We start from the raw sequence: 72,089 nt of genomic DNA, 5'->3' as shown, positions 1-72,089 counted from the left end.
CAAAATGCTATTATAAAAACACATCTGGGAACTAGCAGACAACCCTTATAACTAAATACTTCTAGCAGGAGTAGTAATAAAAAATATATAGACAACAACAAAATAGATATGCAAAAACAGTGACTTTTGTTATCATTCTATAGCTTACCGCTTATAAGGTGCTTTACAAATACCCCTGTGTAGTATAGTTAGAAACTAGTTTTAGGCAGGGGATTACTGCAATGGAGCAGGAGATTATTCGGTCAGTCACTGGTTTTACCGGGTCACAACGTCACTATGACTTTAATAGCTCCTATGCAAATTACTTCTCCACCTTCGTTTCTTTTGTATTGCACACCGTTAAAATAATATGCCTTGACTTAACAAATGTCAGTAAGACATGAACTGATGATCTGATGATATATGTAATGAAAACAATTATTTAAATTTGTAATTATTTGACACAATAATTACATGATCCGCTTTGGAGAGGATAATTGTCAATCAAGTGCTGTACAAAACACCTGTCAGAACCTTTAATATTGCGCCGACAGTTACTGACCTTTGACCTCTTGTTTCCCAACAACCTAAGATTATGAATGATATATTTTACGGATTTGTACAAATCTTACGCAATCTAATTTAATCGTCGTGTCAATGCAGGGGAAGCAAAAACTCATTACAAACGTTTATGACCTTTTGGGGGGGCTTAGTGTACGTGTTCGTATACTTTTCCGTGTTAGCAATAAGAATGAAATTACGTAAGCCGTGAGAAGCGGTTGTACATATCGCACACAATCTCAGAAAACCAGCCGAGGTTCAACAAGCCCCATCAAAGATATAATAGTCACCCTAAATTTCAACTCCCTGGGAAGTCATATTCAAATACCCTTACGAAAAATCGGAATATATATATGTAATTTAAATATATTGAACTTGTACTTGTACAGCTATTAAAAAGGTACATAACCAGGTAAACGAAGTCACAATACGTCAATAAGGCTGATGTTATTATAAAAGTTGCTCACCAGGTTTATAACATGTCAATCTCTTAAGCGACCCAACAGAATGTTACGAAATGACATGTTATTTGAAGATCATGTATATACCTAGGTCATGCGGGGCTTTATTTATCTATGTTTGGAGAGAGAGATATACCGGCCTCACAAGAAGATGATTGTTTCCATGATAAAGTTCAAAAATCATAGTAAAACGTCCGCGTAACATATTTTACCGGTATGTATTTTTAAAACCATAGATCTTTGACTATAAACACTACTTAAACTTCAAATAAAATGTCCTTTCTTATCATTCAATGTTTTTATAAAATAGCTACACTTGTTATAAACATTATTGTTCTTTTCAGCTTCAATGTTTATAACATGTCTAGCGCATTCATATAATCACAGAATGCTATCAATTTACACAACATCTAAAGTTCATTTATCGATCAGGGTTACTTAGCTTTTGTTTTCTTATTTATTAATTGCTAAAATGTATTACTAGTGGGTTTTACTATGATTTTAGTGGTATGGCAACATCTATCTTTAATTGAGGCCGGAATTCCTCTCAACAGCTAGTAGAAAAGAACTTTAGCTCCGCATGAACTAGGCCTATAAATAAACTTTAAATTATGGGACATTTCTCAGCACTCAGTTGGATCGCAAAAGAGATTGACGTGTTATAAGTCTAGTGAGCTATTTTTATGAAGAGATAAGACCTAATGCCTTATTTTTGACTACGTTAACCTGGCTATGTATTTTTTGTATAGCCAAAGTACTAGTTCAATGTATACAAATAACATATATAAGTTCCGATTTTTAATTGAGGTTTTTGAACATGACCTATCAGGGGGTTGAACTTTTAGGGGACTACATCATCTTTTAGGGGGCTTGTTGAACCTTAAAGCGAGAAAACCTGTAGTTCCAGCATAGAACCTTTTATTTACATACCTGTTCATCATCTATCTACATGTTAATGAATTGAAGTTAATGCAGCATACCTTTTCATTCAATAAATCCCTACAACCGTGCATGCCAATCCAAACTTCTATGTTAATACACTTTTTGCACTTAATGACCACAAATCATAAAAGGTCAGGCGTTTTGATTTCAAGCTCAACTAATCCTTTACAGCAAGCACTACCGGTCAATGTGTTGTGGTATACTCTGGCCATTGGTCGAACCCAGTCCTTATCAATTCCTCGACACACAGCACTCTATGACCTTCATTGAAACCAATTATACTGGGGATTATTTTGAGGAATTTTATGCTGCATTTTGGAAGTGTGTTGAAAACGGTGATCGAAAACTGTAGTGTAACCTGGGACTAGTTTAGAAAGACAAATTAAGGTACTACATTGTGTGCAATTACACTCCTAGAGGGTAAGAAGTTAATTAATGGTGCTTGTTTGGTAATTGATATCGAGGTTGTCTTTGTCCCTGCTTCATCAATTAATCATAGGTTAAATTGGTACGCATACCTTCTCTGAGCACAGTACAGGATTGTGATATCTTACCTGTGTCCGTTTTTATCTTGTCGTACTGACTTTGATTAGTTCAGAATATGTGTATAAATAATCTTATAATAAAACCAATATTAATGTGATCTACATGAACAAGTAGGACAATTAATTGAAGATTTGCGGAGAAACACTAAAACAGATGTGTACATAATGGCACCATTAACATTTGACGAGTATGTTGAATATAAAGATAATAAACGAGGACCGCTTAAAAAAATCAAATATAATCCAGAGTTTCACATTCCGCCATACTATACGTGCATCTATTCTACCAAATGAAGATATATTGGGATGTACTTTTGTATCTTCTTTCATACCTATAAAATAACGTAACCTAAATAGACACTCGTTTGCCATGTAGTGCTTCGTTTTCGTGTCACCAATAAACCAATGCCACAGTTGATGTCATAATTTCTAGACCTCACTCCAGTTTAACGGTTAACATGATACAGACGCATTAAAATGTACATGCATGCGTGTACCCTCATTTGACACAGCTAATTTGTCCTGGAACAGTTGCAGACAGCTCACGTTTTACATTTACAATGACAGACTGTTGTACTTAATTGTATGTTTGCACGCGCTTTTATGATTGTCCAATAATGCAAAGGTATTGATAAAGTATCCCGTTACATAACCGAAGTGGAAGAATCGGAAGGTATGACATTCATACTTAAAAATGTACACCCCCTCCCGATTCATACTCAATTTAATTACCGTAGCAAGCGCAGTTTTATATACTTTGCGTCTCTCGTGTATACGTGTGTACACACAGTAAATAATTGTGGGATATCACTGAGATTCTTTTGATTGAATTGCACATACACACAGGTAGGTAAAAAGAAGTCATTTATATACTTAATCGCTAATATACACATGTGTCTAGACATGTTCCAGGCCATTTATTTCTAATTTGCTGATATAAGTATCAGATACTATAATATATTTAAGTGACTAATTAAAATACCACTTTCACATTTGAAATAACTATGAAAAGTTATTGTAAACCTAAGTATAAAACGAGGGTATATATGCACAGGAAGTATGTGATAGGCATGGATACACGTGTTTACCTTGAGTGAATTGATGGTGAATGTTTCACACTTCAGAATGAAAAGCTTCTCTGAATTTTGTTTATATTTTCTATGATAATGCTGGTTTGAATATTGTTTTCTTAATGGACGTTTGGAAAGGAACTGGACACTGAAAGAGAGATGGTCATAATATTTGTTGATTTTCTAGTTTTGTCCTTTAGGATTAGCATAGGGTCCCTCAGGTATCTCAGTACATAATGTTCTGAACAGCATCCAAGAAGATAGTGTCACAAGGGCTGTGCTTAGGACGAGGTGTCCTGGTTCTTAGAGTCCCTTTCATTTGGTCCCTTAGAACGCCTTACAGTGACCCTGTAAATAGCGTCAATAGGGATGAGGCACTGTTGGTTCCTTACTGCGTCCAAGAAGATAGGGTCACTATGGCTGAGCTGCCATTTTTCTTCACGACGTTCTTGTGTATACGGTCACTTGGAAAAGGACCCTGATGATACCTGTCAAAATCCAAGTACATTGTGTCACTACGGGGGCCCTTTTGGTTTCTAACAATGTACCTGTATATTTGGTCACCTGGTGGTTCCTAAAAGTGTACCAGCACATTCTGTGCATAGGGTAGGGTCTTTGTGTGTCCCACAGAGTGCCAATACTTGGGCTCATAAGGGTTCTGGGTCTGCTGGTTTTTCATCGTGACCGATGTCATTTTGCAGTTGTTTGCTTCTATGCTTGTGTCATGCAATATACATTGATCTCAAAGTTGAAGCGAAGTCAAAGAAACAATGAATATAGTGCGACTTATCAAGGTGTTCGAATTAAACAGGTTGGTTATGAGAGACTATATCATCCACGTAAACATTCATCAACGGACATTTACTGTATTGTTCGAAATAAGTAGTTCAAATAACTAGTTCATAAATTTTCTACTTTTTGACATTTGTTATTTCCCCGCTCAGTCCCTAGAAACATTAAAACAAAACTTAAAATTTTACGAGCAGATGATACAAATCTTGACCTGGTTATTCTATTTTGGTAATGTAAAGAAATGTATACCTATGATATAAGGTAGGAGCTGCGTTATCTGTCTGGACGGAAATACGACGTAATGGACTAACAGGAAAATACTCTCGAATTTCTTTATGGTTATACAGATAAGCGGCTCGGACTTCAGGTGTTTTTCAAGTGATTCGACACACTCGAGTTCTTCTCAAGTGTGTTAAATCGATGTAATTAAAGTATTTTTTGTTTCTTTTTATGATTTTGGCCTTTTGTGACCCCATGAATTGAATTTTCGAAATGCTATTTCTTTATTTTGAATATTTCCCCGGTACTACTTTGAAAGATATATTTGTGTTTTTAATAATGGTTGTTATGGCAACGAGTTAAAATTTTCATAAATCAGGGGAATTGTAATATTCATAAATATTGTTTTCTCGTGAAAACTATAGAGCACGAGCTTGAACAAACCTACTACCAAAGGAAAAGGTGTAGGCAGTGGTAATGTATCTTTAGCATACACATTAAGAAAGTTTGTTCAAAAGTGTGTTCTTTGGTTGCTAAAAGTCAAAAAGTCAAAAAAGTGAAAAAGTTTATTAAATACTCCAATTTCATTAAGTTATGCAAAGTCTCGATGGTTATCTTGTTACTCATAAATGAAATCATGAATAAATATTTGCATAATAATATATGGGAGAATTCTGATTTGAAAATTCAATTCAAGGTTTTGCAAAATCTAGTCTGAGTTTCACGAAACCACTTGATTTAAGTGTTTCTGTCAGCTGAATCCCACTAGGAAACCCATTGCTAAAGTTAAGGATAAGAGTTAAAGTTAGTAAAATCATAGTTAAAGCTAGTAAAATCATAGTTAAAGTTAGTAAAATCATGGTTTAACATTTTAAAAAGCATTAATGAAAATGGTTGCTGCAGAAAGATTAATGACACAGCAAACCAAAGGTCTGACGGGAAGTTACAAGTTCCATAACCATTGTCTAATTTACACAAATAAATCACTGATTCAAATAAATTCGTTTTGCTTATGTATGCGGTTTGCTGAGGTCTGTATAATAATCAAGTCCGCATATTTGTGAAATGTCAATATTTGCATTTGAATTGGTTTAGAGGCTCGTGTAAAGCTCGGCGTCAGTACACTGATGTGTTTGGCCTGGTCCGTATTGAGTCATCAAGCCATGTGTATATACACTCAAACATCAAAACACATACGCTATAGTGACATATACAATTACATTAACAGGATCATAAACATTATATTCAATCATCAAAACTATGTGGGAAATTTAAACCATTAAAATAAATACTCCATAGTCGGATTTACAATTACATTAAAAAAAATAAAAATATTGTATTGAAGTCGATAAACCTTGATAAGAATATAAAAAATATATTTATCATTTTTTATATATATTCCTTTTGGTGCCTATAGTATACTCATTTTGAGGAGAACACATTATTATCACCATGTACCGCCCAAATTTCAAGATAGGGTTATCCCCATTATAATTTATATCAGCTTTAATCACGGAAAGAAACGACAATCTAGAGATGTTTTTGTGCGATTTCTTCAAAACTTGGTCTCTCTGCCGTCGATTGGTGACGTCGAGAACATTAAAGTGATGCGGAATTTCATTGACCTTTTGGGATCATGCTATCGTTCGTGACGTCATTAACTATCAATTTCATAACATGTCGGAGTCAGTCGGGGTCATTGACGTCATTAACTATGGCCATCTGGTATTCATATGCAAATGAGAATTTTGTGGAAGGTATATCGTCGTTATACCGTCGCAAATTAGTTCGATTGACCAATCAAATGCCGCGTTACATTTCAAATGAATTAGAAAATGGAAAGGATTGTGAAAGTGAGTACCATATGTTTTAATTTTTTAGGTACAACACGTAACAAATATTTTATCAAGTTTTAATATATAATATATTTTGTGATCTTTTAAATATTGCCTTAGAGATGTCTTTCCCCTTTCCGTATCCCATATCTGGTCGATTGGCTATGACCACATCAGTCGATAGTCCAACCTTATATGAACATCAGTTAAATGTATCACGTATACTTTTCATATGTTGTTATATAAGGATCTCCACACCACTGCCAAATACTGGAACTATGAATTGGAAACCTTTTATCATCTTGACAGCATCTTTGATGATTTGATAAAATCAAAAAATAAATTTGCAAAAAGAAAAGAAAAGTTTTTTTTTTAATACAGATGAAAATTGTTCTAATAGGAAAAATGCATCTCGTCGGCCTGACATAGATTTGAAATCAAGACCATTGATCAAACTACGACCGCTCTAAGTAACTGAGTTACCTGATCATAGCTAGTTCGCTGGTACAGATCCACTAGTTATACCATGAACAAAAATTAAGAAGGTGTTACTTTTTGTATGAAACATAGGTAATGTTGAATTATCTTATCTTCTGCCTGCAATTGGACATGGATCCTAAAGTAAGCTACTCGCATTACAAATTCACTTCTGTTACATGCCAAAGGAGTTTTTGAAAAGACGAATTATTTATGACTAATAAAATCCCAACTCCTGCTTGTATGACATACTTAATGTCCTTGGATGAGCATTTCGAGGGTTTTGTGACATTATGCAAGCAATATGACACTCACAAGAGGCAAGATTTTGTCCTTTGTCATTCGTGTGAAACAAGCATCAACATATTAAATAGTAGAAGTTAACATGTCCTCATAACTTTCTTGGTGCTTAGAGGGGACTAAATTTTGTATATGATACTGACGCCTGTTCAAATATCCCGCAGTTCTTTTAACCCTGGTGGAGTTAGGTTTTTATATTAATTTGTTATAACTAAAATCTTCATCCAACATTGAATCATCTCTATAGCCATTTTATTGACATAGAAAATGAGCAGATTAAGAACTTTATTAGGATCTGTATAGTTAATTCTATAAAACTCAAATGTCAGTGTCGGTTGTGGTAATATATTTGAGTTTATATTCTCTGCACGTTCGATACATCTCAATTCCGTTATACGGTTGACTTGGTCTCATTCAATCGGAGACTTCTTCTTTTCGTATTGAATTCTGCTCGGATTGGCATGAGACGTGGCGGTTGGCATGGGCTGCTTAATCATGATCCATCACATTCATTGATCCAGTACATGTTTGAACGTATAGCATTCAAACTATTTAACGAATAAGACCAGTACATAAAGCATTCTGGGTATTGAGAGGAAGAAATATAGGCCTCATCGTTGCAGATTTATCTGCACTTGCAATTCAGGTGAACCTGAGCTAAACTAGAAAGGTCAATTTCACAATAGACCGATACTTGAAGCTGTATTGTAAACGACCTCTTTAACAGCATTGCAAATATTTAAACTTGGTTCTGATCAGGTCCCAGACAACATTTTGTTGTACTTTGGAGAGAAGAACTGGTTTGCTTTTGATCGATGAGAAACTTAACTAGAACCGTAATATGTCTAATCAAACAGGTGTGATCCAAGCCAGTCACCTCCTGCACTTTTACAACCACACTTCGTGATAGAACACTCATGATGACTATTCAACAACTGCGTTTGAATATCCTTTACAAAATCACTTAGGCTGATTTCAATACCAGCAAATTAAACATTCGACGATGGGGATATAATTAAATGATGTCTGTATGATAACAAAACGATGTTAATCAAAGTTATCATTATCACACTGAAACAACGCTGCTCAGAGGTAGAACTCCAGTTCTATCCTGATTGTTATTTTCAACTCCTCATGCTACATTTCAAATTTTACAATATTATAAGCATTTTAGTCATCAAACGTTGTCTTTCCTGCTACAAAATGGAGAAATTGTCACTTCCGTCCATATTTGGTTTTGATTGTGACAATAATATTTACTTTATCATGAAATTAATGCTTCAATGTTTGGCAGCATTTGTTCTTCTTAAAGTAATATAAACATAATCAGTGCTTATTTCATAGTAACAATTATAAAAATGGTTATAATACTTTTGGGGTTACATTTGTATGACGTTAATACATATTTCATATGAAAGTAGTGCTTATTCTGTCACAAAAGTTATGTATTCTATCTTGATACAAATGCTTATTTTACGTTACCGTAACTGTCACTATCATGGCAATGTTTAAACTATGACTATGTATAAAAAATACATTGCTTATTTTGAATAATTTTCTTAATCGTTCTGATATATATATATATATATATTTCTAATTCTTTCCTTACCTAAGTGCAATATTTATTAGTTAGCACCCATACAATTAATGTTTGTTTTTATTAAAATTTAAGAAAATTAATTAACACTTGTTGCAAACTTCAACGACAACGAGAGATAGATCATGTCCTTATGGTCATCAATGATTATACGAGCATTAAGCCTGGCATTGGCCGCGTGTTTCTAAATCTATCGATAGCTTTGTTATATTCGAGTATAACGTAGAGGAAGGTTTCCACTTCGGACATTAATTAATACGGTTTTCATACTGATCGATGGTTGTATCTTTGATGTTCACCCCCTGTCGCTCCATTCTATATTCAGGCCAACCAATTTATACATGAAAACTGCCAGCTTTTCATCAAAACACAAAGTATGGCTGTATGGCGGATGTTGTATGGTAGTTATCTTGATAGAAGGGTATAACCCGTCGCATCGATCTGATGTAGACGATGGTTTATATGTGTAACACATGGATTCAACATAGGAGCTGTGACGAAGGAGTTGCTGGCTCGATTCTTTCTTCAGGTAACAATTGTTTATATGAAACGTTGAAATATGAGATGTATACTAGAAAACATTATTTATAAATAATATTGAGCTATAACTTGATATTATGACTATTTCTTGTTTTATGTGATTTTTTAGTATTATTTTCTCCATATTTTACGTACTCTTTGGTCAAAATTACTTGACATAATTTCAACACGTGAATTATCCTACTTACTTGAGCAATTTATATTTTTGTATTTACTTTACATTTTATTATTATATATTATTTATTTTTATGTTTCGGAAAGATAGATTGAAAATGATAAATCATTATAATGATCATTATCATATATTGTTTAAAGATATACAATTGCCTTTTTACATTGAAATAGCAGTAAATCATGAATACTACTTTATAACATCTCTAAATAAATTTTCAATCTCGTTATTATTTGAAATGAGCAAGTTTTCATCTCAATTTTGAAATTCATAAAATTAACGAGATTTGCGCACCTCCCCTTCTGTTTTAACAGTAGTTTAGACTAATTTGGGGTTCTAAAGGTTTGGCTCCTAGCATCATCGATGAGTCCAAGAAATACGAAACATCTGTATGGTGCAGCGTAGTTGATTTTTGGCAAGATTGTATCTATTACCAAATTTCAAAGATGCAGTCACCTGTGTGTGTCTTAGGGCCATCTTTTAAATAGTGGTCAACAATTAATTAAATAAATTCCATAAATATAACTTAAGGTAACTTATATGAAATATTATAGATATGCAACAAATTTCTGTGGAATTTACGCACAACATATCTTTAACAAAATGTACTGGTTGTTATATTGATATTATAAAATACACTTTGCTTTATCATCAACTATGTGTTCCTTACTACAAATCCATAATGCCGTCAAAATATTTGAATATCATATTGTATGATCATTCCCGATCACGAGTTACTTACATCCATTGCAAATGCAGCTAAATAAGCTTGCATTTATTAATATTGTGTCGACTATGGAAGGAATAGGCCAAAGCGTCAGCACATAATGGCAAACAGTACAATAGCGTCATCACAAAATATACTTAAACGTCAAAATATAATGGCAAATGATACAACTACGTCAATACATAAAGGCAAAGTATAGCATGGTGTTTATATCCCCCCTCCCCATCGAAAAAAATAACCATAGAAAGTAAGAACAAAAATAACTTCTTAAGCAACAAATTAATCGCGTAACTATTAAAAAGAAATTTGTTGAAGGCGAAAGCAACATAAAGTAAACAGTTCACTGCACAATGTGGCAATTTCGACCATTTCAGACTCATCAGTGATTCTCAAGGTTAAAGGAATACAAGGCCGAGTCTAATGTGTTTCGAAACATGGAACAATATAACGTGCGGCTAGAGAGATAATGTTTTCTTCAAAAAGTATTCTAAAATCCGTGCCAGAACATGTTCGGGGTAAATGGTTACGGCAAACCTCGGGGACTGATCATCAAATAATGGCAAAACATATCACAACTACAACACTTACTACTGGCAAAGTATACCACAACAACAAAACATAATGGCAAAAACACCACGGCGTCAATAAATATCATGATAAAATATTACATCGTTTTCAACACATCATGGTCGAATATATACCACAGCAACAAAACATAATGGCAAAAACACCACGGCGTCAATAAATATCATGATAAAAAATTACACCGTTTTCAACACATCATGGTCGAATATATACGACACTGTCGACGCATATTTGCATAAAATATTACAGCGTTAACAATATTTGAAATCTATATCGCAGTGTCAACATATATTTGAAAAAAATACACTTCATTGTCAATGCATGACAACATATATGACATGGTCAACCCATAATAGCGAAATATATCACATTTTCAACATATAAAGGCAAAATCTACCACAGCGTCAACACATAATGGAAAAATAAAAACACATGAAACTATAAGCAATCCCTGGACCACAAACGACACTTGTTAGCATGTTTCATGTAAATTTATGAAATATATGTAGACTTTCAACTGTACAAGACACACTGAATAAGTTTTTAACTTTGACAGTGAACATCTCTATATGGTTGAAACATCCAGTTCCCATAAAACTCGATAAGTTTCCTGTGCGGATATTGAAGCCTGTGTTGTTTGTAGCATGACGACGTTAAGTTCCGAATTTTTCCTTTCGCGTTTATGTTTTTACAGCCTTTAAATGAATTTGTCATGCAAAATGTTTGTCTGTCCGGGGATCCATTGCTAGAATTTTCATTGGAATGCTGTATTATTGTCCTTTTCAGTTATCCACCGTCCACCTTCAACTGTTAAAGGGAAAATCACAAACAAACGGTGTCATAGCTTAAAAGTGACCAAACAAAAAATACTTTACTGCTTGCTTTGGCCCCTTCTAGCAAACGTGCTTTAATAATATCCACATGTTTCTTTATGTATATATCACAAAGGTAAATATATTAATTACGAAATATCAAAGTTGACACCTAAATTGTTTAAAATTTGTACAAAGTATTTATCAAAAAATATATAATATTGTCTCATTTTTCAAAATTTGTTTTCATATTATGAAGTATTCAAATATTTTACTTGGTACGAAGACATTTAAAAGGTAAATAGAAAAATGGAAAAAAGTATTGAGCCTTTATTTGCACTGAACACAGCGAGCAGATTCCAATCAAACCATAGAAATGCGTATGCATCTAATACGTTTGTATATTACATGACATAGAATATACAAGGTTTATTGGGAAAAGACATATCAAAGGAAAGTTCATAATTTGCATCCAATGTTGTATATACAAACAAAATAGATATGGATAAAACGCATGCAGTATTCCAGTTCCTCCGATATAACTCCAGTTATACGTCGGTTTAACGATTCCCCCTCTAGTGTTATGGAGGGTTTTGTATTTGGCAGTCGTCTTTATAACCGACACACTGTATCACTTGGATGTGACAGATGATGGATTATCCCGTCTATGCGATTAGCAATGAGTCATCATTAATTGTTATTTCTATTGGAATTTCGTAACCAATTTATCTGGACTTCAGAACTCATTCAGATACCCACTGTGAAATATGACTCGAACTAGGTTTAATTCTGGGAAGTGTGCCAATATGACGTTTAAACGGCTGCTTAAATGTCCACATAATTAATTTGATAAATACCTCTTAGTTTTTCCTCTTTTTACATGCTTTATGAGTTTGCCTAAATTATCTAGCTTGGAAAAATTAATATTACTAAAAATATATATTATTTTGTACTTGACTTTGTAATTAAGTCAAAATGTGCAGTTTTCCTCTTTTTCCCCCCTTTATATTATTTTTAATTATTTGATTTTCAAAACAAACTATTTTTGAAAATACATGCCAAGGCAACTGCAGAGTCAAGTTATAATCTAGGCTTTATTCACAACATTATCATTTCTTATATTTTTGTGGCTTTCCATGATCTGGATGTTTTTATAAGCTGTTTCTTCGCGATTCCTGATGCGTCATTTAGGGCGATGCAACACTTACAAGTGAGGGGTTATTCTGTTTGATGTTACACTGAACTCTTAGGTATCATTTATAGCTATTTGAAACTGATAACTGAGGGATTTATATAATATCTTGGTTGATGTTCTACTGACCACTTGGCGAAAGTTTAAGACTATTTTAAACTGATAACCGAGGGACAATTCAGGGTGATATATATTATACTGACCACTGATATATAATTTGGGGCAGTTGACGGTGATGTTATACTGATATCTGAAGGAAGATTCCTCTTTGTAACAGTGAATGAAAACATGGATTTGGAACTCTGGAATACTTTTCTTGCATATATACCACACAAAATAGATAACAGCTTAGAAAAAAACATATCCGATAGAATTAAGCTGCACCTGTTCTGTTAAAACAAAATCCAGAAAATTTACATGAATAAGCAATCAAGGGTAACTGATCCAGTGTCATTACTTGTCTTGTATATCACCACATGCCGTTTGTATATGTTAATGAGATATGAAATCAATAACATAGATCAAACTTTTTTAACTTAGAGCTATTTCAATGTACAACATTTCAATGTATTGTTTGTTTTGTTAAGATATATTTATGACTTTTTTGATATTTCATATAAAACACGAAGCACAAATAGGTAAAAATCAATTCAACAAAGTGTTTAAATATTACGCCGACACAATCCAACTATATTTTTAGCGCCGATAAAGTCATGAATATGAAGACGCTTTATTCGGAGATTTAAATGATTTATTGAAGCTAAATAGAATCCGTTATGAAAACGCGCTTTTTCTTATGTTTTGTTGTGTACTGTGGATGCCTTGGTCGATAACATTTTCAATTGCTGAGGGATCAAACATGTAATTTCTAAAATTAGTGTATACGTTGTGAGCGCAGGATATGCATTTTAATGTCATGTTAAGACTATGCCACTCGCAAATAGACCCCATCAGGACACGTTTCTACCTTTTCCATTAGAGTGTATAGTTTACACTATTCAATCGAAACACACCGTTATTAATGGATAAAGCGGGAAAGGTTGTTAGTTTTCTTTTCGGGCGATATTGCAACAGCCGCGGACTGCAAAAGAACGGATTAAGGGCCGATGTATTTACCTTCAAAGGCAGAATCGATCACACCTATTCATATGAAAACTTTCACAGCAGACAGCATACTAGCAACGAATAAATCTCATTATTAAAAATCGCTAAAGCGAACTGCTGCTCTGCAACATGTGGTAGTACCCCGTATAATGTACAGTTGATGAATAATGAAATCCTCGCATATGTATAAGCCTCGTTTTTCAGTCGGGAACTCGGGCTGGGTGAGAGAGGAGCTTGACAAGGCATGCTGGGACTGAGACCGAGCAGTACACGACACCGATGGGACAGGTAAGGGAGGTGAGGTCAGCTATCATTTCCTTAGCATAGACTAACATGATGAAAAAAAATATAGATTTTGTTTAATTTTAACAATCGAATTTGATAGGGCGAAAGCTTTTTTTTTTTTAAATTGTTTGCAAAACAAAAACACGCCTAACTCTGTCAGACAGTTTATCACTTACAAAATCCAAAACATTGTTCCTTCTTGCCGAGAAAAAATTATAACTTGTTTTCTTTCTCATTAATTCGAAAGTTGAACTTTTATATGTAAAGCATTGTATAATTGCAATTTGCAAAGAGGTCACTGAATGTGTAGATGTCGGATGATACAGTATTCACAATAGCTGTATGTTATGTGTACATCTAAACGGCCTGTTTGTAGACAGATCAATTAAACAAAGTGTCAAAACAGATGACCTGTCAAGCTTATAGATTTAAAATATCAATAAATTCTAAGCTTCTCTGTTGTAAAAAAAGTATCGACAATACCATACACAAAGGTGATTAGGCGAGACGGATATTACGTACTAGCACAGCTATACTCGAGTAGGTAAGCATGTATCTATTATTGTGATAAATGAATCTCTATCTAGCATTGTGGCGAATAAATCTGTGAATAGCATTGTGGTAAGTGAAGCCGTCTAGTCTTGTGATAGGAAAATCTGTATCTAATATTGTGGTAAGTGAAATAGTCTAATATTGTGGTAGGAGAATCTGTATATAGCACCGCGGTAAGTGTTGTAGGCGAATCTGTGGTAAGTAATTCGTTTAGTAAATATAGGTCTATTATTGTAGCTGGCAAACCTTTGTTTAGTTCTTTGTAGTTGAATCTGTATCTAGTATTGAGGTAAGCAAATCTATGTTCATGAATGTAAACCTATATCTAGTATTATGTGGATGTGATAGTGGTTATGGTTGGAGTAAGGGTCTAGTTATTGGAGATACACGATGTGTAGATACATGCTGGAGATGTTTTTTCATAAAAATTGTATGCAATTTGCATTTCGTCAACGTGGCGATAGATAAGAATTTGAATTGAAACGTGGCGGGCCATGCTATTCCTGTGTGTAGATCAATGGCAGGGTGCGGGCAGGCCACATTTAGTGGAAATCATGTGTGCGCCAATTTCTGGCTCAAATTGACGGGGGATTATACTTGGAGCGTGAAATTTGCATGGTTGAAATATCAATATTTCTAAAATGATTAAGAGGTGACTCCCTAAGTCGAGAAACACATTTCAGCCCCCATCTGTGCCCAAGCTCCACACCTTGCACGGATTGAGAGGAACGATCCGATATAAATACCCACAGATGTCGGACGTCGAGGCACACATCCCTTTTAGGAGTTGGACAATGGTGATCAGCTGCAACTGTGGCCTCTCCAGAACATATTTAGTATGTGGTGCATGTTTCAATTTAAAGTGATAAGTTATAAATAGAAGGATTTTGAAATAGCATTAAGAATTGAGCAACAGTTATACTTCAAAACGGATGATAGTGACCATGCGTTGAGAGGAATACCTTAGAAGTAAGCTGATCATGGTTAATAATCATTTCATTTAAGTGAATGGATCACCACCACGGCACGGTAAGATTTGAAATTACATTTCTACTTCAATAATTCTGAATATCTTTACTATAGTATGATATGAAGTGAGCTATTTACCTGACATCTTTGGCCCTGACTCACCATGGTCTCGCCAGTGTTCAGAAGTGTTTGCCGCGTCGCTGTTCTGGAATATCCCATTCTGTTTGCCTTTCAGACTAACGAGATACAATCAACAACCCGGTAAGTATCCCGAACCTTACCCGAATGTGTCCATGCATTGCAATGAAGTGTCTGATACTACTTCAAGGAAACCTGTTTGGTATTAATACATATTCACGAATTTCCCCTCTCCCCACTCATAATTTCATTTTACCTTTTATCTGTTGGAGTGACATTTTATGTCTACAATTTCAATGTTTCCCAGTGTATTTTTAATTCAGTTTCAAGAAGTGAGATTAGTTGGATTAACAGTGCCTCAAACCAACCTGCAAACAGAGAGGGCCCAATCTACTTACATACCTGATTTATCGCTTATGAATGTGAATCTCCTCACCTTTTGATTGTTGCTCAGAAAGCCAGTTTATTTGATATGGCTATCGAGCAGCAATCAAAGATTGAAGGAGGTAAGCTTGCTGCAATAGTGTCAAAGATTGAAGAAGGTAAGCTTGCTGCAACAGTATCAAAGATTGAAGGACGTAAGCATGTTGCAATATTAAGCTTGCTGCAATAGTATCAAAGATTGAAGGACGTAAGCTTGCTGCAATAGTATCAAAGATTGAAGGAGGAAAGCTGCTTGCTGCAAAAGTTTCAAAGAATAAAGGACGTAAGCTTGCTGCAATATTAAGCTTGCTGCAATAGTATCAAAGCAGAAAAAAGAGCGGACTAATGACGAATATGGATTTAGCAGGGGATCAAACAAACAAACCATCATGTAGTATATTTAACATTTTATATAATTTCCCCTGGAGCCATTCGCAACACATATCAATTGTTGTTAAAAAGTATCAACTCCAATTAAACATGTACCATAGAGATGAGTGTCGTGACGGAGAATTTTTTTCGTTAAATTGTTTGTCTACTTACCCATTAAGGAAAATTTTAAATCAATATTTTTCTCATTCAAAATAAACGCAGTATATGCTTGTCGCGGAACTCAATTTAACCATTTCAGGTTTTAATAATCAAAACGAATTGTATTTGAAATTTCAACTTTCTGAACCATTCAACAGATGGATCATGGACACAATTTTATCAATGCTTATTAACTGGTAAACATATTAAGCAATAGTTGCATTATCAAACGGAATCAATATATCTAGATATTCAACTAATTTTTTCCTGATAATAATCACTCATGACAAAGATCTTTATACATTTAATACAGAAATTCATCTAAATCTTAAAGATTTATGATATGACTAAATTGAGGTCGTTCTTAGATTATTTTCAAATATTCGACATACTTAAAAAATTGCAGTTAAAACACATAATTTGTGTTGGCATCGGCGTTATGCAAGTTCTACCAAATTATTCCGGCTTATCCATTTCGAGGCCATCTATAAAATGACAGAAGTGTTGGTTTCATTGGAATGCTAAAACTAATCTGTTGATCAAGCCTTTCACAACTTTGGTTAAAATTCTGCACATTCGGACGTGCTGGTTTGAAGTTTGGCGCCATTTGACTGAGAAGCTTTATGAACACTCAACATTTTTTTTTAAAAATAGGCATTACCTGATGTAATTAAGGTATAGAGTAGCAAACAAAAATGTGTGCTTTTGAATTTTATTGTGGTAGAAAGACGTCACAATATGGTTTTCTTCTAAAATTTGGAAAAAAATACTTTGTCGAGTTAGATCAACGTAACAAACGACATTTACTCTTTATTTAGTTTCCATAGGTTTCAAAAATATAAAAACAATTTGATTCTGCCGGAATTAGATAGGTTGATTTCAACAAAGTTGCATTTCATGATAACGTTTATTTAAGTACGATTTATATTTGAAATTACTGAATATAAGCTGTATGTTGGGCCTCTTGCGGTTGGTATAATTCTAATGTCTTTTATCAGCGAAACCATTATACGGATGAGGCAGCTCTCGGAGTACAAATTATGATTGATTAAGATAGAATTTGATCTTTACATCTCGTCAGCGGAGTGTTCATCCCTGACTGATCTTGTCTTGTACTGTATGCTCAGGCCTTACTGATCCATCGCTCGGCCTACTTCAGGGAAACATGCCACATCTTCACGAACAAGTATTGTCATTGCTATCGATTAGGTGACGGGCCCTTTCCTAACAAATTTGCATACGAGGCCATCATGCATAAAGGTCAGATCCTTTTTAACACAAGTAATCATATAACAGGCCTTTTTTCCGGCGGACCCGAATTTTAGAGTTCTTTACCAACTTTACATGAATGGTCACAAAACATTTCACCCTTGTATGAATCTTTTTTCAATTTTATATACACTATTGTCACTGCTATAGGTTACATAGCAATCTGTACACCAACTGTTACCCTAGTACTAGCTACAGCAACATTTTAAAATGATGAACTGTAATTTAAATAAATATCGTAAAAAAACTTATGCACACGTGTTTGATGGTTCACACATTTTGTTTACTTCAGTCGGAGAAAGAAAAATATTATGGAACAAATATTCTGTCATTATAGTGTGGTTTGTTTTACCTCATATATGATCTAGATATATAGGCATTTGCGTCCAGTATTATTATATTAACATCGTTTTTTTTATCTTTAATGTCACACATACAGATGTAACCACTATAAGTTCTAAACATATGTCTACTCCCTTGTTTCACTTAAATTCATACATAGGTATATATATCATCACCTGATTAAACCTGATTATGTCCCTTTATTCATTTTAAATAGGAGGTACCAACCCCTAGTGGTCCTGATTAAGACACATACAACATCCTTTTATTTAAGTTTAATTTAGAGAAAACTTTTGAAAAAAAAAATGTAATAAAATGTAGCAACAACCCCTATGCATTCATTTTTTTTTATTTAGACACAGGTTTCATTCATATATCTAAATAGGACGCAGTTGCTATTCCTTATCAAAGTTTTATTTTAGAAAAAGGTACTATTCCCTGTTTTGTTTAGATTTAGATTCCATCCCAAATTTAGGTATCATCCCAAATGTTTATGTTTATATTGACACAGATACCACCCCTTATTTAGGGTTTTATAGTCATTTAGTTATTCTCATTTGCGATGCTGTGATATTATGCATAATCTAGTTTCTCTTGATAATTTACGGAAGCATTTGTAAACTAGCATGATCTTAACCATCAACAAAACTATCGCTATAAAGATATTGTCTGAACCGTTATCTGAATCATATATATCTTAATTATTAACATAACTATATAGATTATTGATATACCTAGGTATATATATAGATAATATCTTAACAATTGACAACAACTTTTTTTGCGATATTTCCGTAATCATTAACATTATCTTCATTATACAAATAATTATAACACATATTATCGTAACATTTTCATCACTATCTCTATAGAAAATATTATCTTGACCATAACATTGCTATTTGTATACAAATATGACTTCTATTACATATAATTCAAATGCAGTATAACCGTACTAATTACACGGGAAAATAAGCCTTCAAGAAAACCATTTCTTTTGTTAATTGTCAAATTGTCAATATTGCACAGAATGACGATTCTAGGTGTTAAGATTATTTGATGTCTTCATAACGAAGTTCATGAATAAAATAGTGTAATTTTTATACAGAGGGAACCAGCCACAGTTATCAAGTACAATTAATTCAATACCTTTTCTAAACAGGTATGCGCGTTCTCCTGGTGTTACCTTTCCATTTCTGTGGCGCTTAGTTTTCACCTGTGGTGTTCTCACTAGGGGCTCGACCACTCCGAGGGCCGTACATTCTTCCCGAGAACAGTTATGAATATACAAAACCTGTAACACTATTAAAATGTATTAGAAATTCAGAAAAAGGCAACCACTGAAACTATTCTGTAGTATGCATAAATTCACCCGAGCGATGAAAGAATTTGCCGGTTTAAAGCACGCCAATCACGTCCTATTCAAATCCAGTATGATCCACGAGAAATGAACAGTATCGGCGCACTCTCTCACAAACAGTCTCTGGCGATTTACCTTGGTTACGGAACAGACTTTTCCTTGGGTATGTCACGATATTGCCGAAGTAATTAAAATGTGTTTATTACATTAATGGAATGTATATTGGCTAGATGTTTCTGTTCTGTAAAAGTCATCTCCCACAGAATATTCTTACTGAAATAGCAATGAAGTTATGTATGTAATGCTTAAAAAACGGCATGAAAACAAATATCATCAAAAGCACGAACAACCCTAAGCTCTTATCAGTTTAATATAATATCATGTTTCAAATGATGTGAAATTTATTAAAGCATGTGTACCACAACCTATCCACAAATGGGCTTATAAAGTGGAATTTATAAAATCAATTACGATCACGCTTCTGAAGATTTTTGTGTGTCATTACTACAACACATACACTAGATACGTGTAGTTAAAAAGTAAATATTAATAAAACTCAGCGTGGTAATTGTACTAAGATCAACAGTTTACAATATGTCATAACTGTTGTATTGTAACGTGTAAAGGTTTCGTCAGCAGTTTGTGTTGTGAACATTGCAAAAGGTAAAGATTTGTTTATGCATTCCTTCATAACATTTGCAAACGTACTCACAAAACACGCCCAAAGTTACTAAGTACATCAATTGTTTTAAACGAACATCCGATTGTTCTCAAATAGGAACATTTGATCGTATTCACTCAAAACTCATTCGATCATACTCTCATTAAAAAATCGAAATGTTTTTACACAAAAATTCAACTTCTTCAGACAAAATATCTTAACTTAAAAACACAATCAAAAGCACCCGATCGTCCATGATCTTAATAGACATTTTGCATCCACAAAATAAAAAGACACAAAAAAGACACAAAAAAATATGGTCCGTGTAACATGCACTTGGATTGATTTTTGAGAACAATTTCTTACTGTTTATATTGAATATATATCAGGTACTTACAAGATAATCTTTGATACAAAATAATAACGTTGTTTTTAAAAGACAAGTTCTTACAAGTTCAAACCATCATATAATACCTAAATGTATTTAATCATAATTTTTCTGAAATACAAGTGAGTGAGACATTATTCCGGTCAATTTTTACATCACCTAAATGTCTCATTGTAAATGTGATATATCTATATTGAGAAATAACGTTTTGACGTGTTGTTGCCATTAAGTCAATACATAAGGAGATTATACAGAATAAGTTATCTGCGTCGGTTTCCATGGCGATATCGTTGATTCAGTTAATGCCACTTCATCTTTAAAATTTCATCACAGATCAGGAGAAGCAAGAAGGACAGCAATATTAATGCCTATTCGTAGTTTGTCGGAAATCCGCTTCGATTACTACTAATGATAATATATATGATAAAGGTCTACGGGGGCGATAGAGGAGAACGTTTCTTAGGTCTGCTAGGTGGCGACCATTGATTGTACAGGATACCTGGGTATCTAATAACCCACTTCGAATAACTTCACACATGAGCTTATAATTTGGTCCTATAAAATAATGAATTCTATATTGAAATATCCTTTCAGCCATACATCACGCACACGAGTTTGCATTTTAGTCAGGAGCGAATCAATACTTTGGTACTGATTGCAATTCACCTAGGTGAGAAATCCCCTCTGATTATCCACAGTGTGAATTCACCCATTTCTATCGCCTCACAATGGACCCAGAGAGCTTTTAGAAAACTTTCTCCTGAAAGCGATACACATCCGCCGACTTCTTAATTTGTGGCTCAGCATGCCAAGGAAGGCGATTGATAGCAAAAGCAGGCGTTCACTAAAGCATGAAAGGGTGTGAATACCGGCATATATTCCATTGTTTTGATGCAAATGATACATCTTTTCTACATGGAAGTAGAACATAGAAATATACATATGACTATGCAAACAGGAAACTCAAGGAGGAAAATGTTATTTTGACCGGGAAAACACATTATTTGTGAGGGATTGATGGCCGAAAACCAATGGCCTTTGGGGTTCGTGATTAATGAGTCTCTTTAATCAGGATGGTAAACATCTGACTGCCATAGGAAATTATCTCATCTGAGCGATTTCCTTTTAAACATTGACAAGATATATCGCTTATTCAAGGGAATAATCAATTTAATTTGGAACTGAATGTACAGCCCTGATATAATTTTACAATGTGTTTTGTTAGTAAGGTCTGCAATTGAAACCATAAGAATTCTGAATGAAGATGTAACTAAGATTAATATCGTGTTATCCATAAATATAGAAAGTAAAATAGTATTAAATTCGATACTTGTCCAGTCCACCCATATTACTTCCACATGATCATATATAATGTCCATGTTTGTGCTTAATAAATTCCTTGACCTTTTACATCTTCTATGTCCTGCAGGACTTGAAGCTAAACACCACAGACTTGTTTTTATCTCAATATCGTGACATTTACCTTTAGTATATCTTGATTTCCTCTCCTCAGCATTAACATACCGGATTCACTGATTAATCGCCACCACAGACACTGATAAGTATGACGGTTTTCTGGATAGAATCGTCAGGTCGACTGAAAACCCTACATCACTTGGTTTACAATCATTGTATTTCAGTGTTTCCCTGATACAAAAACTGTCATCTGAGGTAGTTGGTGAATATCATCGGAATAATCATGAATTTTTATTTATTGACGCTGTGGTATTTAATTTTTCATAATATTTTTAACAAAACGACCGAGTAGCTGAAATAACATATATTTGAATAATTCCTTATATTACATGTATAAAACAAATGCTAATATAATCACATATCAAGTGTTGAACAAAAAGAATATCTTGGCCGAACTACATTTATAGCTGTATATATCGGTTGATCAATTACTGTCCAAACATGTAACTGGCTGAGCTTTTCAATATTAATTTATATATTGATCATTCACATGCTAACTGTAATTACATCGGTAGTACCAGCAAACATCCGGTGGGTACTTGCTTTTGAAAATAATTATTCACATGCGAAAGCGCGGATGATTATTTCTAATAAATATTGTTAAATATTTTTAATATTGCTTATCCACCTTCCGGTTATCATAATTCTATGAAATGTTATTGCATGGATTCTTTTTTCATTCGAATGAATTCTATGGTAGATTTTGTATTCCCTGCAATGAACTGATACTGAAAGATGCGGTCACTTTTTTGTATTTCTGTTTAAATCAAACATTACCTTACTTGTAGATAAAAACTTCGTACTCATTGCTACTCAAACATTTCTTCACCGTTTTTGCATCCTTATATTGGACACAATTGTTTTGCGTACATAATAAGTTTAAATTTCAACCAATTGTGTACGTCACTTCTACGATTGCAACAATGCTATTCATTGGTTAAAACATCGAGCAAAAACGTATACATGTTGACTGCAACATGGCCACCCATTGGTTAACATCGAGCGAAAGTGAATGTAACATGGCCACCCATTGGTCAAAATTGAGCAAAAGGTGGATACCTGGTGACTCTAACATGACCACCCATTGGTTAAAATCGATCAAAAAACGGTTGGCCTGGTGATGGTTACATGACCACACATTGGTAAAAAATCCATCAAAAGCGGTATACCTTTTGACTAACATGACCACCCATTGGTTAACGTCAAGAAAATGGGGATACCTGGTCTGCATTGATGCTGTTCTTACACGGCGTCAACTACAATCAGATTATACATCCCTTATGTGAATAATGTCTAAATATAAAGTGATTTATAATTGTACTTAGGCGTGAAATAATTCAGGTCTGTAACAACAATAACGTGAATGATTTCTGGTCCCTGGTCAGTTGCCTCCCCGGGGTTCCTCATTCAAAACCAAATATGGTATTAAATAATATGGATGCCACCATGTACTTATGAAGATCTAAAGGGCATGGACACGGACAAAATATATTTTAGTGCCACTAATCGTCACAAATTGTTTAGTGTGCATATTAAAGGGTAATTTTTGCGTTTATGAAAAATGTTCTTTATGAATTAGCAAGTCAATTTAACGTCAAATGGTAAGATGCAATTTTCTGTCATAATCATAGAGTATTATGTTTGTGAATATGCAACTGCATTGAAAATTTATACCGGTCTCAGAATCATTAAATCAAATTACACAAATAATTCATAATTGTGTAATAAGATAATATGTATCTTAGATATCCCACAAAAAGCAAACATGTTATATTTTTTGTTTAACTGAATGTAGGAATTTTAAAGGCAATGAATTATTTAAAGGATTTGGATGATGTCGGTGAAATGTATAGAAATAATACCGACACCAATTAGGTCACGTGATAAACTTTCATATTCACTCCTATAGACAGATGATATGGTATACTTTTCCCGATTAGAACTGTAACATTGCTTCAAGTAATCAAACGTTTATGTTAGAGCATTTTTACATTATTATAGGTATGTCTTTACAAACTTCTTTGTGTTTTGTAAAATCTCATCAAACTTTCTCAACTTCAATTTTTTACGACGATGAAAAGAAGTACTAAGATATTTATAGCTTTTATATAGTAAAACCGTTTAGAATAATATATATATATATATATATTGTATCCAACTTTTCACTTGAAATTATGCCATCATTGATTTTTTACACATGCTGTATACATGTTTCGGTAAATCTGATGCATTGAGGTATCAACGGTAAAGAGACCATGCCATATTTATCACTTGGTATTGTTCTACCACTGATGTCAACCATTCAACGTTTTGTTCCTGTCGTGACGATGGGTGATCTGAACTGGCATATCAGCAAATGGTCTTATTTTTATCTTGAAAGCCATTCTTAATGTTATATATTGATTAACCTACTAGAAGGTATTAGCTAGGTTTTTTTTATTGAATGTCACAGATGTTTTAAATTGTGTTGAATTAAGTCAGACATGGAAATAAATTGGAATTCACTAAATTCGATATTAATGGTAAACAAAGTAACGGTCTAAATAATGGAAATCTCCCACTTTAAGGTCACACTGTTTGGCACGCGGTACATTAATCAGTTCCAGTTTTGTTTTTATCTATTTTGGTGTCTGAAGTTTCCAGCTCGACTGTGGTCTTTTTAGTCGATCGATGATTATTGATTAATGTCAGCATGGTAAATAATTTGTTTACATGTACATAGATTCAAGTGTCACTTTACAATCATACCATGTGCATTTAATATGTCAATTTTTATTCAATGCAAATTTTCATCTAATCATTTCCTATAGATGAAAACGGTATATACGACAAATATTAATGTTCAGCTATGCCAGCGTTTGTAGTTGCTCATTTTAAATAATGTTTGTTATACGATAACTTTATCTTTTAATGTGTCACATGACAAACTGTGACATCATAAAATGAAAAGGAAATGACATCAAAGACTTTCATATCATATTCTGACGTCATAATTTAAATATTAGATAGAGAGTCAATATGGGGACGTATTAACGTCATTTATAACCTAAGAACGCACGATTGGTTGTTCGTAATACTGTCAAACATTTTTAGTTGTGTAATAAAATAAACCTTGTATTTTTTTCAATGTTAAATGATATTTATACAACCCGTCAATTGAAAATGAACATAAAATGCTGTATTAAATGCATATAATCAATGTGTTAGCTTCTAACTAGATTGATTGTATGTGATATCGAAATGAATGAATAGAATGGTGTTTTATACCGCTTTGTATACATCGATTCTGTTTTGAAGGAAATATTTTTTCATCAAACTAACTCCCTGAAACCACACGTGCTTCATCTCGGAATAGTTCCAAGTCAACCCGAGAAGCATCGCGGATACTTTGTCTTTAAAACAAATAACATATTGAAACATTGCATGATTTTAATAGTAAATTGTTAATGATATTTTAAGTCAATACCTGTGGATGAAGATAAAACATTAAATTATATCAATGTTTTTAAATTATATCATGCTTCACGATATAATGGCCCTGTCTGGAAATATAATCATATATGTAATTGTCATTGTAAATCCTAGCACTTTTTTAATAAAAAAAATATGATTAACACATCTAGAATAACCTCTACCACATCATCTTAGAAAAAATAAGAATCACAAAATAGTTCGATTGGTAAGGGATAAGAGTATGACTTATTTAGGTATATCTTCCCTTTTGCTCCCTAAAACGTTCCAGAATCCTTATCAGAAAAGACCGCAGAAAGGAGGTTGACCTTCACGACATCGCACTTGACATACATATTATACTCATGCGTACTTGCTTTGGGGAGAAAATGAGTTATTTTGTCATTCATGCGACTGTGCCTCACATAGTTATCGGAGGTGCCGATTCGAGACCAATATGATGACGTGCCAGATATGTAGGTATTGTTCATCTCAATAAATTTGTCACAGATTTGTCGAATATCTTGGTGAAATTGATTTATTCTATATAATTTGAAATTCCGAAATTCTTTGTATAATATCTTACCATTCCTGCGGTACACTTATATAAAAATTAGTGAAATAAATCAACACAAACCTGAGCAAGTACATATTGTCTGCGTGTTAAATCAAAGAACAGTATTTGTGGTATATATCTTAAACGTAAGTCACGTGCACATGATGCTAACACCGTATCATACATTTCATAAATAGTAAATATATAAAGTATATACACAGCCATGTTTGTCACCAATTTCCCAACACAACAGTGACGTCAACATGCACATATCTGAAGGAGGCCCGAAACATCGATATCCAATCATAATATATGGTATATGCTTAACAAAAATGTTAAAAAAAAAAAAATAACCAGTTTGAAATATGAAAGATTAACTGTTAGATGAACATTTGTTTGTGAGGTCGTAAATATGATGAAAAGGTGATGGAATGTAGACATCAGTAAAATCTGTTGATTTTTTTTAAGAAAGGAAGACAATAGGTCGGTGACTTAACAAAATCATGTCATGCAACAGCATCGCATCATAGTCTAGTATTGCACATTCTTAAGAGTTAATAGATAGCAAAACAACCTGAAGTTATTTGCGTGTATTTCAATTTCAATACACTAAAGCTGATAATGATAGAAAAATAATAACTTATGTCGTAATGCTTAATCATATGTGTCAGTATTAAGATCTATGGACAAACTTTAAACTAAAATTCAATATCGATTCAGAAATCTTCTTAATTTATCAAAGCATATGCCAATCAATTAAGCAAAGATATAGACAATTTAACTTTATTTTAACTGCTGAAAACATTGTTGAAAGACCATTTATACCACACCATATCAATGTAATTTTGAAAAGCAAGAAAGGTTGTGAAGGCATGTATGTTACACTAAATAATAAAAGTAAATGTGCGAATACAGCTGAAATAAAATGGAAATCAAAAGATAGTTTTAGAAACATAGACTGGAAACGATTGTATAGCATTCCTTTTAAAAGTACAACGGATACGACACTACAGTGGTTCCAGTATCGGTTAAAAAATCGCATCCTCCCACTAAATAGTTAATTGAAAACTATTGGTGTTTTGAAAAATAACCTGTGTAATATGTTTAACACAGAAATTGAAACTATAGAAAATATTTTCTAGGAAAGTCCTCATTCTTTCAGACTTTGGCAAGATTTGAAAAACAAAATATACCACAACTTAGATAAATTAATTGATTTTAGATTAGAAACAGTATTATTTGGAGAGACAGAGAATTTTGCCTTACCAATTAACTTTATCATCCTTTAGGCAAAATATTATATATACACTGTATCAAGAAAAGAAAAAAACAAAGACTCAGGCTAATGGTTTGATTGAGTTTCTAGCATTCCGAATTAACATCGAAAAATTTCAGCCTCAACAAATTTACGCAACGAAAAATTTGATCAAATATGGTTTGAATGGAAATATATTTTTTAACAGATTGAGAAACAAGTTTACACAATCCATACATCTTTGTATCTTTGTTTATATATTTGATACTCTTTCTCTTGAAATGAATATTTAAATTTCATTTTGATTTTGTTGCGAAAAACTGTAATCTGATAAAAATAAAACTGCATATACCCGGTATGTTATGGTGAGCGGATGTAAGTGCTGTTTTTTGTTTGTTTTGTTTTATAATTATCTTTTAAGCGGACATAAAAACCAGTATGAAAACCGGTGTTAAAATGCTGTTTGAAAATTGATGTCAGTATATGTCCTTATCAATGTGAATGACCACATGCATGTGTCATAGAAATATTCATACACATATGTATATATAAATATATGTACATCTGACTTGTTTGCACAGTGTATTTATTATTGTTTCTTAACTGCTTAAAATTATGCGTGCATAATGATGCATCTGATTCAATGTATGTAAGTCTGTCTCAATGTATACTTGTATGTATGTACTGTCTGTCTGTGTCTGTCTGTGTCTGTCTGTCTGTCTGTCTGAATGTATACATGTATGTATGTAATGTATGTACTGTATGTCTATCTGCATGTCTGTCTGTGTGTCTGTGTGTCTGTCTGTCTGTCTGTCTGTCTGTCTGTCTGATGTATATATGTATGTGTGTATGAGTATTATGTGGATGTATATGTATGTGTATTATGGTTTTTTTGTGTATACTAGACGTGCTATGTTTATCCGTGTTTGTAATATTATGTTGTATATGGAATGTGTTAGGGTGTGAAAGAAGTATGTTTTGTGTTCTTGTCCTGTACTCTATTTGCAAATATTTTATTTTGCCATTGCCCTTCCTATTTATTAATTTTTTGTTTGACTGATGGATATTTAATGAAAACCCTCCTGCGTGAGGACACCATATTGTTCAGGGGCTGACTTCAGGGCTCCCCAACCCTGGCATCCCCTATCAAAATATGTATATATGTATATATATATCTGCTTGGAAGCAGTAGATGTATATTCATATTTAAGGAAACAAATGTCTGGGGAAATAAAATATTTGAGAGAAAAAAAGAAAAAAAAGATCTATAGACAAGCCCCGGACCAGACCTACCTGGACACACGTAAGTGTGGTCTATATTACCAAAGCATGGAGTACAGCACACAGGCACTGTCCAACTAATACTGAAGGACTTTGTGCTGCTGCACTTAGGATTAACACATTACTGGGAGGAATAAGTCTCTGAAAACAAGCGATTCAATAACAGTAATTTGATGCAATATGAAAAAAATACCACGGAGAAGCTGGCAATTATCAATAAGATTTTATGATTTCGGGGAAAATTTCAGACAGCTTTTCTTTGAAAACTACAAATTGGATTGACTGGAGTAAAACTAGATTCATTGAAGTTCAATATAGCCTGGTTTATTTTAATAGCAAGTAATTATAGCAAGTCCTTCGCAACATTAAAAACACAAAGTTATGATAGTATAGGACGATGTAGCTACTCTATACTGTTTTTTTAATTATAGTTTGTAAGTACGAAATCACTTAAAACATGTAAAAGTATAAATCCGGGATGAGGTGATGATATGATAAAAATCATTTGCCTGAAAATGAATAGCAGAGTCGGTTTTGCAAACAATTTAAGAAAGCATGTGTTGGTGGTCGCAATAGATAACACACTCGCCTTTTACCAAGGCGGCCGGGGTTCGATTCCCCTATCAGACGTGAACAGATATTGAGTCGCCTGCCCGACCAAAGCGTGGGTCTTCTCCGGTTTCCTTCCACATCAAGACCCTCTATGACATTCCATCCGGGTCACCAAGAGTGATTTATATTAGTTAAACAAAAGTTATGTCAATAAATAAATAAATATTATGCAGAGGATAGTGAACAAACATTATGATTATATACAAAAGTGTAGGAGACTTGAGACGTCCTTTCACACATAATGGGAATTTTTGGCACAGTGGCGGTGTGTTAAACCGTCTTTCTATCATTAACTGAGCAAAATAATCCAGTCAATCTTTAAAGAGCACTTTTGATTCAATATTGTAATATTTATTTTTCATGTTGCACCATTTTGATTTCCTACGCCATACTTTGATGTGTAAGGCACTTGTTAACGTTACGAATTTAATAATTTCGTGACCGTCTGCTTTAATTTTGAGAAAATACTTTTCCCTCATAGTTCTTGATAATATTCGAAGTGGATCTGTTATCTGTAATATTTTGATTAAGTCCTTTTTTCAGTTACACACATCACATATATTTTGTTAGATGAACACTTTTCGCAACGTCAAGCCGTCAATGACATGCGCTGCTCCCGTTTGGTTTTTAAGTAATCCAAAGTCTGTGTCATGGTTTCTGTACGGTAAGCTGACCAGTCTACGTTCTGTTGTAGTTTATTCTGCATCTCCTCGTCAGTCGGGAAGGGACATAGCTGTTGAATAGGAAAACAATTCTGGTATTCAATATACCTTAGATATTGAATAAAAATAGGAAAATACCAAATACTGAAATTTCTAGCCTTAACATATTTGATCAAAGGATTAAATTTTTCAATCGATATAAACTCTTTATAAGTAATGTTCTGTATTGATTTTATTATATGCTTATATCGAATTTGATTAACTTTTTATTTTTTATTTATTATTTTTATTATCCATTTTATTTATTTCATTTAATTTTCAAATAACCAATCTTGTCCTTCACAGTAATTTCACATTTTAATAGACATTTTCCTTTGATAGATTATTAGTTATGATCGATGGTCATTCTTAGGTTACATATTCTAATAAAAGGATATGAGCTTCAGTTTATATAACTGAAGTTTACAGCAAAATTGATATACATGTAAGTAATAATTGATCTTCATGCTTTTTTTTCCACTTCAAAAGCACTAAAACCACATACAGACGATGTGATGTCTTGCCACGTACGGTTATTTCGAACTAAAAAATATGAATGATTAAACCCGACAGATATAGGGAGAAAGCGGTTAATTGTCTGATATGAACATTCAGGTATATTGCATTATTATAGAAATACGATGAACATGTCTTACCCATTATCTTCCGTTTTCAAAAAGACATTTAAATGATGAGTAAAACAACAATAAAAGTACCACAGGATACAAGTACAAAATCTAAATTGACATCATCTTGAACCGAAATGACCTCAAATCAAAGCCATAATAAAGAACTGGAACAGAGTTGCACTCACAAACGGAAGACAATACCAGACATTGACGTGATCTCAAAACAGAAGAAAAAAAAGCTATCGAGATGATCATAAAACATAAGAAAAAACCCGACAGGAATCTGAAAAAAAGAAAGATAAAAGAACAATGGGAACTGAGTTGGGAAAAAAAGACAATATCAATAAGTGAGTTGGACACAAAATAACAGAATACAATATAACGAACCGAGGTGACCTCGTAACAAAGATAAGGAATCAACAGGAATCGTTTGTTGGCCTATAAACGAAAGGCCCGTGTATCCTCGTCAAAGTAAAGAGACAAAGCCTGATTATATCGTATGGTATTCGTTTCATGCATAATGTGCAACGTTTTATATTTTATTAATAAATTATGATGTACTTTACCTCCTGTCTCATCTTGTTCTTCAGAGCATCTGAAGCATTATTGACGTAGAACTCTTTGTCAATTAGAATAATATCCGCTCCGTTGCTCACTATACAAAAACTGGGCTGAGGTTCCAATATGAGATCGGCTAAACCCTGAAAAAATTAAAGCTTTGTATTTACATGTATGGTAATGGCTAACCTTCGTATAGGTGAAACCATGAACGTATAATAAGTGCTTATCTCTAACAGTAACCATTCATAAAGTAATTCTAAAAAAAAAAATTACATATAACAATGCTTACTTTTGTAAAAATGAAATAATTTATATCTAATAAAAAAAACTATATATGATTATGACTACCTTTCCTACAAATTAAACCATTAATACCCATAATTATCTCCGTGAAAGGTAAATCGTTCATTTCAATAATGGTTAATCCTTGTAGTATTGAAATCATTTCGTCATTTGGCCAGTATCATCGCTTTATATATGGTTCTAGTCCTATTCGAGTTATCGTTCTTTCAGATTTTTCTTTTTTTATTCACGCTCAAAGGTAAATAACTCTTTTAAATAGTTACGCAGTAGACAATGTGAAAGCACAAACAATTGGAACTGTGTATGAAGAGTGGGAAACATGTCGATAATTATATTTAAAATGTTAATCCTGTATGATGTGTTACAATTTGTTCTACAAAAGGAACATTGATAATTTCTTATTGTATCGTTAAAACAACAACTTATCTTATTATCACAACTACGTTATATTTTGGATATTCTACGGGCCAGGTTTAATAACAAGGACTTACAAATGCATGGCCTTTAGTTAATGTCTGTACTTCAACAAACTCCGGTCTGAGATCGGCTTCTGTAATGTCATCCAGTTCCTGTAACGAAAACATGGCACTACACTACTTTGTAAATAGCTTACTTACTCAATGTGAATATTAACACGTACAGGTCAAAGTATCATCAGTTATTAAATGGTGCTCCATAATTACAGTTAATGACATCATGGCGTCAGTTAACGGTATGTCTAACACACAACAAACACCTACCAATGGGAAGAGTGATAATCGACAGACACATGTTGGGTATGACATACTATGTCACTAATACGTCCGATGCATAACAAGAGAGGTAACAGATGATTATGTTAAATATGGAATAACAAAAAATTCATTCGATTTCAAGGCCTGAAGTTACAATGATATCGTCCATGTAAGTTTACCTTTTTCTTGGCAAGGTCGTCCTGGATCGTTCGTTTGTGTTCTTTGAAACCCATCAACTCCTTCTCCTTTTCAAACACACTTGTTCGTCGCCGTCCTCGACCACCTGTAAGTTGTAGGCAATGCATTCGTTTGTTTTTGGAAGATGGACCCAGCAACTACACTGTAAGCTTAGTCACTGAACGTTTCAACCACCTCATATACATGTATCTTAGTCTTATCTTTCCTTGTTGGTCATGACATTATTTGATAAATATGTAGCAATGTGATGTGTAAGGATGGATGATAATAAAGGTATTTGATTCGCAGTTTTGTGTTTAATAGCGTCATTTGACGTGAATTAACTTAGGTAAAATATTTTCATCAACATCACCCAGTTATTAACATCGTGATTCCAATTCATACATAAATGTTCAACAACAAGTTTCTTAAATACATCCTCTTCAGCGGTCTGCTAGCCTTTTCTGAACAGTTTGTATAATAGATAGGAAGCTCACCAGATTTTTTTATTTGTCTAAGCTGTTCCGAATTGGCATCAGTCGGTAGATCGTCGAACTCATCCTCTCCTTCCTCATCGTCGTCCTCATCTACATCATCCTCTTCGGCTTCTTTCCCCTCGGCCAATCGAGGCAAGATCTGCGACTCTATTTTTGGGAACGAATTTCTCGGTTTGTTTTCCTTATTCTGGGCGTGATGTATATCCGGTAGATTGACGTCATCGTCATTAGCTTGGTTATCACATTTTGAGCCGTCAGGAAGTGGATGTTGAAACGGGCGTGGTTTACCAGGATATTCCTCTACAAAGTCGTCCTCTTCACCAACATTTCTCCGTAGAGGGATTTTTAGCTCTGCAAGAATTCTCCGGTTGACGTTTCGTTTTTCCTGATTATCACGTTTCTCCTTTGTGGAAACAAATGTGACTACCTTAGCTACAAATACAAACAATTCATATGATAAATTTTGTATAACATTCCCTTTGTGCATTCTTACGACATAGCGTCTTCATTAGATGGGAAATGAAAAAAACAAATGATATACTAATATTACTATATCATTTTATTTATTTTTTCTTCTCGTGATATTGCTATATGCATACCTTTCTTCTTCCATTCAAAAGGGACTACTTTCTTCAGCTTTTTTAGGATCCGCACACTTCCCTTCGATAATAAAGATACAAACAACATACACGTTACTATTATAGAAATCAAATATCTATTTTATTCATTATAAGTAAAGATTGTTGAAATGTGTTATAATAAAAAAAAATCTCATTGAAAGAATACATACTTTAGTATAACAAGAAATATATTTAATTCTTCATTCTGAGTGAAAAGTTTCTTAAGGTAAGTAAAACATTATCCACTTGTTTGGGGTTTTTTCAACTGATAAAAAATTGTCCCGAAAGACTAAATATAAAACTGTTTTTCATGTTCAAAGATACTATTTCAGCAGTTTTTAATATCATGACGTACCGATTTGACAACTACGATCCAATCATAGTAGTTTGAATCCTGTGCTAGTATATCGCCTCGTCTATTAAATAAACAAGATTGAATTATTTTAATTTATTAGCATGACATAAATGAAATTAAAACAAATATATACACACGCATCGAAAACAAAACAAGTTTTAACAAAAAACACAATGTTTACAGTTCAGTATAACACAAGTACGGGAATTTGAGCGATCAGCAATTTAAAACTTGCATTCTAATGCATATGACATGAGTTTGTTAAAAGTGATATATCTTAAAATCAAACATTCAAACATGTCTATTTTACTTGTTCAAATCTGTATATATACGTCTGTCTCTGCTAAAATGAATAAAGACTTAAAGATGTTTAGTTCGATTTTATAATACTGCAGTGTGTTATGTACAAATTTCAATTAAAGAATAACAGTTACAAAATTAAACGGGAATAACAGATTGCTGCATAAAACTGATAATATCTTACTTGAAATACAAGAACTTTGTCTTGTCAGGTGATTCCTTCAGCTTGTCAAGTGGCCATCCATCAAGAAAACTCAGAGATCTAAATTTTCAAAAAAAGATTTATTATGTTTTGATAAAAATAAAATGATGGCATAAGCGCTTACACAAATGACTCACATTGAATTCATTAAAACACTACAGCTAAACGAAAATGTTACGCAGCCTTTTATGATTAACTCGTCTAGGTGTAATGGAATAGAGCAGTGTCCGACAAAAACTAGATAATGGTTTTATTTTAAAACAGATATATGCCCACAGACTAGTTTTGATAGAAATGAAGCTAAATGCGAGACACTACTTTATGGTCCTCTACTATATGTGGCCGAGGCAAAACTGGTATTGGGAACCTACATCTACTAGCACTATAATCATCAGGGTAACCTCCCCTTGTATGTACAATCGTGCAAAGAATTCAAGGTTCGCAAAAGAAGGTTTGTTGTTTCAAAAGGAATACTTTCTTTTCAAGCTTTTGTTTTTCGTATTTGCGGTTTACAATAAAACAACTTGTGAAATTCTTTTAAATCAATATGCTGTTTAGCTGATGCAACATCGAACTACCAGGCGGAATACACTGATTAGCCTACAGCTAATTATCCTCCGGCAGTAGTAAGCAAATTAAGTCATGCATTTATGTATTCAACCGCAGTCAGCAATAGCGACCAGTATGCATATCATAGCATTGCAACAAAGTGCATTAAAACCCTGTGTGCGCCGAAACATAAATGGTTAATGATTTCATTACTGTCCTGGTATAACCTGTTCCAGTTGATCGAATTTTCATTTAATTAAAATTCAACCACTTTATCTACAAATTGTACATGTGGTTGAATTATTACTTAATTAAGAATAAAACACTCCAAGTACACATGTATTATATATCTAATTAGATGATTATAGAAACTTGCCTCAAGAACTTTTCCTGGTCCGGATCACCAAGACTCTTTGCGCCACCCGACATAAATATACGCTTGTAATCCTTCTTGGCTATGCTAAGGAACTCGCAAGGCTCTTTACAAATGATGGTAGCATTGCGCTTCGTGCCTTGTATGATAGACAGTTCCTGAAAGTAGAAAAACAAACGTTTATACATACATCTATAATTGCATTTATTTTTACTGTCTTGAGTGCCAAAGATATAATTTAAATACATCTTATTTAAGCACAAGATAATTTCCATGGATTTCAATATTTACAATCTGCACTGTATTTTACCTAACAACATTGGAGTTATGTCCTCGTTGCCTTATTCTGAATCGTACTTTAGTCATCAATACAGTAGTAAGGAGTTTTAAGAAGAGTATAAATTACGCTTACTTTGTAAATAAAATTACGCTTTTTTCAATAATCATATTATCGACACAGTAGTATATATAGGAAAAATCGGCCGATTATTTCTCGAGTAGATCAACGTTATTTGGAAAAACAATATACAGACAGTGGATGAATATGTTTCAGCATTGTTAGGAGTGATTATAATAATGTGAACAAACCCCAAAATCGCCTCCTTTGTTGATGTGAAAAGCTGGTCTGGCGTAAGTCCTGGACTCGTCCATAACCATCACCACAGCTAAAACATGGAGTTTTATAAGAAGATATTCAACCATTAGCGATGAATATATTGGTGTCATTGATAATTGGTAGCCAATAGTTTTCTATGTTGATACAGAAAAAGTTAAAGAGATAACATTTTTTTAATGTATTGGTGCAATAGGGAAAGGCTTTGCCCAGTAGTGAAAAGGCTGTGCCCAGTAGTAAAAAGGCTGTGCCCAGTAGTAAAAAGGTTGTGCCCAGTAATAAAAAGGCTGTGCCCAGTAGTGAAAGGCTGTGCCCAGTGGTGAAAGGATGTGCCCAGTAGTGAAAGGATGTTCCCAGTAGTGAAAGGATGTGCCCAGTAGTAAAAAGGCTGTGCCCAGTAGTAAAAAGGCTGTGCCCAGTAGTGAAAGGATGTGCCCAGTAGTGAACGGATGTGCCCAGTAGTGAAAAGGCTGTGCCCAGTAGTGAAAAGGCTGTGCCCAGTAGTAAAATGGCTGTGCCCAGTAGTAAAAGGATGTGCTCAGTAGTGAAAGGCTTTGACCAGTAGTGAAAAGTCTGTGCCTAGTAGTAAAAAGGCTGTGCCCAGTAGTGAAAGCTGTTACTTGCAAGGCATATGCTCTGATGCATTATTGAAAAATAAAGGTAAATAATTTTAGATCTAAAAGTTATCTTTGGTTTATTCTTTATGATGCAAATGACGTATAACATTCTCACCTTCTCCTGACAGCACAAAGTAGTAGGCTGACGCCGGATGACCTTGACGTAGGACAATTCGCTTCGCTTCGTACCTTTTAAAAAATAATTGTTACCTTCATTTGTTACCAAATCGAGGCACAGATTTTTTTGATTTTTTTTTTAAACAGAGATTTGTAGTTGTTACAATCGATAAATGTTTTAATATAGCAAACATTTATAATAGAAATTACAATCATAATAATATCTCCAACTACTTTTAACAGTTATTTTTTGAAAAGTTTCGATACCTTTCATATTGTCCTACTTGGGCAATCTTCAGTTGCATATTTTGAGGGTAATCAGCAATGGCTTTAATGTTGCGTAGAGCAATTTGTGCCTGGAAAGTAAAACGGATATTGGAATGACATTATTATTATATAAATTAAAAATTACCAACAGTGTATTTGATATTTTTGCTGTCTTATTATAAATCTGGGAAAGAAAAAAATGTAAAGCTAGATCATGAATGTATTAACTGAATATTTTCAATGTATCACAGAAAAGTGCTGTTTCATCATGGACGTGGTAGAATATCATGCAAAATTTGTTTGTGCTTTTGTTATCATATACTGTAAAATATGACTGATAAAGAATGCAATTTGTTACTATTCTCTTTTTTTTATTATTCACTTTTTTGTATTTCTACTGAGCTTGTTAAAGATGAACTTAGTTGCACGTGGATATACGTGATAATGAATATCTGTTATTTGCCCATATACACAAACCTATACATAACAAGTGTAGACTCTGTAGGTAAAATGTTATGACCGAGTGAACTTCTTACCACATATATTTCTCTTTCTGTTCGGTTACGTGGGATTGTACACAGTATTTTCTTTGTTTCTTCAGGTACCCGCATCTTTAAAACAAGGCAATTGAACACATATCATATATCATATAGACATATATCATATAGACATATAAGCAATTGACTTTGCCACCAGTTTCCATATACAATGCATCCATATAAGGCTTACGACTCTAGCGGAGAGATCTATGAAATATGTATAGCGCTAGGCACGTTCGGTACAAAACATGACAAAGAGTAGAACTTTGACAACGATAATGTGTAAAGGTACAACTGTCGCTAGAAACTACATACTGTTCAAATTGTTAATACATTGTGTCGTACCACCTTCGATACAGTGGCCCTATATGTTTGGTCGTGTTTCCTAGGGATACCTAGGCGCTTTACTGGTCTCGCTGGTTACCGTTTACATTGTACATCTGCTTCATTGAATATTAGATCGTATCAACTCGGGACACAGTAGCACTTACATTTCACGCGATTACAGCGTACATTGTTCAGGTTTAAATGGCCGTAAGGTCGTGTCACCTCGTGTTTCCAGTGACATGACTAAAACACTCCAAACCTAATTGATTATTACATTCCTGAAAAGGTTAATTAATATGCGAAACACTTCAAATAAAAGTTTATATTATTGGTGACCACTTACCGATTTATTTGCCTTGAAGATGGATCTGTCGAACAGAAGATCGGTAGGGGTATCATAGTCGTGGAAGTGTAACCCTTTAATAAAAGGCGATACCTCGTCTTCATGTTCCTTCTCTCTGTGGGGGATATAGATCATAATTAACGCCATCCTTAAATATGTCACAATACTAATAATCCCATCAACGTTTATCATACAACATAAAATTATTTTATAGTAAAAGGTCATAAAGAATGCTGGCACTGAAATGAGTGTAATAATTTCAAGTGAATAATTAAGTTATGAACCACAGGTACTGAACCTGTTAAAGCAAAAACCGTTTTATAAAGAATATAAGGTAAAACCTCGAAATAATGCCCCCTCGTTTCATTGGCCACCTCACATACCGCTTACATATATTAAGGTCCTTTTTCCCTTTCCTACGAATTCCTTTATATTTCCCCCTCAATTTATCGCCAAATTCCTTTATGACACCAAAATGTCTCTGGACATATAGTGACTGTAGTAACAGAATAGCATACTGCTAATACAATCAAGGTTGAGTTACCTCCAACTGGAGCATTTAAACTCTGTTATTGGTATAGTTCATAATTTATAATTTACAGGTATGTAAAGAAAAAATGTAAATGGTACTACATCGTCAACACAAATGGACAAAATCTGACCTGGAATTCGATACAACATGATCGATTGTGACATCATAACAAACAAAAAAACACCATAGGCCCCCACAGAATCCTGATGCGTTAACAAAATACTTCAGACAGGTAAGGGTTTCCTGAACCAGCCAGAAAGAAATCTTTAAACGAAATTATACTTACCTTAAGGAGTGGGCTTTAAACAGCCTGAGACAGATGACCGTAAGTTTTCCCACTAACCGAAATTTCTTAAGTAGTTGTTTCTACAAAACCAACAAATAAAAAGTTATTCTCACCTATTGTAGACAAGAACCTTGTACATTCGAATACATATCATTATGCCGATTATCTTTTTCCTTAACAAGTTGAAAGGTGTGACCGGCTCGCCGTCCATCTGCAGTATTTTCCGTCTGGACCTCCTAGACTGAAGTGTCCGTTCCTTTATCCGTGCTCTAGCTACTTTTTTCATCCTTATTATAACCATAGGAAGAAGCTTAAGAGCAGTTTGCTGTGATTTCAAATTCTGCTGTAGTTGTTTTATGGCAATGCGCTCGGTCCAAGTTCCCTTCTTCATTTGGCCAAGTGCTACTTGGACGCTACTTAATCCTACAGTATTTGGAAGCTTTGGTACGTCCTCTTTTGTCTCGTCACCCTCTTCTTCATCGTGTGTTTCTCCTTTGGTCACATCTACTGCTATTTGTTGTCTGGTAGGTTGTTTCCGCAACATGATGTTGTGGTTATAATTAATTTGGAAAATGGTAGCAGTTTATTTAGACTTGTATCTCCTCAAATAAAGATATTTCATATCACATTATGCAAGGTGGGTCATAAGAACAACATCGACCTGCTACAGTGGTTATTGGTATTTCCCAAACAGCATCCAGCAACTCACAGTAAACTGACACCCTATCCCCGGGACTATAAAGACAAATGATCGGTCGTTTTATTTTTACAAAAGCAGGTGTATATATGAAATAGATAGTACATATATCGACCTTAACAACCAAGACAATTGGCTTTCACCACCCCATAAACCTTCCATTGTGTCATTGGCAAACACATCGACAAAAGATCATGCGTGTTTTATATTGGGTAAGACAATATGAAAACACTGCCAACATCTGCCTAGGAACAAGTCCCACGACTAACACTATTTTTGTATTGTCAGCAGTAGACCTAAAGAGCTCTCTAGTAATGTCCATTTCGTTAAATGATGCAACGATGTAGGCCATCAACATAATAATGGGCTTATCGACCGCTAGCTTCACATGAAAGGATGAAACTAGTGCCGGTGTAGTTCGGAGATGTATTCGCATGTATTACAAAACACAGTTTTCAAGAGACGTTACATTCTAAAGTTATCTGAAATATGTTTTTGAACAAAATAAAGGATGTACATCACATTGCGTTAAGTGTTGTTTAATGATGTTCCTATTTTGCTGTTCACGTCTTACTTCCCATGAATATGCTTTTGTTTAAATATTGATCTGTTAATTTCTGCCAAAGGTTGCACATTTGTAACGTTATAAAAGATTGTATAGGTACCTTTCCAACTTTGCTGTCTTTCGACATATCATTCTACTTCATAACACATAGGATTTCAATATTTAGTAGTACTGACAAGTCCTAACAAAGAAAAAGGTCACATGGTGTAGTACAATGTTTACCTTTGCTTTCTTTATTGACTTAATCGATTTTTTTGATATGTGCTTCCTTTCGTTGAATTTCTAATTATTATTGACAAAATATCAATCGGAGTTAGGATTTCGAGAATGGTGCCCATATCCCATTACATTGTAGTTCGCTGGAGTTAAGACTTAAAGGATTATGTTGAAGTCCCATTACACTGATAAACACTGTTTAAGGATTGTGTCTAGGGTTATCAAGTTTCATTACACCTGTTAATACATTAAGGTTTAGTTCGAATCGCTGATACTTTCAAAATTATTTAAACTGAAAACAAAACATTCAAGTCCTGAAATTCAAAATATTCACGAAGAAATAACATATACAAACATATTCATATTGTGCACACATTCAACAAAATATTCACACATTCAAAACTATTCAAGGATAAATATCTTTTGTAAAATACATTGTAAAATTCCAATAATAATTATTCACAATTTATACCACCACAAATGCAAAATGCCGTAATACCAATTTGTACAATAAGTAATTAATAGCCAACCACCAACATGTAAAATTCAGTTCCTAATCTAAGTCCAATCTCCAAAAGTTTCACAACCTGACAAAAGGACAAGTAACACTATTTACCACAACCTTTAAAAGCCTAAAATATGTTTCACATGGTTGTAGAAAAAAAACACCATTATTCCGCATTTCAAATAAATATATAGATAACTGTCAAAGTTCTAAGAAAATCCGTATAAAATCAAAATCCCCAAAGTATCTTTACCGTATGTGATCCATCCATAAATGACTGGAAAGTTAAAAACAAGGAAATAAAATGTTGATGCTACGATTTCATTCAATATATATCTATCAAATAGAATCGGGAACAGATCTATTTATACCAGCGTATTTTTCAATGTATACATTTATGATTAATGTCATAGAACCAGTTTAACAAATTATAATGTTACAATAATTATGTGCTGTAAAATCAAATTTACAAAAAAATATAATAACATTATAATTTTTAAAATCATTATAATAGTGTGAGGCATTGTGAGTCTTGTCTACCTTAAAGTGAGAAGTGTGATCAACTGTTTTGTGATGCTAGTTTAACATAAAATATACGGTTATATATAATCATGTGAAAATATGCCAGTTTAACATTAAGTACATGTTATATTGTTTTGTAATGAGGCAAGTTGAGCATACAGTATAATATTTTTTGAAACGGTTGCACAAGTAATATATAGTTGAAATATGTATGCTAGACCCTTTGTTACATAAAAAGGATAACATTATAATCTGTGGTGCATGGCAATTATATTAAAAAGCATGAAGTTGTTTTTACGTCGTAAGGCAGGCATATTATAAAGACACGACACTGTTGTAAGTTTGACAGTAAGACTACAATGATTATGTGATCAGTATTGGTAATGCCTATCACACGCATTATACTATCTATGGAGGGCGTGGTCTATAGTACTCGAGTGGTGGTGTGAGGCATAGGAACCACAACCTCTCAAATCGGCCTTAAACAAATCTATTCAAAGTAATCTCTGCACACACCGAGATGTTGACGTGGTCGTGCCATAACTCACGTCTAATGATTGAGAAAAAATATCCTGTTTCGGTTTCTAAAGGTGAGCTTTTGGCAATGGCAATGCAGCATCAATAATCACATTTACCGTTATGCTTATATAATAAATGAAAATGCTATAATTCGTTAATAATAGAGAATGCATTTAATTAGCACGAATCGCTGAAGGGAGCCAGTAAACACGTCTTAATCAACTGAAGAAATTGTGTATTTGAAACGTATCTTCAGCGAACAAGAATCATTGGCAACCATGCCATGCTTACAGATGTTTGTTTCTTACTATCAATACAATTGTCATGCAGGTTTACATATGTACAATGCATAGCATCTAATTTACTGTACGCGCGGTATGTAGTGATCATGTGGGAGAGCGCTTTGATAGGTATATGTATTTAACCTACAGAGCGTCTTATCGGGATTATGTGTTCGTACTATACCTGTTTGTATTGGCTAACTCCCGCTGTTTATTAATGAAACTATTGCTACCTTTGGTGTGAAGAACTCAATATTTGAACACCACCTACATACTTATCATGTTTGCTTAATACCTATCTCTCCTATGTGCCCACTTTAAGAGTCCGTGGTCCTTTGTTTTGTAATTTGGGGCTCTATAAGAAAGGAACTTATAGCTTTCCACAATAAATGAGGCCTGGTTTATTACACTGTACACGCCGGTGTATATATAAGAGCTTTTACAACTTTCTTTGTTGTGTCGGTGGTGTTTGTACTGCCATTTATATGTACCTAAATATATCTCTAATTCCTAGTATAAATCGACCTCCAGATCGGTTAAAACAATTGACCTATTTACAGATGTCCAGGTGTGTGTAAAACTAAATCAATTAGCATAGCAACATAGATTCTAATAATTTAATGAACTGTTACATTTATGTATGATTGAGGTACTCTTTGGCGGGTATAATACATATCTTGGCGAATGAAAATGCACAATTTGCTGTGGCAAACATATACTATAAACATTGTTTTTGTGACAGTAACATTTCAGAGCTTATCAAGCTAATTCTTAATTACAATTAAATACAACAACCGATAAATTAAAGATCGGAGTATCCATGGATATCGAAAATACGTCAAGCGTTAAATCATGCTAAGTATTATCGATGTGCAGCGATATGACTGCTGATATAAGTACTCTACGGAAAGCTAGAAGCACGTTTAAAGTAAGTTATAGCAGAACTACGTTTACAGTAAATTATAACAGAAGTACGTTTACAGTAAGTGTTAGCAGAAGTACGTTTACAGTAAGTTATAACAGAAGTACGTTTACAGTAAGTTATAATAGAAGTACGTTTACAGTAAGTTATATGAGAAGTACGTTTACAGTAAGTTATAACAGAAGTACGTTTACAGTAAGTTATAATAGAGGTTCGTTTCGTTTCGTTTACTTATATACAGTAAGTTATAACAGAAGTACGTTTACAGTAAATTATAATAGAAGTACGTTTACAGTCATTTATAACGGAAGGACGTTTACAGGAAGTTATACTAGTATGATTGAGGTACTCTTTGGCGGGTGAATTACGTTTACAGAGTAAGTTATACTAGATTACGTTTACAGTAAGTTATACTAGAATTACGTTTACAGTAAGTTATAATAGAATTACGTTTACAGAGTAAGTTATACTAGATTACGTTTACAGTAAGTTATACTAGAATTACGTTTACAGTAAGTTATAATAGAATTACGTTTACAGTAAGCTTTGATATATGTACGTTTAGGCAAGCTAGAATATACTGTAAACATCCGTGGTTTTCGTGGTTACTATTGAACACCGAAAATATATACAATGAATTTGAAAAACTGTTGATATAGAATATCCACGAAAGTTTATACCACGAAAGGATCTAAATGGCTTCAAACCACGAAGGAAATTATCCACGAGCATTTCGTGGTGTACAGTAGGTACGTTTACAGTAAGATATCCCTTATGGTATTACAAGCAGGATAAATTAACATTACTCCACGTTGATAGTGGTGAAATGGTGAAATGTAACAAATGTTAAATTGGTATTTATTTTCGAAAGTGTTTTTGTTTAGGACACTCAGCTTTGAAATGTTCGCCGAACCCCAGTATTGTCATAAATATTTCTATGAAGCAGGCGTAAAGCAATCCCCATTATTGTCAGTTCAACACGCAATGTGCATCTGGTTAAGACAATAGAAGAAGATGGACTAGCGGCTACTTGTGTACATTGTTTTTTATGAGGTATTTAGCGGTTACTGAAGAGTAAACACATTGCTCGTGGTCGATCAAAAGATCACGCGAGTATTTAATCTCAAGAGTGTTAAAGCTTAGGTCACCCCGTACAGAATGTACAGTAACAAGTGGTCAAGCATACCTTTACGTGGTTAACCTGTACCCTGTCACCCTATGTAGGTGGTAAAGTGCTGGTCTATTAAGTATTCGTACTTATCTTATAAGTTCAAATGAACAACCGGTGTTTTCAATTTATACCAACAGGATTAACTAATATCAGTTTTTGAAATCTCCTACCTAAATTCTATTATTTTCGAGTTAAGTTATTGAAATAGAAATAAAAATATACCAACATGTCTTTCCAGAAATTCGTTTTACGCTTTTAATTTACGGTACTAGTGATCGTCATTTTCAAGGTGATCAAATGTGTTAAAGTAATTATTATATCTCAAAAAAATGGTATTTCGTCTATTTATAATTAATTTGTTTTTGTCGAAGTCAAAAGGGAGTTTGTGCATTAAATAAAAAATAAAATTGCATTCTGCTATATAGTAGCCTTAGCTAGTCATTGTCGGTATAGGGGTTGTTTGTTACAGTTTTCTCCTCACCTCTACTCTACTGTAACGTCATGTGTTGGAAATCTCTCAAATGTAAAGAAATTCACATGGACGATATATATCAGCTCTAATGAAATTTTATAATTTCTTTGTCACTTAATAGTAACATAAGACTGGATTAAACCAACCTGAGTGTAATAGTTGTTGTGGACATTAAACAGTTAGCTTTAAATGTTGTCTATACATACGTATACATGTACTGTGATCATTTAGATCTCAACATCGCTGTTTAATGTCTCCTTACCTCTTTTGAATACTTGTATAACCAAATGAAAAGATAATATCTTTTAATGCTACAATACCTTTAGATTGTGGCATATGCAATAAAGCGGTCTATAGTACCTTATGTTTACTGTTGATGCTTTCAATGGGAAGCAGATCCTGGTCCACAAAATTGAAGGTTACTTCAAACATTACTCGAAACTGCAGTCAAAGGAGTTTGACCTTAGAACTAATCATTTGATTTATTGATATGAATATTGACGACTTTGTCAATACTTTTTTTTCACATACTCATCAACGGTGCAACTGAAGTACTTAGCAGGTTCATTAGCATTGACACAAGCGATTGAATCTGGAAGGCTTGGTGACAGGTTGTATAATGTGGACGTCAGTGCAGCAGACTTGAAGATATCCGTTCAAGAAATATTTAGAATGTCAAATGATTTCAGAGTATAGAATAAACACTTCGTGTACATTTTATTTTATTTTGTAATGAGTATTTTCCAGTATTAAGACATTTAAAAGCTAGCGTGACAAAATTCAATATCTATATTCTTAACTGTCAGTATTCATAACAGAGAGAACAGAACGGTAAACTGAGTAAGGAGACTATTTAATTATAAAGTCAGGGTCGGCTATTACAGGGTCGGCTTCATATCTAAGTGGCTTATGTTACTTGTCAGTGTGCTCAATTTAGCCAGCATGAGAAGGTCGCACGTGTTTTTGAAGTTCTTTATCACAAATATATCCATTATCAATGATAATACATACATCTATATAGCATATATGTATATTATTAGTCATATATGACAGCACTAATTCATATAGGACAGAGTATTGAGTATCAAGAAAATTATCCCAATGTATTTAATAATTACATATTATAGACTTTTCTACAGGTAAATATGGAGTTTAAGTCTCAGTCAATATTCAGGTCAGATGTTTTTCGAGTTTGCATATACTGGTGATCTAACCATGTATAACAAAGCTGTATTTATAATAACAGTGACTTATAGGTCTTATTTTAATGGTATATATATCTTTACATATTAACATTATCATATCAGTAACTTTGCACTAATGTTCAGTTCAAAGTATAATCAAAGAATTATTCTACTTGCGATTTAGCATTGTAGAAACCGTGCAAAACATAACTGGGAGTCACATAAGTTTTGGCAAATTATACATTAATATTAACTATCATTTCATGAGAAATTCATCTTTCGAATATAAATGGCATCTTAAAGTATAATAATGCTTGTATATGCAAATCTGTAATATATACAATGTGAATAAATATTTATATATACCACATAAGTAAATACAGCAAACAAATACGGACCTTATTGAAATCCCTGAGTTGGTCCAGTTTGGAGGGCCGCCGTTTGCTGTGATGCAGTGGCTGCAGAGTGTTAGCGGCGATCACCTTAGATACCACTTTGACCAGGGACAAGCGTCTATGGGCCCTTGACCACTCGGGCTTAGAAGTTGAAGTAGCACTGTCCGAATGGTGTTTCCGAGTCCTAGGCATGACGATACCCGTGGACATGCTCCATTTCCTCACGTCCCTCCCCTCCTTGAAAACTGGCGAGTCGGTATCATCATTATCATCTGATATAAAAACAGAGTTTGAACTATCCTGGGATCTCCAACGGGTTTTAGGTGTTTTAATGGTAGGGCGACGTATACTTAAACGACTCAAGGTAGTGGAATTTTCAGGCACGCTTGCACTTCTCTTGTCCTTCAAAGCTTCATCGTTGTTCTTGTGTTTAGGCGTCAGCGATTCATCATTGCTCCTTTGTCTAGGGGTTGTGGGGCCACCGTCTCTTGGTTTAGTCGTTATGGAATCCTCACGAGGTTTAGGGGCTGTGGGTCCGTTCCGAGGTGAAGGGATCAGACAGTCTTCTGTTTCTCTAGGAGACGAAAGGTACTGTGCGGATGGACCCGTGTTCGAGGATCGACGTCGCTTGTCCGACCTTTTCTTTTCAATCATTGTTGATATAGATAATGGCAGCGTGTCAACACAGTTACATGCAGGTACACATGGACAAATACTATCTATTGTGTGCGACAGCGGCAATGAACTCGGACCAATTAGGTATCTAAATACGAAGACATAACAACATAGTTCTCCATTCTACTGGCAGTGTGTTGTTACAGTCTATATTTGCAGTCCGTGCCCCCAATGTCAAATAAGAGAAATGCTTGTATCGGTTGTACAACAGATGAACCATATATACCGTAGACGCAGACTTTAAATATCCCGGTACTCCAGCTTTCCCTAACAGTTAGTCCGGGTTTTAGAGCCGTATCCGGGTCCTTATGCAATCACTTGGATATATCACTGATAGCAGACGTTCACTTACGCTTTATAAACACATAAATTTTGCTTGCCTCTTGATGTCATGATCTACGATGTCGATTAGCGTGGGTATCAGGGAGGAAACAACCAGGCAGTTCCTTGTAATAGCGAAGTAATCACTTGGTCAGCCTTTTTGGTTTGATGTTACCTAGATTTATGATGAGCGTTCCTATCTTGATAAGGTTGATCTGTTTGGTTCATCGACTGCCAGTGTATTTGGGGTGCCTGTGCCAACTTGGAGTTGGCAAACAGGTGTTATCTGACGGTTACGACGACAGGTGTCTGTTCTCATGTGTTACTTCAACAAATCATAGTGTATCACTCCGGCTTAACAAACTCGCTTATCGTTATCTAGTTAACACCCATATAACGTGTGTGACCGCATCTCCAACTTACTCTGATTAATAATGAATCACATTTCGTACTATGTCGTTCTGTTGGATTCCGCCAAAAGGTCGAGGACTTGACCCTAGAAACACCTCCTGGACGGAATTAACTCACAAAGGGGGCGACCATTCTGTAGAGGGCTTCTGCCTTGTTTCAGATTTTGGAAAATCAATTATTGATGCTCACAGGTAGAACTTAATCCCATTATCCATGCCGTTCAACAACAACTACCTACAACGACAAAAGTAACTGTGATAGAATTTGGATTTGTAAATGGTTAAATTCAGCCCGAGGAAACGTTCTCGTCAAAATACATATCTCAACACTAAAACATTTGATTCTATCAACTGGTCTGTTTACTCTTGTTCTTAGATATTAAAGTGTCGGCGAAACATTGTACGCTCGACGCTAGGCTATTATTGGCGCACGCTGGTAACTCAATATTACACCTTCGAGTTTGTATCATCACACTTTTCGAGTATCTTGACAGTGTATGTACAAAGCACTTAGGTTAGAAAATATATAAAAATGTCATTTTGGTCCGTAATATTGGTACCGATACTTAAGTCTCTAATGATGGTCGTGGTTTTCAGTACATCACAAATCTATGTGCCGAGTGCCGTAAAAATTCTGTCCGTTTTAATGTCAATCATTAAAAAAGGAAACCCGTGAGTTCATAAAATGATAGTTTTAACATGGTGTGCTGGGTGGTAGTGCATGCATCCTACAAACAAGTTTGCACTTAGGAATATAGGTATGTTTGAATAAGACTATCTCTAGATTTAATTGGAAATATCCAATCAAACAAACCACGCGCCGGTTTAGGTAATTATATTAGATTTATTGTCTGTTAAGGACTATTTCGTGTGTGTTTTGTGTATATGTTGATAGTTCTATAACCCATTGAATGATGATACTGGGAGTTCTAGTGTAATTATATATGTGTGAATGTCTTTAAACTTTGTGTTCTAGTGTACTGGACTGTGTATGTTCCGTGTGTTGTAGTGTGGACTGTGTATGTTCCGTGTGTTGTAGTGTTGACTGTGTATGTTCCGTGTGTTGTAGTGTGGACTGTGTATGTTCCGTGTGTATCTAGTGTTGAATGTGTATGATTCGTATGTTCTATCGCTGAATGTGTATGTTCCGTGCGTTGTAGTGTGGACTGTGTATGTTCCGTGTGCTGTAGTGTGGACTGTGTATGTTCCATATGTTGTAGTGTTGGCTGTGTATGTTCCGGGTGTATCTAGTGCTGAATGTGTATGATTCGTATGTTCTATCGCTGAATGTGTATGTTCCGTGTGTTGTCGTGTGGACTGTGTATGTTCCGTGTGTTGTAGTGTTTTCTGTGTATGTTCCGTGTGTTGTAGTGTGGACTGTGTATGTTCCGTGTGTTGAAGTGTGGACTGTGTATGTTCCGTATGTTGTAGTGTGGACTGTGTTTGTTCCGTGTGTTGTAGTGTGGACTGTGTATGTTCCGTGTGTTGTAGTGTGGACAGTGTCTGTTCCGTGTGTTGTAGTGTTGACTGTTTATGTTCCGTGTGTTGTAATGTGGACAGTGGATGTTCCGTGTGTTGTAGTGTGGACTGCGTTTGTTCCGTGTGTTGTAATGTGGACAGTGGATGTTCCGTGTGTTGTAGTGTGGACTGCGTTTGTTCCGTGTGTTGTAATGTGGCCAGTGTATGTTCCGTGTGTTGTAGTGTGTACAGTGTATGTTCCGTGTGTTGTAGTGTGGACAGTGTCTGTTCCGTGTGTTGTAGTGTTGACTGTTTATGTTCCGTGTGTTGTAATGTGGACAGTTTATGTTCCGTGTGTTGTAATGTGGACAGTGGATGTTCCGTGTGTTGTAGTGTGGACTGGGTATGTTCCGTGTGTTGTAGTGTGGACAGTGTCTGTTCCGTGTGTTGTAGTGTTGACTGTGAATGTTCCGTGTGTTGTAGTGTGGACTGGGTATGTTCCGTGTGTTGTAGTGTTGACAGTGTATGTTCCGTGTGTTGTAGTTTTGACTGGGTATGTTCCGTGTGTTGTAGTGTGGACAGTGTCTGTTCCGTGTGTTGTAGTGTTGACTGTTTATGTTCCGTGTGTTGTAGTGTTGACTGTATATGTTCCGTGTGTTGTAGTGTTGGCTGTGTATGTTCCGTGTGTTGTAGTGTCGACAGTGTATGTTCCGTATGCTGTAGTGTGGACTGTGTATGTTCCGTGTGTTTTAGTGTTGACTGTGTATGTTCCGTGTGGTGTAATGTGGACAGTGTATGTTCCGTGGGTTGTAGTGTTGACTGTGTATGTTCCGTTTGTTGTAGTGTTTACTGTGTATGTTCCTGTGTATGTTCCGTATGTTGTAGTGTGGCCTGTGTATGTTCCGTGTGTTGTAGTGTTGGCAGTGTATGTTCCGTGTGTTGTAGTGTGGACTGGGTATGTTCCGTGTGTTGTAGTGTGGACAGTGTCTGTTCCGTGTGTTGTAGTGTTGACTGTGAATGTTCCGTGTGTTGTAGTGTGGACTGGGTATGTTCCGTGTGTTGTAGTGTGGACAGTGTATATTCCGTGCGTTGTAGTTTTGACTGTGTATGTTCCGTGTGGTGTAGTGTGGACTGCGTGTGTTCCGGGTGTTGTAATGTGGACAGTGTATGTTCCGTCTGTTGTAATGTGGACAGTGTATGTTCTGTGTGTTGTAGTGTGGACAGTGTATGTTCCGTGTGGTTTAGTGTGGACTGTGTATGTTCCGTGTGTCGTAGTGTTGACTGTGTATGTTCCGTGTGTTGTAGTTTTGACTGGGTATGTTCCGTGTGTTGTAGTGTGGACAGTGTCTGTTCCGTGTGTTGTAGTGTTGACTGTGTATGTTACGTGTGTTGTAGTGTTGACTGTGTATGTTACGTGTGTTGTAGTGTTTACTGTGTATGTTCCTGTGTATGTTCCGTATGTTGTAGTGTGGCCTGTGTATGTTCCGTGTGTTGTAGTGTTGGCAGTGTATGTTCCGTGTGTTGTAGTGTGTACAGTGTATGTTCCGTGTGTTGTAGTGTGGACAGTGTCTGTTCCGTGTGTTGTAGTGTTGACTGTGAATGTTCCGTGTGTTGTAGTGTGGACTGCGTTTGTTCCGTGTGTTGTGATGTGGACAGTGTATGTTCCGTGTGTTGAAGTGTTGACTGTGTATGTTCCGTATGTTGTAGTGTTGGCTGTGTATGTTCCGTGTGTTGTAGTGTGGACTGGGTATGTTCCGTGTGTTGTAGTGTGGACAGTGTATATTCCGTGGGTTGTAGTGTTGACTGTGTATGTTCCGTTTGTTGTAGTGTTTACTGTGTATGTTCCGTGTGTTGTAGTGTGGACGGTGTGTATATCCTTCGTTCTATTGTAGATTGTGTATTTTTTTTTATGTTAGTGAGGATTGTATTTGCTGTGTTTTCAATTGTTGAATGTGACTTTGTGATGTGTGTTCTAGTGTACATTGTATTTGATCCGTGTGTTCCAGTATGGAGTGTGTGTGTTCCCTGTGTTCTAGAATAGTCTATGTATGTTCCTTGTGCTCTAGTGCAGACGTTGCCCGTTCTCTCTGTTTAAGTGTAAGTTGTGTATGTGCCCTCCGTTTTATTCTTGGTCGTGTATATTTTGTGTGTTCAAGTGTGAACTGTTTATATTCAGTGTGTACCACTGTGTTTATTTGATGTGTTATAATGTAGACTCAGTGTGCTCTGTGAATTCCCGTGTTGTGTGTGAGTGTTCCGTATATGTTCTAGAATGCACAATTTCTTCCCTGCGTTCTAGCGTAGACCATGTGTTTTTTTGTGTAGACTGCTATCTAGCTTATTATATAGTTAATTATCAGCCTTTTCTATACAAATCCGGCTGTTAGGTATGTACCCGACTTTCTACTTCATTAGCAAGCACACAACAACACGTAAATAGAACAGGTAATTATCATTAATAACCTAGCAGACGAACCAAAGGCGCTGACAATAGCCCACGTGACATGTCGAGACGTCATTACTTGGTAACATACGTGATGCATTCTAGGTCAATATATTGTCGCAATACGGATTTTTTCAAATACGTTTTACTAAAAGATTTAACACGTTTCCTGAGAAACATGATTTTCTCTACTCCGTTCATATTCACCACTCATTTATAATAATAATAATAAACTTTATTTATTGAGGATACAAAACCTGTTTGGCAAAGCTAATCTTCCACATGATCCTCTGTTAGTAAAATTGGTTTGTAAAAAGACAAAGTAGTATCACAGCAAATAAATGAACATAAAATAATTATCACCGTTGCTACTAAGACATAATTGTTGGTCTTACTAAAACAGCAATTCATATCACAGTTATTTCATAATTTAAACGGTCGTTCAATACAATTACAATAAAACTATCACAGAAGCAACGAAATATATTCCGTGCTTAACCCATTATGGTTTTCATTAAAAGACAAATTGTCTAATTTCCATATATGCTAATGTAGCAAAAACTAAAAAATTGACAGAATACACGCTAATATAGCGAAAATAAAACAAATCAAAGTTGTATCTAAAAAGTATAAAAGTAAAATAAAAGACAATTAAACCGCATTCTTAATGTTACCAATCATATTTTGTTTGAATTTTGTCAAAGAGGAAGAGAGTCGTACTTCAACCGGTAAATTATTCTAAATCTGGCTCCCTTGTACCAAAAAGTGTTTGGAATAAAATATGGTACGGTGTTTAGGTACTTTGACAGAGTTTTGGGATGCTGATCTAGTATATATGTTGGTAGACAAATTAAATTGATTAGAAAGATATCCTGGAACTAGATTATTTATACATTTGTACACCATAACACCTCCTTCGAATTTCAAATATTCGCCAATTGGTAACCAGCCTAATGAAGAAAACAGTTCTACTGATGGTGTATCAAATGGACCATCCAACAGTAATCTTGCAGCTTGTTTCTGCGCTTTTGACAGTTTTTGCAGAAGACTTAAAGAGCATCCGCTCCATACTGTGCTACTGTACATGAAGTGGGGAAAAATACATGCATGAAAAAATTTAAGTCTAGCTGAAAGTGGTAAATATTGACGGATGCGTCGAAGTAAACCCAAACCACTGTTAATCTTTGAAACAACAGATGCTATGTGATCTAACCAAGATAAACTGTTGTCAATTTTTACACCAAGGAGTTTTTCACTCTTTACTTGTTCAATACATTCCTGATCTAATATTAGGCTTAGAGCATCATCTATTCTGTTAAGTTTCTGTTTTGTGGCAATAACCATACATTTCGTTTTATTCCTATTTAGAATCATTTTATTCTCATTACACCAGTCTTGGACTTTAATCAGATCAGCTTGTAACTCATCCTGTACAATAGAAATAGAACTTCCAGATGCACTCAGAGTCGAGTCATCAGCATACATATCTGTACCTGATTTTAGCCCAAGAGGTAAATCATTGATAAAAATAAGAAACATCAGGGGACCTATTATGGAACCCTGTGGAACACCATGAGTAATTTGATTACTTTTAGAAATATGATTAGATACTGTAACTTTTTGAAACCGGTGAGAGAGATAAGATTGAAACCAGCTCAAAGATAATTTGTCACATTGATATATGGCTAACTTTTGAATTAAAACCTCATGATCTACCATGTAAAAGGCTTTTTTAAAATCTATGAAAATAACACCATTGACATTTCCTTTGTCAATTTCCTTTGCCCACTTATTAACAATACTGAGTAAGGCAGTCTCGCAAGAATGATGCTTACGGAAACCTGACTGTGAGGAAACAAGAAGATTATGTTCATTAATATACTTATAAAAACTATTATGAATATGTCTTTCTAATTTTTTGATAAAACTGGTAAAATAGTCATTGCTCCACCTTTATGAAGTGACTTGGAAATTTACCTGTGGTGATCTGTTAGAGAGTTGACAGAAGACACACTAGACTAACTACAGTTCCTGTGTTTGCTGTTGTTTCGCTTTTGATCTCTATCTTTAACTAGACACCTCGCCAGTCGAAGGACTAACATGAAATATGGAATTAAGGAAAACAGGATATACAATGATGAGGAGGATCAATTGTATACAAAACATGTTCGACATGGAGTTAATGGAAGAACACCCGTGAACCAGTTATTTGCTCTCTAAGCGAAATAATGTGAAGTGTGCTTGCCTGATCTAAATCGGCAAAGGGGAAGTTTAAAGATTAAAATGATCGATGAATATGCTATTTTTGTACATATTACAAACAAGATACTTTTACTAGCGATATGTTATTGTAACTGATGCTTTCTGTCTTCTTGTTTCTTTGTAATCAAAAATTATTTGTCTATCAATTAATGATATACTGTGAGGATCATCCTCGATATCCAGGGGTAACGCTCACGTTTGCTCTCTACATCCCTGGAATATGTCATGGCAAAATTGAAGGCTCGATATGCACCACCTTGTTGAAGACTAGTTCGATCCTTTGATGTACATCAAAAGAATCTCGCGGTCGCGTAACGGTAAAAATTGACAGGCTTTGAAGTCGGGCGTCTCTCCTTTGGAATCTTCAAAGGACAGGTATCAGTCTAGCGATTGGTCAGTGTTTTTTTTACCTGAGACCAATCAAACAGCTATCTTCGTGCCTTCAATTTTGCAATGACATATTCCAGGAGTGTAGAGAGTGAAAGTAAGCGTAACTCCTGGATATCGAGGATGTGTCGGGATAGGATGCAGCGATGACTCACCTTTTAATTATTTTAAAATCAATTTCAGTAGATAAACTATACTTACAGTATGTCAAGTGTCTGTCTTTCGTCCATTGTGGTCAGTGTGTCCGTTATTAGATGAAAATCCGTCACCAGGAGGGTTCCTCTTATTAGAAAGGCATACCTGGACACAGTGCCTAGCTGACGTTAATTGTTTGGTGCCAATAGCGGCATGAATCACAACCGGGTGTATAGAGTTCAAAATACAAACCTATAATAACTCGCGTCAACGAATACTGTTTCTTTAAAATCACAATTACATTATATCTTGATTAAAAACCTTTACTTGACACAGAAAAGCCATGACAAAAAGATATAATTAGCGAGGATCAGATTTCCGAAAGAGATACTTAAATAGCTCTCGCCTTTCAATACAAGAGCACGTGAATTGTTGCTGGATGGTATGGTGTGTCGTCACGGCTTATAACCCTATGTAAACTTACTTCTATTAAATTATTAACTTGTTTTGTGTACAATACAGCGGGTAAGTGGAATTGCAGTTGATTATGAATAAGGCTGTATGTAGTTGAATAAAGACAGCTAGAGTACAGCAATTACGGAATAGATAAAATAAAATATACAATGGAAATCCTTGGAATGCGGACAATATATTGATCACAATTTATAAAGCCGCTAATCAGGCGAGTAAGAAAGTTGGTGTTTGTATCAGAGTTGTATACGACTGTAAGAACATGGACCAAGTAATATACACTCTCCGTTAGATGTGCGAAAGTCGAAACGTGTACAAAAAATGTTACGTCACAGCCCGTTGTGTTAGGTGTAACGTTGCTTGACATCGTTACCATAAATGTATAGATCTGGAGGCGACGAAAAGGAAATTTGTTTCGCTACATGTACGCTACAAATTAAATGATTTAATTATGTATCAGCTAAGCCATTTTACATTGTACTAGTATATGTTGTCGTACATACTATTGAAGTCATTACACAAAGTGTTAAAGTCATTGTACACTATATCTTAGTCATTGTATAGTGTATCTTCATTGTATAGTGTATCTTCATTGTATAGTGTATCTTAGTCATTGTATAATGTATCTTCATAGTGTATCTTAGTCATTGTATAGTGTATCATTATAAATTATATCGAAGTCATTGTTCATTGTATCTAAGTCATTGAACATTGCATCTATGTCGTTGTTCATTGTATCTAAGTCATTGTACAGTGTGGCTAAGTCATTAAACATTGTATCTAAGTCATCGACTATTGTATATTAGTCATTGTACATTATATCTTAGTTATTGTTCATTGAATCTCGATTGTTTCTCATTGTATTTACCTCTCTTCCGACTATAAGTATCGTAATCTCTCAGCCAAACACAAGTACCGTAGTTTTCAATCTGCCGAACTTAAATCTTATTTGTCAAAGCCCCGGTAGGAGAAGAGGCCATGCATATTTTCTTCTAGCATTTTTGATAAATTACAAATGTTTATATATAAATATAACGTTAACTCCTGTTTTAATGAAATCATATCGAGATTTATAAAGTCAAAATTAGGAAAAAACACATTAATCACAAAGACGACGCAGCAAATATACATTCCATTACACAAAACATTTATTTATTAGGTGTGTTTTTTTAAAACATCATGAGTCATTGATCAGACTAATGGATTAAAGTACCGAATGATGTGTGAAAAGGCTAATTAAGCCAACATCAACTGCCGATTTGGGCCGATCTGATTTTTACTTAAGGAGGCTCCACCCTTTCGCAATTAGCCAGCAGAATTCAATGAAAGTTTCACATAATGGTTATGTCACTCTGTAGAGATGATTTTATGAAAATCTAAGCATTCCGATAAACTGGGGAGTTTTTTGTAAAAAATACCGAAATATTGAATTTTTGTCAAATTCAACACTTTTACATTTTTTGAGCGTGTTGCATTGTTCAAAACTATAACAACAATAAAATAATGAAAAGAAACATTGCTAATCAACCCTACAAATATTTTATTTATCATAAAATATCTACAACATATTACAAAAAGCGTTTTTTATTGAAATTGTATGGATAACAGTTACTAAATACAAGCTAAAAGCAAACAGGACACATAGTTTCATACAAAAAGACTGAAAAATTGAACGAAATGCACACAAAGTCTTTATAATTAATTTATTTTACATTTTACAATAATTTTGATCCTGATGAGAGTTGTCTACCTTGAAAAAAAACGGAACTTTTTGCAGAGGGATAGAATTTATACAATGACACTTATTTTCTTTACTATACCAAAAAACGACGGAAGTAATTTAAATTACTAGATTTAATTGTCAATTTACTGTTCTTTTATGGAACAAAATTACTCTCAATCATGTACACTTTGGACATCATTCCATAGCCTGCTTACGCATGGTATATTAACATGTCAGGTACATATGTAACCATAGGCTATCGCATGGTATGCCGTTATTACGTGCACGCACATGCACTTGCATTTTATAGGGATCTTGATATTTTACAAACCACTTTTTAACAGAGTTATTGTAATTGCATTTGTGAACCGATTTATCTGACAGAGCGTAACTCGCTCGACAACAAAAGTCGTAGCGACCAAGAGCTTGTGAACTACTGTTAGCACGTGATACGTACAGGTGAGGTCGGTAAACAAAACACATCAGTCTGCATTCCATGCGCCTCATATACGACCTTCTTGGAAGTCGTCTGATCATATGTCAGTGTTTGCCCGTGAGTTAATTAATGTCTTTGTATCATAAGCTTTATTTCTGAAGTACGTGTGATTACACATTTCCAAGTTAAGTCTCGATATCGGGTGTTGACATATCATCGTCACGCACGTGTACTATTGTTTACCCGGTGTTACTATAATTTACAACACGGTAATGGAATGCCCGATACGCAATACGGAAATGACGACACGAAAATACGAAAAGAAAAACATGTGTATTACGAAGGGTGGAAACTCCTTAACGATTTTTAACGTCACGCTCGGCATTGTCCATGACGTCATCAATTCATGTGACATGAGACGATCTGGAAACTATTTGTTCTGTGAGTCGATTTATGTTCAAATTTCAATCTTTGTAAACAATTATATCGGCATCACAGACGCACATATCGTATACCAATGGAAAGCTGACAACCCGATCTTGAAGCTCGCATCTAAAAAAGATTATATGCTTTCCCCGTTTTTTGAAATACCCGTCCATAGAATAAAGAAAAAAGAACAAAATCACCAAATTACATACTGCGTGTACCGTTTCCTGCATTTCACGCAGTGAGATATTCTAATCTGATCTCCACTCTACTTCCTGTTCCGGTGTCAACTGATAGAGTATGGATATTTTTTATAAATTTATCTATTCTCTTGGACTTTCTGTGAAAATTCGGAGCAACGGTGTCAGCATATTAGAAACCATTCGCGGACTTTCGTGCTGTAAGCGATGTATTTGAACTTTCAACTCCTCGGAGATATGACGTTGGATACGGCCAGTGGACATATGGCACGGACAAAGTGTCTTATTACTTATACCACGGACTTAGATAACGTAGACTAATCTAATTCCGTGCTTATACACATTATCTGGTATCATTTTTTAAAATAACTTAACTTCTGTCTTATATACTGTAGCTTTCGGTGAAACAATTGCAAACAAAAACATTTTACAGTGATGTAAGCCTATTTTCCGTAGTAGACTTTCATACACACAGTAACCCCCACCTTAGATTTTATTTTTTTTATTTTATCTGTATTGTGACTGAGCCCGTGTATACTGTTGTTCAGATAAGTTGGCTAGATCAATAGTATAAGGGTCTGAGGTCAGTTCGGACCCTGTTTCATTTTTTTCACTTTTTATTTCATCTTTTTTTCCCATAAAAGTTCCATAAGGTATGTCTCTTTCACTTTGCAGAAATGATTGATCAAGTCTATAGTCAGACTGAAAAAGGTTTCCAGTGCATAATTAGTAACGTAACAAGGGGCGCGTTCGGATTCAAATATATATAGAATCGAATCAAGAGATGTGCTGGTTGCTGACCTTTACACCAATTTTCGTCATGACACGTACGTAAATTGCGCTAGCGTACGCCGAGTTCTGTTAACATTCTTCCAATTTTAAAGGAGCTGTGGTTCTCTAAGTCGCTTCAAACAGTTACTAATTACATGTAACGACCTAGTTTGACGAAGATATACGTGCCTCGGCGGGCAAGAATCAGTGAGAATAGGTTATTGTATTATGAACTTGAAGACGTCAATAAAAACACTGTGAAATAGTTAATATAATGTCGACAGAAATATTCGGTACTTTGTTTTTTTGTCTTAGTTATGTTAACTGGATCAAACCATTGATAACTTACAAGAAGAATGTCTCACCTGTTGGTTGTATCACAAATTCCTCATAAGATGTAAGTAAATATTATTGAATAAAATTGGTTCAGCATCTTTTTGGGACATTTGGACGCTACACAGGTACCACTAGCCAACTTTCAGTTTGGTGGATATATTTTGCTATGAATGGCGTTACACATTTTTTTTATTTACGTCATATCAGTATCTGTTACGTAAACAAAATTTGCCGCCCTAATCACCACCCCATCCCAACAAATTAGTTAGGCTTTATATTATAATTTTTAGCGATACCGACAGTATCTGACTGTGATTAGAAGACGAATACATGTACGAAATAGAGAAATGACTCACCGGTTCTAAATGCGTGCACGTTCAACTGAACAATATCACAACTCTTTTGAAAATACGTCTTCGAAATCAAAGACTTCCACCCTTGATTTAAATTTGTACTGAGCGTGTTACCCTTGGATTCGAAATTGCAGGAAATAGGGAGCATCATATATGATTATGTACAACAGATCGTACACACATTATAATTCGTTGTCATACACTAAAGGTAAAAATGTCCACATCTGCAAGTTTCTACAATATACCTTAATATCGGCCGGTATACAAACATGCGCACTAACTGCCGAATTACATGTAATTATATAAAGTAAAAATAATTATTTCAGCTTTCCATAGAGGTATAACATGTGGTTCTAGGTGATCGTAATAGTTGTAAATGGTCGTTTGAATATGAAGTAATTCAATGTATTTTTCCATGACGTTTCCGGAGTAAACGTAATTGTGTCTACGCCTAAATTGTTGACGTCATAATACAACGACGTCATAATAGGACATTTCAAAACCACGTTGAAATATTGGCCTGACAGAAAATCAGGGTTTTCACTGTGGCAGCGAAAGGGTTCAAATGTAGCAATATTGCCTTAAATCTTGTTAATCCCATTCACACATGTTTACTTACAGTGTACATACTCTCAAAGCACCAGTAGTCGTCAGGAAAAGTATTTGATTACATTTTAGCCAGTGAAATATCGGATTCTATCAGCTTGATAAAACTGATAACTTTCACACTGTGACAAATATCAAAAGTGATATTTTCACAGTGTGAAAAATCACTTTTTAGTATTGACCAATCATAGCGGTATCTTCTATACGCTGCATTCAAAGGCAACGTTTTTTTCAGATTCAAATGAAGCGACGGTAGAATAAGTGGTTGTTATGGTAAATGTTTGGTACACACACTTAAGTATTTACATAAATATACAATTAATAAAATTCTTATAAGCAACCATACCCGAAAATAGCAGAAAACGTCTGAATTGCGTTGAGTATCCTTTTCAAAATGGCACAAAGCCTTGTTGTCAAGCGTGACGTCATTATAATATGGTGCTAATTATTACGCTTCTGATTCCCGCCCTTTTCAAATTCATGACTTTTTTCATGTTTTATGCTCTAAAAATGTAATAAATAAAAATGTAATGGTGTCTTCAGTAATAGCAAATATATTTCACTCGTGTGGCTAATATTTTGATATTTTTTACTCGTGCTGCGCACTCGTGAAAAAAATCAAAATATTAGCCTCGCTCGTGAAATATGTTTGTTATTACTGTTATTACCAGCACATGTATTTGATCACTTAAAAATGTTGATAATGTAAGAAAAAATATCATGTACTGATATTGAAAATTATAAAATTTCAGTCTTAAATAATGGTCCCTATCCTACTTGACTGTAATGTTTGCGAATAAACATCAACCTCCCCTTATTTGGAGTAGCACAGTCGTACTAGAATCTTGAACGATTGTAAAACAATTTGAAGTGCAGGATTCGAATCTAAATCTAGCTCCACTGAACGTTACACTCAGAACACTGTGATTTTATTTTGTGAAGTTCATATACATGTATATTTTTTATGCAACTCCCACAAGGTATGGTTTTCTGTTCAGAAAGGATTTAACAAGTTATAGTAAATACGTAAAAACAGTTTTTAATGCGTGGGTACAATTTTTTTGTAATGGTACGATGATCCTTAAACAAATTATTATTGGGAATCATCAGGTCACTCCCCATAAAGTTTTCATTGTCTCAAAAGAAAAGAAAAAATCTTCTTCTTCTTCTTCTTCTTCCTCTTCTTCTTCTTCTTCTTCTTCTTCTTCTTCTTCTTCTTCTTCTTCTTCTTCTTCTTCTTCTTCTTCTTCTTCTTCTTCTTCTTAAATCCCCGTTTTCATTTTTTCCCAAAAGTAGCATTTCATCGACAAATAAAACATCAAAAGTTCGTTTATTCTGAGATGACAAAGGTGAGCGTAATGACAACAGAATCAAGTACTGTTTACATTTCTTGTTGACAGCAAGTCTTTACGCTTTATTTTGAAAACGAAAAAATACATGGAATAGGCACATTCAAAATAGGACCACTAAACAATCCTTAAAACTAACCAGGTCAATCTTAAGATGAAATTTAAATAAATAAAATTGCATTTCATGCTTTCACTTTGCGAAATAAATACTTTAACTAAACATCGGGTACATATAAACAAGTATCTATATCTGTGAATTCCTATGACTCTGTGCCCGCCTGCGATATTACCCAGTTGTATATAGATCGATACAGGTTTAATAATGCTTAAAATGGGTATAAGAAGTTTATACAAAAGGAACGGTAGGTGCGGGGATGTTGTAGTAAGTACATATCAAGCATTAGTCGACGACTATATTTATGCCGCCTTGACGAACAAAAGTCTACCACTATAACGTGCTATTTTTAAAAATGAAATGTTTACTGTAACGTAAGTGCTAATTTATTGAGTAAGCATTCATTGGACTGTGTGTTAAATTGAGTCGGTAGCCACACAGTTAAACACAGGACGAACAGTGCTTACCAAACTTAGACGAAGGGATATACATTGTTATGTATATAATGTATACATTATCAGAAAAACATACAAAGTCCCTGTAAAGGAACATGACAAGAGTTTCTTCGTACCCCCCAAGCATTTTCACCTTTTTAGAGGTTTATCAGGGGGAAAATCCCTTGATGAACCTCTAAAGAGATGAAAAATGACTAGGGAGGTACTTAGACATTCTTGTCATTATATAATACAAATCGCCTGAAGAGCCCAAAGATGAGCGAAAGTACCAGCGAGATTTAAACTTCGATGTTTTCTTTTATTTAAATTATAAATATATAAATCGGTTAATCGTCCTTTTCTATGATTTTTAAAAGAATTGACGAAACACATGATTTCTAGCAAAGAGAACAATTATGTAAATGTCATAATCTGGAAAACGAACTTTCCAAGATTCTAAGAATCCGGATTAACGAATTACTCATTTACATACTGAATCCTGTGTCAAGATTAACAGGGTTCCAATGTAGATCTGTACATACAGAACCCAGTGTCTGTATTAACAAGGATCCAATGTTTAAGTGTACATACAGAATCTAGTGTCTGGCTTAACAGGGCTCCAATGTAGAACTGTACATACAGAACCCAATGTCCAGATTAACAGGGCTCCAATGTAGAACTGTACATACAGAACCCAGTGTCTGTATTAACAAGGATCCAATGTTTAAGCGCACATACAGAATCTAGTGTCTGGCTTAACAGGGCTCCAATGTAGAACTGTACATACAGAACCCAGTGTCCGGATTAACAAGGATCCAATGTTAAAGTGTACATACAGAACCCAGTGTCCAGATTAGCAGGGCTCCAATGTAGAACTGTACATAGAGAACCCAGTGTCCTACATACAGAACCCAGTCTCCAGATTAAAAGGGCTCCAATGTAGAACTGTACATACAGAACCAAGTGTCCAGATTAAAAGGGCTCCAATGTAGAACTGTACATACATAACCCAGTGTCCAGATTAACAGGGCTCTGTAGAACTGTACATACAGAACCCAGTGTTCAGATTAACAGGGCTCCAATGTAGAACTGTACATACATAACCCAGTGTCCGGCTTAACAGGGCTCCAATGTAGAACTTTACATACAGAACCCAGTGTCCAGATTAGCAGGGCTCCAATGTAGAACTGTACATACAGAACCAGTGTCCGGATTAACAAGGATCCAATGTTAAAGTGTACATACAGAATCTAGTGTCTGGCTTAACAGGGCTCCAATGTAGAACTTTACATACAGAACCCAGTGTCCAGATTAGCAGGGCTCCAATGTAGAACTGTACATAAAGAACCCAGTGTCCAGATTAACAGGGCTCCGATGTAGAACTGTAAATACAGAATCAAGTGTCCAGATTAACAGGGCTCTAATGTAGAACTGTACATACAGAACCCAGGGTCCGGATTAACAAGGATCCAATGTTAAAGTGTACATACAGAACCCAGTGTCCAGATTAGCAGGGCTCCAATGTAGAACTGTACATAGAGAACCCAGTGTCCTACATACAGAACCCAGTCTCCAGATTAAAAGGGCTCCAATGTAGAACTGTACATACATAACCCAGTGTCCAGATTAACAGGGCTCCGATGTAGAACTGTAAATACAGAATCAAGTGTCCAGATTAACAGGGCTCTAATGTAGAACTGTACATACAGAACCCATTGTCCAGATTAACAGGGCTCCAATGTAGGACTGTACATACAGAACCCAGTGTCCAGATCAACAGGGCTCCAATGTAGAACTGTACATACATAACCCAGTGTCCGGCTTAACAGGGCTCCAATGTAGAACTTTACATACAGAACCCAGTGTCCAGATTAGCAGGGCTCCAATGTAGAACTGTACATACATAACCCAGTGTCCGGCTTAACAGGGCTCCAATGTAGAACTGTTCATACAGAACCCAGTGTCCAGATTAACAGGGATCCAATGTAGAACTGTACATACAGAACCAGTGTCCGGATTAACAAGGATCCAATGTTAAAGTGTACATACAGAATCTAGTGTCTGGCTTAACAGGGCTCCAATGTAGAACTTTACATACAGAACCCAGTGTCCAGATTAGCAGGGCTCCAATGTAGAACTGTACATAAAGAACCCAGTGTTTGTATTAACAAGGATCCAATGTTTAAGCGCACATACAGAATCTAGTGTCTGGCTTAACAGGGCTCCTATGTAGAACTGTACATACAGAACCCAGTCTCCAGCTTAACAGGGCTCCAATGTAGAACTGTTCATACAGAACCCAGTGTCCAGATTAACAGGGATCCAATGTAGAACTGTACATACAGAACCAAGTGTCCAGATTAAAAGGGCTCCAATGTAGAACTGTACATACATAACCCAGTGTCCAGATTAACAGGGCTCCGATGTAGAACTGTAAATACAGAATCAAGTGTCCAGATTAACAGGGCTCTAATGTAGAACTGTACATACAGAACCCAGTGTCCGGATTAACAAGGATCCAATGTTAAAGTGTACATACAGAGCCCAGTGTCCAGATTAACAGGGCTCCAATGTAGAACTGTACATACAGAACTCAATGTCCAGATTAACAGGGCTCCAATGGAGAACTGTACATACAGAACTCAATGTCCAGATTGACAGGGCTCCAATGTAGAACTGTACAGTCTCCAGATTAACAGGGCTCAAATGTAGAACTGTACATACATAACCCAGTGTCCAGATTAAGTATTAACAAGGATCCAATGTTTAAATGTACATACAGATAATAGTGTCCGGATTAACAGGGCTCAAATGTAGAACTGTACATACAGAACCCAATGTCCAGATTAACAGGGCTCCAATGTAGAACTGTACATACAGAACACAGTGTCTGTATTAACACGGATCCAATGTTTAAGTGTACATACAGATTTCAGTGTCCGGATTAACAGGGCTCCAATGTAGAACTGTACATAAAGAACCCAGTGTTTGTATTAACAAGGATCCAATGTTTAAGTGTACATACAAAATCTAGTGTCCGGATTAAAAGGGCTCCAATGTAGAACAGTACATACAGATTTCAGTGTCCGCATTAACAGGGCTCCAATGTAGAACTGTACATACCGAACCCAGTGTCCAGATTAACAGGGCTCCAATGTAGAACTGTACATAGGGAACCCAGTCTCCAGATTAACAGGGCTCCAAATTAGAACTGTACATAGAGAACCCAGTGTCCAGATTAACAGGGCTCCAATGTAGAACTGTACATACAGAACCCAATGTCCAGATTAACAGGGCTCCAATGTATAACTGTACATACAGAACCCAGTGTCCGGATTAACAGGTCTCCAATGTAGAACTGTACATAAAGAACCCAGTGTTTGTATTCACAAGGATCCAATGTTTAAGTGTACATACAAAATCTAGTGTCCGGATTAAAAGGGCTCCAATGTAGAACAGTACATACAGATTTCAGTGTCCGCATTAACAGGGCTCAAATGTAGAACTGTACATAAAGAACCCAGTGTTTGTATTCACAAGGATCCAATGTTTAAGTGTACATACAAAATCTAGTGTCCGGATTAAAAGGGCTCCAATGTAGAACAATACATACAGATTTCAGTGTCCGCATTAACAGGGCTCAAATGTAGAACTGTACATAAAGAACCCAGTGTTTGTATTCACAAGGATCCAATGATTAAGTGTACATACAGAATCTAGTGTCTGTATTAACAAGGATCCAATTTTTAAATGTACATACAGATAATAGTGTCCGGATTAACAGGGCTCCAATGCAGAACTGTACATACAGAACCCAGTGTCCAGATTAACAAGGCTCCAATGTAGAACTGTACATACAGATTTCAGTGTCCGGATTAACAGGGCTCCAATGTAGAACTGTACATACAGTCCCCAGTGTTTGTATTAACAAGGATCCAATGTTTAAGTGTACATACAGAATCTAGTGTCCGGATTAACAGGGCTCCAATGTAGATCTGTACATACAGAATTCAGTGTCCGGATTAACAGGGCTCCAATGTAGAACTGTACATACAGAACCCAATGTCCGGATTAACAGGGCTCGAATGTAGATCTGTACATACAGAACCCAATGTTCAGATTAACAGGTCTCCCATGTAGAACTGTACATACAGAATCCAGTGTCCGGATTAACAAGCATCCAATGCAGAACTGTACATACAGAACCCAATGTTCAGATTAACAGGTCTCCCATGTAGAACTGTACATACAGTCCCCAGTGTTTGTCTGTACATACAGAACTCAATGTCCAGATTAACAGGGGTCCAATGTAGAACTGTACATACAGAACCCAATGTCCAGATTAACAGGTCTCCAATGTAGAACTGTACATAAAGAACCCAGTGTCTGTATTAACAAGGATCCCATGTTTAAGTGTACATACAGAATCTAGTGTCCGGATTAACAGGGCTCCAATGTAGAACTGTACATACAGAACCAAGTGTCCAGATTAACAGGGCTCCAATGTAGAACTGTACATACAGAATCCAGTGTCCGGATGAACAGAGCTCCGATGTAGATCTGTACATACAGAATCCAGTATCCGGATTAACAGGGCTCCAATGTAGAACTGTACATACAGAACCCAGTGTCTGTATTAACAAGGATCCAATGTTTAAGTGTACATACAGAATCCAGTGTCCGGATAAGCAGGGCTCCAATGTAGATCTGTACATAAAGAACCCAGTGTCCAGATTAACAGGGCTCCAATGTAGATCTGTACATACAGAACCCAGTATCCGGATTAACAGGGCTCCAATGTAGAACTGTACATACAGAACCCAGTGTCCGGATTAACAAGCATCCACTGCAGAACTGTACATACAGAACCCAGTGTCCCGATTAACAAGCATCCAATGTAGACCTGTACATACAGAACCCAGTGTCCGGATCAACAAGCATCCAATGTAGAACTGTACATACAGAACCCAGTGTCTGGACTAACAGGGCTCCAATGTAGAACTGTGCATACAGAACCCAGTGTCTGTATTAACAAGGATCCAATGGTTAAATGTACATACAGATAATCGTGTCCGGATTAATAAGGCTCCAATGTAGAACTGTACATACAGAACCCAGTGTCTGTATTAACAAGGATCCAATGTTTAAATGTACATACAGATAATAGTGCCCGGATTAACAGGGCTCCAATGTAGAACTTTACATACAGAACCCAGTGTCCGGATCAACAAGCATCCAATGTAGAACTGTACATTCGGAATCTTGTGTCCGGATTAAGAGAGATTCAATTAATAACTGTACATACATACCAATGTAGATCTGTACATAAAGAACCCAGTGTCCAGACTAACAGGGCTCCAATGTAGATCTGTACATAAAGAACCCAGTGTCCAGACTAACAGGGCTCCAATGTAGATCTGTACATACAGAACCCAGTGTCCAGATTAACAGGGCTCCAATGTAGAATTGTACATACAGAACCCAATGTCCAGATTAACAGGGCTCGAACTGTACATACAGAACACAGTGTCCGGATTAACAAGCATCCACTGCAGAACTGTACATACAGAACCCAGTGTCCGGATTAACAAGCATCCAATGCAGAACTGTACATACAGAACCCAGTGTCCGGATTAACAGAGCTCCAATGTAGAAATAAACATATAGAACCCAGTATCCGGATTAACAAGGATCCAATGTTTAAGTGTACATACAGAACCCAGTGTCCGGATTAACAGGGTTCCAATGTAGAACTAGCAATACGGAATCCAGTGTCCGGATTAACAAGCATCCAATGTAGAACTGTACATACAGAATCCAGTGTCCTGATTAACAAGCATCCAATGTAGAACTGTACATTCGGAATCTTGTGTCCGGATTAAGAGAGATTCAATTAATAACTGTACATACATAACCCAGTGTCCGGCTTAAAAGGGTTCCAGTGTATAACTGAACATACGAAATTCAGTGTCCGGATTAACAGGGTTCCAGTGTATAATCGAAGATACGAAATCCAGTGTCCGGATTAACAGGGTTCCAGTGTATAACTGAACATACGAAATTCAGTGTCCGGATTAACAGGGTTCTAGTGTGCATAACCGAACATACGAAATTCAGTGTCCGGATTAACAGGGTTCCAGTGTATAACTGAATATACAGAACCCAGTGTCCGGATTAACAGGATTCCAGTGTATAACCGAACATACAGAACCAAGTGTCCGGATTAACAGGGTTCCAGTGTATAACTGAACATACGAAATCCAGTGTCCGGATTAACAGGGTTCCAGTGTAAAACTGAACATACGAAATCCAGTGTCCGGATTTACAGAGTGCATTGTATAATGCTTTGGAATTCTCTGTTCGGCGTGCAGATTCGAATATGTTTTAAATATTTCAGCTAGTAACTGTTTTCAATTTAATGTTAAATGTTTCAAAATCCTCTAGCAATACCACACTTTCCTTCAAACTACTGGCACATTTGGTCAGGAGAATGTCCTTTTTCTATTTTCATATTCATCCATTTACCTATAATATCATATGAGTTATCTCCCCTACAACACAAAGGTTCTTAAGTACTTCCAGAGTTGCCTCCCTTCAACAATGAAAAATAAACGCGTTTTCCTTTTTTGATTTCTTCACTTAATTACTCTATCTTCCAACGTCCAATAAAAGATCAAAAGAACGTTTCTTTTTGTTTTTGGTCGGGGTGGGGGGTGGATATCTCTTATGAACCTCTTTCTCAGTGCATCGCCTACCTAACGGATACAATTTCGTTTTGGTTGGAAAATAAAATACATTATGGGTTGGGACCTCCATTTTACGTTTTACCTGTGATTTTACTGACAACCTGACACGGATACATCGCATACAAAACTTTAGACGTCTACAATGTCACTGACGACTTTCGAAGAATTAAGTTACCAGTATTAAATTTGCCTTAAGGTGTAGGACTTCCAAAAACTTAACCATATAGATCAAAAATAAAGCTTGCACAAACCATTCGACAGGGCCTCCAGTGTTTTGCAATAGTCAGTGTTTATAATAAGGAAGTCAGGAAACGTTACCACCTATGTTTTCTATGAGTCTTCAGTTAATCAACAAATGTTTCACAATCTTTTTGTTTCATCTTTAGTATTTTCCTTTTTTCCAAAGGTTTCTAAAACAGTTTTCTGGGTATTTATTTTTATCAATCCGCAGTGAACGATTTTTTTCTTTCTGTTTTTTTCCTTTTCTTCAAAAATCGTGTGCACTTCCCATTGCCGTATTTACGACTTGAACTATACAGTGGACAGTTAAGCCGAGTTTTGACACTTTCGCCTTATTCGCCTGTTTTGGCCACATGTACGTAGCTATAGGCTGTAGTAAATCATGTAAGCAACGGACTTTGGCCGTTATGGATCATTTTTGGACTCATAAAAAAGTAAAATTTTCGACTTAAATTTGTTAATTGGGGCTATCTTTCTTTGTGCAGGTTTTTTCCAATGCGCATGCGTAGATCTATGCCCTACCATAGCAACGAAATTGTGCTGCTATGTAGAAATATCCAAAATATGGTGTTTGTGCACAGCATATGCAGAATTGAAAGTCTCCGAATGTGACAAACAAAAAGTCCTTTTTATTGCGTGCGGAGGCTTTCAAAAATTGAAGAGTGTTTGATTAATTTCTTTAAAAATCGCCAGTTTTTAACCAAATAGCGCACAACAGACGACATTCACGCTTTTTATTATGAAAATGTGGGTTTATGCCTCTCTTTGTAATGCCATATCTGCCAAACCAGTTGTCGAATGAATTTGAAATTTCATATTTGCATACTTCATTTATTCCAGATTCTATACCAGAAAGTGTACGTGTGTCATATATTTCAGGTCATAATATGTTGTTGTTGTTTTTTTGCTGACGTTATTTATTGTGTAGATTAGATAACACCGAAACTATTCCTAGTAATGTAGTCGTATAAATATGGTATAAAACAAGGTGATACAACGGATCAAGTGCCTTTCGTAAGTAAATAGACCTTTAATTTCGCGTACAGGTAACCTGATTTTCATCCAGTCTACAATGCTCATACATTAGATAACTACTATAGTGGACAGAAAACTGCAGCAAAGACATTTATTGATGTTAAAAGTACGGTCAATGTTACTTTACTGTGGTAGATGGTCAGTTCACACTATTAGCCTTATCCTTAGATGTAGACACTTTTTTCGGCAGAGCCAAACAAGAAAAAATTGAGATCCGCCTCGTTAAGTTAGGAAAAAAACCTATGTTGTACGACGGGTGTTACGGCACGATTTCTCACCCCGACACGATTTCTCATGACGGGCTAGGTAGCGTTGCCTTATTGTCATTACACATATTTGAGGTAAAACGTGAAGCGGATTTGATTTTAAATGCGACCTAGATTTGGTAGGGCCGTTGAAGATCGATTTGGGACTCAATGGTCAACATCAACGTTTCTACAAATTGAAGCTTGGTTTTAGAAACAACCCTACGTCTCAATGCATGCATGTGAACATTATATGTCACTAACGACTGCAGGATCTCTAGCTGGCAGAGGAATAACACTGATGCCACATATTTGTAGTTTGTACCATACCCCGCTCGATATTTGAGTAACCGGCGATAGACAAGACCACGACATATTTGTAGTTTGTACCATACCCCGCTCGATATTTAAGTAAGCGGCGATAGACTAGACCACCATATATTTGTAGTTTGTACCATACCCCGCTCGATATTTGAGTAAGCGGCGAAAGACAAGACTACCACATATGTGTAGTTTGTACCATACCCCGCTGGATATTTGAGGAAGCGGCGATAGACAAGACCGCCACATATTTGTAGTTTGTACTATCCCCCGCTCGATATTTGAGTAAGCGGCGAAAGACAAGACCACCACATATTTGAAGTTTGTACCATACCCCGCTCGATATTTTAGTAAGCGGCGATAGACAAGACTACCTCATATTTGTAGTTTGTACCATAACCCGCTCGATATTTAAGTAAGCGGCGATATACTAGACCACCATATATTTGTAGGTTGTACCATACCCCGCTCGATATTTGAGTGAGCGGCGATAGACAAGACCACCACATATGTGTAGTTTGTACCATACCCCGCTTGATATTTGAGTAACCGGCGATAGACAAGACCGCGACATATTTGTAGTTTGTACCATTCCTCGCTCGATATTTGAGTAAGCGGCGATAGACTAGACCACATTTCAGAACAAAAAGTCTTTGGGCATGTCTTACTAGAATTTGGGGGGGGGGGGGGGGGGGGGGGGGGGGGGGGGTAAATTTAATTTGGGGTCGCTGAATCTACAAAGCTGGGTTTTTAGGTTTTAGGTTGCCCCGACCAAAAAACCCAAAATGGCCGCCATAATTTGCATATTTGATTTTCTTGAAACTGTTTTTTGACCTCTTGAAGATAAATTTCAGCTTGGTAACCTCCATTTTCAGATTCAGCACATATTAATCAGGTTAGAAAGAGGGGTTAACAAATTGTATATGATGTCTTTTCCGAAATGTGGCCTAGTCGACGACACTTGTAATTACAGACATACTTGCGAGTTATGCCCCGTTGAGCGATTAGCATGTTTCGCACAAAGTAAATCATAAAATGTTATTTTTCTTTTTAATGGAATTATTAATTTCTTTTATATCAATTCGTCTCATCATATGTTTAAAGCAATATTAGATATGCACAGCTATTTCAGACTTATACACACATACATAAACTGCCGTTCATCTTTGATAAAAGATGTTGTTTTTATTACACATGTTCTAGAGAAAACATTGTGTAACATATATACTCATATTTCACCCAATATGAGATAATGGAAAACAAATAAATGTAACTTTGTTTTTAAATTCATGATCACTGTTTTTACAAAAAGCATTCGTTTTGTTGCTGAAGAAAATCAATTACCGTAGGCATCGGAGAAATAAAGACATATGACCACCTTATGTATTTCAGCTCATTGAAAGAAAATGATTGGAATTAACTTGAAATTGCACGAATGATTTAGTGGAAAATATATATATTATCAATGTCATATATTCTAGACATTATCATTAATTCATATTGGTAAGACTGGAAGATTTAGTACATTAATTGATTGTTACCGTCACAAACAGTATACGTGTTCGCCACCACCAGACGAGTTATGTCCCCTGGTGGATTCTGGCCGAGAGTAACGTGACACTAGTTAGTGATGACTGACAGA

General features: G+C 35.3%; 1 protein-coding gene across 2 annotated transcripts; it reads right to left on the bottom strand.

Annotated features, from left to right (window-relative positions):
• Positions 1-28,794: 28,794 nt before the first annotated feature.
• LOC110447650 lies at positions 28,795-54,878 on the bottom strand. 2 transcript variants are annotated; one of them, XM_021493492.1, is made up of 18 exons: positions 54,707-54,878; positions 46,553-48,190; positions 41,337-41,360; positions 39,101-39,180; positions 38,283-38,397; positions 37,610-37,684; positions 37,074-37,162; positions 36,805-36,878; positions 36,048-36,124; positions 35,463-35,617; positions 34,520-34,597; positions 34,036-34,096; positions 33,660-33,720; positions 33,061-33,492; positions 32,566-32,669; positions 32,144-32,221; positions 31,355-31,489; positions 28,795-30,191 (listed from the first exon to the last, which is right to left on the bottom strand). In XM_021493492.1, the coding sequence occupies exons 2-18, from the start codon at positions 47,201-47,203 to the stop codon at positions 30,048-30,050; spliced, it is 2,433 nt and encodes an 810-aa protein (XP_021349167.1). In that variant the 5' UTR covers positions 47,204-48,190; positions 54,707-54,878; the 3' UTR covers positions 28,795-30,047. The 2 variants fall into 2 exon arrangements, with proteins under 2 accessions (XP_021349167.1, XP_021349168.1); XM_021493493.1 differs by lacking the exon at positions 41,337-41,360.
• Positions 54,879-72,089: the final 17,211 nt, after the last annotated feature.

Source organism: Mizuhopecten yessoensis, unplaced genomic scaffold (assembly GCF_002113885.1).
Source record: "Mizuhopecten yessoensis strain PY_sf001 unplaced genomic scaffold, ASM211388v2 scaffold3555, whole genome shotgun sequence".
Lineage (NCBI taxonomy): Eukaryota > Metazoa > Mollusca > Bivalvia > Pectinida > Pectinidae > Mizuhopecten > Mizuhopecten yessoensis.
Note: the sequence above shows the minus strand (reverse complement) of the source record. Positions and strands in the feature narration are given on the sequence as shown.

Coding starts and splice junctions, on each gene's coding strand:
- LOC110447650 (XM_021493492.1), bottom strand. CDS start 47,203: ATGATTGAAAAGAAAAGGTCGGACAAGCGACGTCGATCCTCGAACACG. Junction 36,879..37,073: donor CAAGTAGGACAATATGAAAG/GTATCGAAACTT, acceptor ATTTTTTAAAAG/GTACGAAGCGAAGCGAATTG. Junction 34,097..34,519: donor ACAAAGTTCTTGTATTTCAA/GTAAGATATTAT, acceptor TTTATTTAATAG/ACGAGGCGATATACTAGCAC.